This window comes from Glycine soja, chromosome 12, assembly GCF_004193775.1.
Source record: "Glycine soja cultivar W05 chromosome 12, ASM419377v2, whole genome shotgun sequence".
Taxonomy (NCBI): Eukaryota; Viridiplantae; Streptophyta; class Magnoliopsida; order Fabales; family Fabaceae; genus Glycine; species Glycine soja.
In genome coordinates, this window is record NC_041013.1 from 11,546,466 (window position 1) to 11,617,444 (window position 70,979).

The 70,979-nt window shown below is 31.8% G+C and overlaps 7 protein-coding genes across 11 annotated transcripts; 3 read left to right on the forward strand and 4 right to left on the reverse strand.

Annotated features, from left to right (window-relative positions):
• Window positions 1-2,162: 2,162 nt before the first annotated feature.
• Window positions 2,163-3,056, forward strand: LOC114378718. The gene has a single exon (XM_028337353.1). The coding sequence runs from the start codon at window positions 2,163-2,165 to the stop codon at window positions 3,054-3,056; it is 894 nt and encodes a 297-aa protein (XP_028193154.1).
• Window positions 3,057-5,494: 2,438 nt separating this feature from the next.
• LOC114380132 (transmembrane E3 ubiquitin-protein ligase FLY2-like) lies at window positions 5,495-15,956 on the forward strand. The gene is made up of 15 exons (XM_028339069.1): window positions 5,495-6,037; window positions 7,090-7,162; window positions 8,232-8,359; window positions 9,513-9,628; window positions 11,146-11,206; window positions 11,933-11,999; window positions 12,110-12,187; window positions 12,417-12,574; window positions 12,699-12,758; window positions 12,901-12,994; window positions 13,682-13,849; window positions 14,163-14,491; window positions 14,849-14,965; window positions 15,050-15,211; window positions 15,765-15,956. Exons 1-14 carry the CDS (start codon window positions 5,861-5,863, stop codon window positions 15,149-15,151), a joined length of 1,728 nt encoding a protein of 575 aa, XP_028194870.1. The 5' UTR covers window positions 5,495-5,860; the 3' UTR covers window positions 15,152-15,211; window positions 15,765-15,956.
• A 625-nt stretch (window positions 15,957-16,581) lies between these two features.
• On the reverse strand, window positions 16,582-18,183 carry LOC114379416 (leucine-rich repeat extensin-like protein 4). Its single transcript, XM_028338066.1, has one exon. It carries the CDS (start codon window positions 18,110-18,112, stop codon window positions 16,859-16,861), a length of 1,254 nt encoding a protein of 417 aa, XP_028193867.1. The 5' UTR covers window positions 18,113-18,183; the 3' UTR covers window positions 16,582-16,858.
• A 4,066-nt stretch (window positions 18,184-22,249) lies between these two features.
• On the reverse strand, window positions 22,250-25,156 carry LOC114379628 (ADP,ATP carrier protein 3, mitochondrial-like). The gene is made up of 4 exons (XM_028338313.1): window positions 25,126-25,156; window positions 23,830-24,297; window positions 23,371-23,742; window positions 22,250-22,908 (listed from the first exon to the last, which is right to left on the reverse strand). Exons 2-4 carry the CDS (start codon window positions 24,274-24,276, stop codon window positions 22,612-22,614), a joined length of 1,116 nt encoding a protein of 371 aa, XP_028194114.1. The 5' UTR covers window positions 24,277-24,297; window positions 25,126-25,156; the 3' UTR covers window positions 22,250-22,611.
• A 4,375-nt stretch (window positions 25,157-29,531) lies between these two features.
• LOC114379297 (mitotic checkpoint serine/threonine-protein kinase BUB1-like) lies at window positions 29,532-34,904 on the reverse strand. Its single transcript, XM_028337935.1, has 14 exons — window positions 34,763-34,904; window positions 34,530-34,668; window positions 33,623-33,780; window positions 33,460-33,550; window positions 33,205-33,315; window positions 33,024-33,111; window positions 31,851-31,954; window positions 31,696-31,767; window positions 31,531-31,620; window positions 31,291-31,448; window positions 30,761-30,815; window positions 30,545-30,679; window positions 30,334-30,455; window positions 29,532-30,173 (listed from the first exon to the last, which is right to left on the reverse strand). Exons 1-14 carry the CDS (start codon window positions 34,843-34,845, stop codon window positions 29,984-29,986), a joined length of 1,596 nt encoding a protein of 531 aa, XP_028193736.1. The 5' UTR covers window positions 34,846-34,904; the 3' UTR covers window positions 29,532-29,983.
• Window positions 34,905-40,377: 5,473 nt separating this feature from the next.
• LOC114380450 (putative E3 ubiquitin-protein ligase RING1a) lies at window positions 40,378-46,794 on the forward strand. 2 transcript variants are annotated; one of them, XM_028339518.1, is made up of 10 exons: window positions 40,378-40,656; window positions 40,748-40,772; window positions 42,090-42,148; window positions 44,323-44,404; window positions 44,573-44,693; window positions 44,780-44,821; window positions 45,231-45,734; window positions 45,826-45,933; window positions 46,202-46,423; window positions 46,508-46,794. In XM_028339518.1, exons 1-10 carry the CDS (start codon window positions 40,539-40,541, stop codon window positions 46,532-46,534), a joined length of 1,308 nt encoding a protein of 435 aa, XP_028195319.1. In that variant the 5' UTR covers window positions 40,378-40,538; the 3' UTR covers window positions 46,535-46,794. The 2 variants fall into 2 exon arrangements, with proteins under 2 accessions (XP_028195319.1, XP_028195320.1); XM_028339519.1 differs by having other exon boundaries at window positions 45,237-45,734.
• Window positions 46,795-50,821: 4,027 nt separating this feature from the next.
• Window positions 50,822-56,061, reverse strand: LOC114378520 (protein TPX2-like). Of its 4 annotated transcripts, none has more exons than XM_028337121.1 (19): window positions 55,750-56,061; window positions 54,770-54,852; window positions 54,593-54,691; window positions 53,999-54,511; window positions 53,817-53,915; window positions 53,588-53,707; window positions 53,338-53,490; window positions 53,167-53,229; window positions 52,971-53,051; window positions 52,732-52,887; window positions 52,520-52,651; window positions 52,309-52,392; window positions 52,091-52,210; window positions 51,838-52,004; window positions 51,636-51,744; window positions 51,477-51,536; window positions 51,281-51,375; window positions 51,082-51,190; window positions 50,822-51,019 (listed from the first exon to the last, which is right to left on the reverse strand). In XM_028337121.1, exons 1-19 carry the CDS (start codon window positions 55,904-55,906, stop codon window positions 51,011-51,013), a joined length of 2,409 nt encoding a protein of 802 aa, XP_028192922.1. In that variant the 5' UTR covers window positions 55,907-56,061; the 3' UTR covers window positions 50,822-51,010. The 4 variants fall into 4 exon arrangements, with proteins under 4 accessions (XP_028192922.1, XP_028192921.1, XP_028192923.1 ...); XM_028337120.1 differs by having other exon boundaries at window positions 50,822-51,050; XM_028337122.1 differs by having other exon boundaries at window positions 50,822-51,190; window positions 53,999-54,201; window positions 54,346-54,511; window positions 55,750-56,060.
• Window positions 56,062-70,979: the final 14,918 nt, after the last annotated feature.

A 70,979-nucleotide genomic window follows, 5' to 3' on the forward strand; every position in this document is an offset into this window, starting at 1 on the left:
ATTGTTAGGGATAGAGTGGTGTTTGTTTAGCCTATTTCATGCATATTTATTCTTAATGCGATTTACTTTTTTATCTTTGCAAATGAATTTGGGAGATAAAATAAATAAATTAGGTTCTTCATGCGGGAAACGAAAGATAAAGTATCATAGTAGATGTGGGTGAAAACTAGAATAACATTAGATAGAGAAAATTATTAAAGTTACATCACAGGTAGTTTTGGCATGCTAGCCCCAACACATTTTAAATTCTGAATTTATCTTTAAGCATTCAAACATATTATCATTATCTTTATCTTCTACTTTTCTTATCTTTTATCTTAAAATCTCTTATTTATTTTATCTTCTACTTTTTTATCTTTAAATCTCTTATTTCTTTAAATTTTTATCTCATCTCCTACCTCTCTTTATCTTCAATCTTAAATTTCTTATCTCTTACTTTCTTTAAATTTTACATCTATAATTTCTTACCTCTTTTACTCTTCTCTTGCTTAAATATTGGGATATACACCAACTCAAGTCTATGGATTCGATACTCGGACTTTCGATTAACTTTGTAACATGTGATAATTTGGTGCACTTGCCAATGAGTTAACACAGTATCAATGCTACAAGGTCTCAAAAGAAAATTATTTGCAAAATGTTAAGAAATAGTGAGAAAGGATTTGGAACAAGCATTTGGTGTGCTCAAATCTCGATTTGGAATTATATGGGGTCCATTGCGTGTTTGGAACATGGATACAATAAAGAACATAATGTTAACAAACATTATATTTCATAGCATGATTGCCGAAGACGAACGAGATACATTCAATGGTAATGTCGATGTTGATTATGATCATGTAGATAATGACATTTCGTGTTATGCATACAAGAGAAATTCATCAACAACTTCAAGCAGACTTGGTGGTGGAACATATTTGAGAATATTACAGTCACAATAATAATGAAATTTGATTTTTCTCTGACATTAATGTGTTGCATTTTTTTATTATCAAATTTATGGATTTTTTTATTTGTTTAACATTTAGTCATAAATAAAAATTAAATTTATGCTCATTTTTCTATTTTTTAATATTTATAAATTTTTTCCTTTCATGTTTTATTAAATTTAATTACTTAATTAATTATATTTAATTTAGTAAATATTTAAATAAAATATTTAAAAGTGAAATCCATATGGAACCTACAAAAAGTCTTAAAGTGTATAATGTGAGAGACCTAACTCAACCTCAAAAGTTAACTCAAGGGGTGAGGGTTGCCCTTCACTTATATATTCTAATGTGGAATTACTTTTAGTCGACGTGGGACTTGGACTATTTCTAACAAAAAATTATCTAAGATCCCAAAATGAGATTTATCACTAAAGAAAAAAACGAGAAAGATCTTCAATCCCACTTGATATTGTGGAGTCCAGAACAAATATATAAGATTTTAATTTAGGACAAACCACTGGAGATGCTCTTATGTTACTTGAAAATTCCACATAAAATAACAATTTTTTTATGGAAGTGATTGCAGGATTGTCTCCCAACCATGATGAGATTGATAACTGAAGGAGTCCAATGTCCCATGACTTGTCCTCATTGTAATACTGACCATGAATCTACTTGGCACGCCTTCTTAGGATGCCCCAATGTTGTTTGCGTATCGACTCTATCTAGCTGTTGGAATCAAATTAGCTTTATGATTGAAAATGCTTTGAATTTGAAGGATCGCGCCATCTGCATTCTAACATCTCTGAGTGAAGCCCAACAAGTAAACTTTATTGCCCTACGGCGTTTATGGAAAAGGCGATGTTGAAGATATACTTTTGTAACTGCATAATATTTTATTTTTCAATTTTTAAAATAGGATTTAGTAAATAAGTTGATTTCCTATATTTTAGGAGTAAGACAGTTTTAATGGATTAGCCTAGTCAATAAGTGGTTCCTATCTTTAAGGAGCAAGTTAGTTTTAATATTCTGTTTTGCTAATATCTTGTTATCTAATTAGTTTATCTTTTGTTATTTATTGTATCGTTGCTGAGAACAATTTGAATTAGAATAGAATAATTCTATTTCCTCCGCATACGTATTGTCTCTCTTCTCTCCTCTCTTTTTTATAATTTTCTCTAGAAAACCAACAATTGGTATCGAGAGCCTTATTCTTATGGGACCTGTACCATGGAAGGTGAAGCAAAATTTTCCCACATAACTCTTCCAATCTTTGATGGAGAGAATTATGATCTTTGGGAAGTGAAAATGCAATCCTACATGGAGTCTTTGGATTTATGGGATGCTGTGGAAGAGGATTATGAAATATATCCGCTGCTTGAAAATCCCACCATGGCCCAAATTAAAAATCACAAGGAAAGAAAGATGAAAAAGGCAAAGGCGAGGTCATGTTTGTTCACTGGTGTTTCACAAATGATATTCATCAGAATCATGACTCTTAAATCACCCAAAGCAATTTGGGATTATCTGAAAGAGGAATACGTTGGAGATGATAGAATACGAAGTATGCAAGTGCTGAATTTAAGGAGGGAATTTGAGCTTCAAAGGGTGGAAGAGTCAGATACAATCAAAGAATACTCAAACAAATTGTTGGGTATTGCCAACAAGATAAAGTTGTTGGGAAGTGATTTTGCTTATTCGAGAATTGTAGAGAAAATTTTGGTAACGGTGCTAGAGAGGTATGAAGCATCTATAGCTTCATTGGAGAACACAAAGGATCTGTCGAAAATCACATTGGCAGAAGTGCTACATGCCCTGCAAGCTCAAGAGCAGCGAAGGTTGATGAGGCAAGATCGTGTTGTCGAAGGTGCTTTGCCCGCCAAACATCATGAAGTTGATGAAAGCAAAAAGGATTTTTTCAAAAAGAATCAACCAGCAAGCAGCGAAAATAGTGCAAACAACCAAAACAAAGGTAAGGATAAAAATAAAAATTATCCACCTTGTCAGCATTGCGGAAAATTGGGTCACCCACCATACAAATGTTGGAAACGGCCAGACGCAAAGTGCAACAAGTGCAATCAGCTTGGACATGAAGCTATAATTTGTAAAAGCAAATTTCAGTAGCAAGAAGCCGATGCCCAAGTTGTTGAGCAGGAGGAAGAAGATTATATTTTTGCTGCAACATGTTATTCGATGTGGAGTAGTTCTAAATGTTGGTTGATTGATAGTGGTTGTACGAACCACATGACATATGATAAGACTCTATTCAAGGATTTGAAGCCAACTAATGTCTCAAAGGTCAGAATTGGGAATGGTGGCTATATTCCAGTAAAAGGAAAAAGAACTGTTGCAATTTCAACATGTTCAAGTATCAAATTAATATCAGATGTTCTTTATGTACCTAACATTGACCAAAACTTGCGAAGTGTAGGTCAGTTGATTAAAAAGGGGTTTAAAGTGTCCTTTGAACATCAACATTGCTTTATCTATGACAATTTTGGCCGGGAAGTTCTAAGGGTTAAAATGAAAGGTAAAAGCTTCTTATTTGATCCAGCAGAGGAGGAGCATAACACCTATTTCACTCAAGTCACACCCACGGAACTCTGGCACAAGAGACTTGGTCATTGCCATCTTGAAAGAATGCTAAACATGAAAAAAAGGAAATATGCAAAAAGAAAATTTGAAGAAGTTTCAAATGGAGGAATGCAAATCTGTTAGCACACCAATGAATCAAAAGGAGAAGTTCAACAAGGAAGAAGGTGTTGATAACATTGATGAAAGATATTATGAGAGCTTGATTGGATGTCTAATGTATCTCACTACAACAAGGCCAAACATTTTATTTGCTCAAAAGAACAAAACTAAAATTTTTGTTGACAATCAAGTAGTCATTGCTATTGCAAATAATTCTGTGTGTCATGGGAAGACTAAACATTTCAACATCAAAGTCTATTATTTGATAAAGATGCAACAAAGTGAAGAAGTGAACTTAATTTACTGCAAGTCTAAAGATCAACTGGCTGACATGTTTACAAAGTCACTACCTATCAACAAACTTGAACTCAAAGAATTGGAGTTTGCAGTTTCAAAAGCAAGGAGGAGTGTTGAAGATATACTTTTGTAACTGCATAATATTTTATTTTTCAGTTTTTAAAATAGGATTTAGTAAATAAGTTGATTTCCTATATTTTAGGAGTAAGACAGTTTTAATAGATTAGCCTAGTCAATAAGTGGTTCTTATCTTTAAGGAGCAAGTTAGTTTTAATATTCTGTTTTGCTAATATCTTGTTATCTAATTAGTTTATCTGTTATTTATTGTATCACTGCTGAGAACAATTCGAATTAGAATACAATAATTCTATTTCCTCCGCATACGTATTGTCTCTCTTCTCTCCTCAGTTTTTTATAATTTTCTCTAGAAAATCAATAGGCGAAATGAGAAAATATGGAGAATATCGTAAAGCACATCTTCTTGTTGTTAGGAGCTGCAAAGGATGTCATTAGTCCCTGGAGATCAACTTGACAATGGACTCACACACACCGTTTCATGGTGTCCTTACCACATGCTAGACCAAGCTTCCTTTCATGGTGGCGGCATACCTGTAACTTTTTAGATTGACTGCACGCACGTGTATGACTTGCTTCATTCAAATGGCACCAACTCAAAATTAGGGCTTATATCTGCTTGTAAACAGAATCTTAGTAGTATTCACATCTCTTTAGTAAGTTTAATCCACAGACAAGCGAATCAAGTTGTTTACACTCTTGTTAGGGTGTTTGGATTCTATGATAGTCCACAATCTTTTAATATCCTCCTAATTGTATCAAAGTTCTTCTTATTCATGAAATGTTATGAGCCCTTTTGCAGTAAAAAAAAACCGTATATAACATTTTAATCAATATATTATCAACCTTTTTAATAATACTGTGAAAATATTTGATTATATTGATGTGACCAAATGCTAAGGTGTAAAGTGCATCAGGTTTAATATAACTATAGATTGATTAAACTTATTTATACTTTTGGTGTAACTGGGTTATAATTGTATAATTTTAGTTTTCTATATTCTAATTGTGTGATTAAGGTCTTTCTTTCAATGTCCTATTAAGTATTTAATAGATTTTTGCTAACATGATGTTGGATTAAGAGATTGATATGACTTAATCATATTTTTAATCTTTCTAATATAATAATTATACGAGATTAAAATTGTAATTAAAATCATATTAATATATGTGTGAAACAAGACATTAGCTACCTTATTAACATCTAGTATTATATCAATAAAATTTGTTAAGCATTATAAAAAAAAAACTGATGAAATGTTCAAATAGCATAATTGCGGTCCCTCTAGAGGACCCAATTTATACAACTGGAACCTGCAGATCAAAATACACAAGAGTAACTAAGCCTATTTTTATACTTTGTTTGCTCTGCACGTGAGAACACACCCCACAGGGCGCGTATACATTTCCCTACTATAGCAAACCGCAGCCAACTCCACAGTACAGTACACCCAACCTCGTCAACCACGGCTCCTAGACCTTTTCAAACAAACCCCACAATTCTTTGATTTTTCTTTTTCTGCTCCAAACACATAACCATACTATATTATGTTAACCCATTTTTTAATCACAACTAAGGTAGCTTCATTTGGTGGCAGACTTTGCTGGTGAAGCGAATTTTGTTTCCTAGTCGTTGGCCTTTCACTGTCTCTCTCTCCTTCTCCTCTTATCTGAATCATCCTCTCTCTGTGAGTGAGGTGACTCGTTGTTGTTTGTGACCCGGCGATTCGTTCCTTTGACTCCATTCGAAGCAACCCTTTGTCTTTCTTAAGCAGTTTCCTGTGATGGGCTTTGGATTTTTCTTTTGGATTCCCTGTGATCACCTGGGAACTGGGTTGTTCAAATTGAATTTTTTGTGAGGTATGCTGTGTTTGGGGTTTGACATGGTTGAGGTTGACTCTGAAAGATTGAAACTTGAGAGTAGAGGAGTGGGGATTTGGCTGAGAATTGCATGTGGGTGGTTGGTGTTTATGCTGTTTTTCAGTCCTGTGGCAGGTTTGAGACCCTTGAGGGACAGAACTAATTCATGGGGTGATGAGGTATGTTTATTGTGTTGTAATTAGATTTTGGTTGCTTTGTTGCTATTGGTTTTAGAATTAGCTCCTATGCTGTTTTTTGGAGTGGTAATTTGTGGATCGTGATTGTAAATTTGAATCTAGCTTGTTATGCTTTGTTTTGGCCTTGAAATTGATCATGACTTGCTTAATTTTTAATTGTAAAGGGTTTTGCTTAGGTGTTACTGTTTTTTGTTCTTTCATTTTTTCCTGTTGTAAAGTGGAAACATAAAATTTGATGTTTAATGTCAAGCTAGAATAAAATAAAGCAATGTGTTTTTGGGGAAGGGCTGAAGGCATTTGTGTGTAGGTTGAGTTTTAAGTTAATGTGTTTAGAATGTCTCAATGCATAGTCAAATTAACCGTTAATTTGCTAGATGTAAGCATCAGAGAGGACACACACCTTGCTAATGCTTTAGACTAGTGGAGTAAGGATCTGCAATGAAATAATACTCATGTGTTCTTTATTAGAATTGTATGTCAAAATGCACTTAGTTATATTTGGAGTGGCTTAATGATCCCCTCTCAACATTAACAAAGAACTATACATTTGAACTTATCCTTCTTGTTTAACCCTGAAAGTGGTTGAGGGTAGACAAATTTGCCAATTATTGCTATCTTAATGTGCTTATAATTTATATCATTATATGCTATCATAAACCCGTTTATTGGAATTCAAATAAATATCAATCATAATTAGCACTTGCAAACATTATTACTTCATATTTAAACAATTTTTTGTAGTTGCCCACATTTGCAGAACTTGTATTTAGACATAGATGACACACATTGAATCATCAAATGAGAAACAAATTGAATCTTTTACAATTAAGTTTATTGCAATGGACCATTTATTTTTGTTTTGTGGTTTGGTTGCAAGGTCCTTAGCATTCTTCCTAGGACTATCATTTTACCTCATCTCTACAATGCAATGTGGCCTATCATTAAAAACCAAATATTATTTTCAGTGATAAACTGGTATTTAAATGCTTGTGTCAAATACATTCATTTACCAGTATTGACATTGCTTCTTTCAGTGGGTTTTTACAAGAAAAGACGAAAGTGACTTAGGTCCATTTTCACAATGGAACATAAGTGGAACTTACAGAGGTTGGTATTCTTACTTACAGAAATGTATGTTTATGTTGACAACATTGGGGTATAGTTTTGGTTTGTAGTGCAAATGTTTGATATAATTTTATTTTTTTTATCAGCAAATGTTTGATCTAATTAGTTACGTAGTTAGATGTATGTCTGACTTCTGAGGTACTACTTCGTTGAGATCCCATATTGACTTTAGATATGGACAAATTAGAGTTTATAAAAGCTTGGGCAATTCTCACCTCACGAGCTAGTTTTGGGGTGGAGTTAGGCCCAACCCAAGTGCAAGATGGTATTAAAACCTATCATAAATCTGATATTGGGCCATTCTTGACTATCAAAAATCTATCTAGCCCTGTGGTTTTCCCAATGCAATATATAAACAGTCCTACAGTAATACAATTTCCATGCTCCAAATGTCCAATCCTAGGCATGTTGAAATCTCATATTGACTGTAGATATGACCAAAATAGAGATTATAAAGGCTCAGGCAATCCTCACCTCAGGCCCTGTCCTAATTCAAAATGCTTAATGCTTAGTTGATATCTGTTTAGAGGATATATGATTGGATAATGAACTATATCTGAACTGTCACAATTACATGATATTATCATTTCAAACATGTCTTTTCTGTGCCTACTTGAATTTTTTAATAAGCTCATACTTTTTAATTTCATGGATCAAATTGTCTTTTTCAAGGACCAAAATTGTTGCTAGAATCCCCTACTTCCAATATGGGACTCAAGTCCCATATCTTTCAATTGGATCCTAACCTATGCTTCTTACCTTCTTTCTTAAGTTAATAAACATTCTTAGTTAACTGCCAGTGGATAGAGAATATAATGGCTTATGGGGTAGCATCTGTTTAGAAAAATGGACACTTTGCTCCCTTGGACAAACTAAGCCTATGGCATTTGGACTAACCATGTAATAAAAGGAATTTTGTTCAATTTATCAAATATGCATTTGAAAATGAGTGCATATTTAGAATAAACTTTGTTCGCTAACTTATTTTGGAATGAGTATACAAGCTTGTTACAGTCTGATGATATATCTATGCTGACCTCTTTGAATGCAGGGAATTGGAAGTTTTTAGATACTACAAATGGTTCTACCGGATTTCCAGACATCAGAAAAATAAATGGAAATTCTGTAATTGAATTAGTTAGTATGCCCACAAAGATAACTGGTGTACATTATGTGCAGGTGAGTTGTTGAACTATATGACTAGTTTCAGAAGAAAGTCAGCTTTCACATTTGATACAGTTTCTTATTTGTTCTCTTATATTTTAAAATAACACCAGCTTCTAATGAAGTAGCTTCTAAGTTCTCTACCTTTTGGTATTTAAATACTATTTACTTACAAAGGGCCCTTTAAGTTAGTGAACTTCCAGCTCTGTCCTCTTGATATGCCGAAGAATTAAGCAAAGTTGCTCTTTTCATTCTGTTTTTTCTTCACGCATGCATTAATCCATCTTAACTTAGTTGAAGATAATTTGTCAATTTAGCGTAACGTGTTGTACTACTAATACAAACACAGCCCAATATAACTTCTAACATAACAAGATTCCTAGCACATAAATAACCCTAGTATTCTAACCCTTAGTATGCATTGAACAGTTGGGTGGTTTATTGTAAATGAATCAATATTTCAAACTCATGTGATGGGGCCCTATTCAGTGTAATAAAATGCTTTTGTATAATGGCATGAAACAATGTCTCTAAGGACCTCTGAGTCTATCAGCGTCAGAAACAATAATAATCTCTACAGATCCTAGGTATGTTAGGGACCATATTTTTTACAGTGTCAATCAATGTTGCTGATTAACTGTATTTGGTTGGAAAGAAATGTGAGATTTTTCACTAGTCAAGTGTTACCTTTGGATTTCATTTGGGCCAGGGTTTTCACTTAGCTTCTTTGTGGTGTTATCCGTAAGGTCTTTTTAAGGAGGTCTCTTTGGCAAATATTCAGTGAGATGGGTCATTGGCGTGCTGTACTGCATGTTTCATGCTCTTAGTCTTTTGTTTCAGTTTTTTTTTCTCCTTTTCGTTGTAGTTTTCATTATTATTGAGAATTTCTTATCCTCTTGCATTTGTCTTTATCTTTTCTTCCTTAATAAATTCTTTGTTCATCCAAAAACAATGTGCGTTTTGAATGTTTCATTTTTCTAGTGTATGTGTATGCATTCATCCTAATTTAATCTGGGTTGAATACCATTTTTTTGTGGATGAAGCCAAATGCATTATTACCCTTTGTTTCATTAAACAATAATACATATTTTTATTGATGAAAATTTATAGACTCGGTCATGTTAACTTCTCACAAAAATAATTTCTCTTTGTTATGCTTATTTATCAGGGGGTAGTCATATTCCATGATGTATTTGACAATGAATACAATGTTGGTGGAGCTCAAATCAGAGTAGAAGGTGTATATATATGGCCTTATAGGCAGCTTCGAATGGTAGCCAACAGGTGAACACCAATAAGTTGTGCAGCTCAATTTATGTGCTGCCTTATTGCATTCAGATGCCTACAGCATTGAGTCTGAGAATGGTCTATTTTTCTTTCTGGGCTAAATCTTTTCATACATACATTTTGCAGATTGCTATATGATAAATGATGCCTTTCTTGCTAATGCAGTACTGTTTAATTACTAGAGGACATTGTAATTTACAAATGAAAAATAGCTAATTAAGTATAAATTGCTAACTTTGCATTCAGAACTTAGTAAGCATTGCTACTTGATAACATTAGTTTAGTGTTGAATATTTTTGTATTTTACCTATATTTGGTAGCTTAATCTGTAAGCCTTATTCAGAAGGCAGCAGTGAGATGTCACTGTCCTCTTCTCTCTCTTTTTGTACTCTATATATATGTAACATTTTTGAATAATAAAAGCTGTGAGAGAAAGTGAGGTTTTGATTTCTCCTGCATAAAACTGATTGTGATCAGCTGCTAGTAAAAACAAAGAGTGAAACATTAAATTAATCAAGAAAAATTCATTTTTTGTTTAGTGGTATCATAAATGACATAAGAGTGCATTTGGATAGAGAATTTTAACCGAGGAAAGTAATTTATCAAAGAATTTAAATTTCTTTAATCTAAAATTCATTGTTTGGATTTTTTTTTTATGAAGAATTTAAATTTTTGAAATTTTAAAACAGAATTTTAAACAACTAAAAATGTGGAATTTTAATTTCCTTCTAAAATGTGAGAAATTGAAATTCTCTTCTTGATAGAAGAACCTTCCAAAACATTTGTGTATTTCCTTTATAACCTTCATCCTCTTTTCCACCTGAAAGTTTCCGAAATCCCGTTCTCGAACTCACGACTCTTCCCTCACGCCGATGATTCTCTTCACTTTGTATTTATTTTCTTTCACCCTCACAATTTTAATTTTTTTTATCCAAACGCAAAATTTTGAAAATAAAAGATTCAATTGAAGTATTTGAAATTTTTTGAATTTAAAATTTCTCAAAATTTTAAATTCTCTCATCCAAACACACTCTAAGGAATTCATTAGTATTACTTAAGACATGCCTTATATTTCTAGTCTATGTATCGGCTTAAATTCAATTTTCATAATTTCTGTCAAATCCATTCTGAATTGTAGAAGCTATCAGCACCCTGAAGGGTCTTATCTGAAAAACCAACCGGCATATTTTGTTTTCTAATGTAAGAGATTATGAAATAGTTCTGATTTAATCTCATTTATGTTCAATTGAACCTTGCTTTACTTTTCACTGCATTCCCAGTTAGGCATAATTTGGCAGACAAGTTGAGATGTTATTGTGATTGTTCAAATTTTTAATATTTCTTTTCTTCCTATTTTAGACTTTTATCTTGAATCATTTCTTTAAAGCTCTATGTTGTGTGTTGAGTTGTATTTTATTTGATAACAATAATTAATTTAAAATTCAAATAGCGGTGCTAAGTCTATAATATTTAAATGTGCTGAATGATTTCTTTATTCTTTTCTCTTATTGCAGTGGAAAAGAGGTGGGGTTAAATCAGGATGGAGATTATATTTTATCCAATCCATATCATCTGGTATTGCGTCGTTTTTCAATAGAAAATGTTTATTATTCTTCATTCTATATAATTGACATTTCTTAGTGTCATGGAATTTAAGGATGGTATGATCCAAATTTGTGTTATCCTTTTCATGGGCTTGATTTTATTTGTCGTTATAAGCTCATCTGTTGTAAAGAAAGGAATTTCTGATGTGTATTAGAATTACAATCCTAAGTCATGTACTCATGTCTATACACAAGGGTGGACTAAAATCTATATAAGGAATAAACAATAAAACAGCCGATTAATTACTTCCTAAATTATAGGCACTAATTCTATCAATCACATATTTAATCTTTGCTTTGATAGCTTGACCATACTCTAAATTTTTTTGAAGCTGCAAGTTATTATCTGCTACAATATTATTCTGCCAGGGCCTATAGGATGTTCTCTAATATGGCCTCTTTTTTTTAGTGTGTTCTTACAGCTTTAAATCTTAATCTTGACTATATTAAAAATTACCAAATGTTGGAATCCCTTCATATCTCCTTGAAAACATGCTTGAGTAAGATCACATTTAGGTTCTATAGAGTGGGGTGTGGCTGCTTGTCATTATTTCAATGGAATTAATTCTGGAGAGTAATTGCTAGCATGTTCTCATCGTGAATATGTGTTTGTAAAAATTTATTTATCTTTGTTACTTTTGGGAGTATAATAAGCATTATAAATATTTAATTTCTATATATGGCTTTCTGTATACAGCTTGGAGTTTTCTCATCACAAGTATTCCAAGAGTCTTCACAACATAAGATGTGGAGAAGAAAGCATTGTAATATATCTACTTCATTAGTATACTTTGAACCAAAGAGATCCCCCCTTTTCTTGTTGGTTCTTGTTGTAGTACTAACTTGCTATTTTTATTTTTTGCCCTTATTGCAGCTCCATTACATGGCATGGAGAAACATTGCAATGTAGAAATCGCTGCACATGTTTCACGCCTGTCATCATCAAAACATGGTACTTGAGTTCTCTCAGCTTATGAATACTTTCTGTTCCATCGTGTTTTTCTCTTTCTTAATATGCATATTGAACATTATATTTTATTTGTTTTTCCCTCCAAATTTGACTCAGATGTTATGTTGTAACATGAGATATTTATTTCCTTATTTCTGTTTTTGTACAGATTTATTTCAGAATTATTTTATGTAATTAATTTCCTTTATTTCTGTTATATGCTTTCTTATAGAAGGGGAGCACGATTCTTTCCAGCTAGAAGGGTTAATGGAGAGTCCGTCCGTGGATGACGATGGGGACTGCTTCTCGCCTTTACAGTTAAACGCAACATCCATCAACATTGAAGTCTACTATAATAAAGCATTGAACTATACCTTGATGGTTACTTTTGTATCCTTCAGCCATCAACATTCTTTCAGCTTTAAAACTGTTATTGTCCATTACTGTGTGTTTTCCTTTCTTCCACCCTGTTATTGTCCGTTACTCTGTGATTTCCTTAATGTACTTATACCAGATCTCATTTTTGCAAGTTCTTCTATTAATTCGGCAAATGGAGCATAGCAACACCCAATCTGTAAGAAATTGCTTCAAAATTTTACTTAATATTTCATCTTGTAGATTTAATGAATTTAATTAAGGTTAATGATTCAATATTTGAATGAATCTACTGGACAATGATTTATTATAATGAATATGATTCATGCATATCCTTTCAGGGGGCTGCTAAGGTTTCAATATTAATGATTGGTCAGCAAGCCATAGTAGATGCTTATCTTTGCCTTACACATTTGACTGCAGGAATACTAGTTGGTAAGTTTTCCAAATAAGTGGTAAGGATTTTCATTTAATCACTTGAGATTGCTCTACAAACAGTTCTCTATTGTCCTCCTAAAACATCTCTGGTATCCTTGTAGAGTTTTGAGGTATCAGTTTTGTGGAGATATAAAATATCAAAGGATCCTTTTTAATTTGAAGAGGAAATCAAATATCTTTCTTTACCCTTAATTTTGTTTTCTGGCCAGCAGGCTATAGCCATATTTAACTCGGCTGTGTGAATACACATTGGTGTCTGTATCCCCCTCCCCAAACACTAGCCATTAATAGAAGATATCACTCTTGACATTGAACCCAATAGTAATTGGATATTTATACTTGGATTGGATGTACAAAACCTGTTTATGCATTCATTAGTCATTACCACCTTGCACCTTCAAACCTAATCTTTGTAATGCAATCCCTAAACTCAAATTTGTTCAATTATAACATCCAATTCCTAGAGCACTGCAGAAAATTATAGTATACAAGTCTTTAAATCTGTACCATGTCAAGAGATCAATTATTTTCTTTTTGTTCATAAATGGAGATTATGAATTAGTTTGGAATAGGTAAGGTTGACGTTTGTAGTATATTGCTATAATAGATGTGACTTGAGTGGTTGATTATTCTCTTTTTTTAAGCTTGTCCGATGAATAACTGTTGTCACTTCCTGCCATGCAGAATCCCTGTTCAATGCTTTTGCAACTGCTGCATTTTTCAAGTTTGTGGTTTTCTCAATATTTGAGATGAGATATCTCCTTGCCATCTGGAAGGCAAGTAGGCCTTTGAGCAATGGTGAAGGTTGGGAGACAATGAGACGTGAATTGTCAGTTTTATACAGCCGTTTCTGTAAGTGTTAATTTAATTAAAGTTTATTTGGCAATCTGATTTTGTTATCTCATGACTGTGGATATGCCCTGAAGTCATTGGTTCCGTAGGATCTATGATCATGTTATCTGTTTTCATTTGGGATAGGCTACCTTTCTACCATATATCTTAGAATGCCAATGCCCATATCATAATATTTTCTTTTCCTCTCCATTGTTCAAGCATGCCAGATAACTCCTGTTATATGTTTCCAGTTACTTCAACTGGCGCAAAGATTTCCTAGTATGAAGAAGTAGGGCTCAGATCCAATCTAACTGTTTAACTTCTCTTGCAGATGGGATCCTATTGGGAGGCATACTGCTCATGTATGAATTCCACAATCATTTGAGACCTATTCTTCTTCTTGTATACTCATTTTGGATACCTCAAATAATCACCAATGTTATTCGTGACTCGCGCAAGCCTTTGCATCCTCATTATATCTTAGGCATAACTGTTACTCGGCTAGCAATCCCATTATATATTTTTGGTTGTCCTAACAACTTCTTGCACATAGAACCAGATCAGAGCTGGTGTGTTTGTTTGGCTATATTTGTTGGACTTCAAGCTGCAATTCTCTTGCTTCAGCACTATTTTGGGTCCTTGTGGTTCATTCCTCGTCAGGTTGGACCCAACTCTGTTGATATTTTAAACCACTTTTACTCATTTGATTTCATCTAACTCTTTCTAAATTGAAGTTGATTTTTTACAATCATATTTACTTACAATTGATGTTCCGGATTTGCTAGACATCCTACAAATATGGGTCACTTTATTCTTTGTTTTGACAATTTTGCTCCATAGTACTCACTACTTTGTTTCATTTTGTTTGATCATGAGCTTAGTATTTATAATAACACTCAATATTTTGGGTTCTTGCCTCAAGCTTTTCTCAACAGAACATGCATCACAAATGCAGCTGCATGTTACCTTTTTACATAATGCCTTTCTCTCATCTAACTTCATCTTTGTGCTTTGCAGTTTCTACCTGAGAAATACTGCTATTATCGGAGGTTTGCTCAAGATACAAATCATGCCACAGACTGCGTTATATGCATGACAGCCATTGATCTTTCTCCGCGATCTAATGATTGCATGGCATGTGAATGTAACCTTTGGCTATTCAAATTAATCTTTACAACCTGAAAATAACCTAAGTCTAATGCATCATCTCTTCCACAGGTGACCCCTTGTGATCATTTTTTCCACTCTGGCTGTTTGCAAAGATGGATGGATATAAAGATGGAGTGCCCTACTTGCCGGGGCCCTCTTCCACCTGCATAAAGAGATTTCTAGTGTTCATATCAAGAGAATCAACTCACACTGCCCAACAACATAATTTTGGTAATATGCTTAGTGGCATCGAAGATGTACATTTTTGTTTGTTTGATATATATATATATATATATATATATATATATTGACTTTAATTTCTATTCATTGTTAGATTAAATAATTTTACACGGTTAATCTATTAGAAAATATAGTTGGTATAACTTTTAAGGTGGTTATTATAAAAGTCAATAAAATTTCCATACATGGTGGTTTGTGATTAAATGTCTACACTATTTAGTCTGGTGCAAGAGAATGGCACCTCATCTCAGCAATTTTGTAATTTTATTTTTCCTTCTGATTCCATATGTTAGGATTATGGCTCTTGTACATAATTTTGAAAGACAGTGAACATAACTATTTCCTTTTTAAAACATGAAATATTTTTTTCCCCTTGTGAAAAAAATGTAAGGGTACTTTTGTGATTCTGTTCAAAATTGAACTTAGCAGTTACTTCTTAGTTTTCTACTCTTTGCCATATCTAGAGTCCAATGGTAGTCACTAACATGATTTCATGTTAACTGGTAAATTTGCATGTTACAATTTTTGTTCTTCTGCTTTGCAGGTTGGGATAGAATCCATATTCCGTATAATTGCACCTTCAGTACAATACTGAAATACGATACTTCTCACAATTGTATCATGCAGCATTGTTATAATTTTAGACTCTTTTTTTCCTCTCCTTTTTATTTCACTGGTTATGTATCAATATCAAGTTGTACATTAGAAATTCAATATGATGATCTTTTGACATCCATCCTGAGCAAGGTTCATCTCTTTATTTTCCATTAGTGTTAACAAGTTTGTTTTCCCACGCACGGTTTTATGTACTTTTAATTTATGTAAAACTACATTTTTTATGTAAAAATGATATCAAATTTTAAAAAACAAAGGCTTTCATGTTAAAAAAAAAAATGGGACCGTATAAAGATAAAATAATATCACAAAATGGCTAAAATTTCAATTTGACAAAGTAATGTAACAAGTTACCTGATATTTGGATAAAGTTTATTATCATTCCTCTTTGCCACCGAAGAAGACTGAACAATAACACAAAATGGTGTAGCAAAGGTGATAAACATACCATGGTGAAAAAATAAAGTAAAAGTTTAAAATCATATGATCACTTAAAAGAATTACATGATTTTTTTAAAAGAATTCACATAACTTGTTTGTTTTAATCTTGAACATTTAATAATTAATATTTAGAGTTTAATGATTAACGGTAAAAAAAAATTACACAGTCAATTAATAAAAAAAATTACTATTGATATAACTTTTAAAATAATTATTGTAAAAATTAGTAAAATTTATCAGGTATGGTAGTTTATGATTGAAGTACAATGAGAATACAAAAAAGAAGGACAATGAACTTCTAGCCATTAAGTAATCTCTCATGACATGAAAGAATCATGATTTTCTAAAATAGGATGGAAGTATTGTACCAAATAGAATGGTCTCCTTTGAACCTAGTATTTCCACAAAACGAGAGATATCTATGAACTTGCTCATTTCCTGTCAATACAACACTTTACAAGGAATAAAACGCATGATACAACAGAATACAGACACGTTTAACACACCACTTATGTACAAAATGACTCCCTAACTCAAATTTAGACTTTTATTTTGCCTATTCATATCAACACAAACGCTTGCTTAAGGGTGGCTTGGTGCAAGAAGAGGTGCAGACACAGGCATTGCTGCAGGAACTGCAGCAGCAGGTGGCACAGCCACTGAGCCAGCAGAGACATTGCTCCCAACAACACAGCAAAGCTCAGAGCAATCAACTGGGTGTTCAAGTTTGGCCTTGCATTCCTTTTCACTCCTCTGCAGTGGCTTCTCTGGCAAACAGTTCCTCCTATCATCAAACACTATCCTCTTTGATGTCAAGTTCTGACAGATACCCTCTTCCTCACAGAAGAAGTTGTAAGAGAAAGTGAAGTTTGCCAAGTTTGGCAACTCACAAACCCCCACAGGGACTGTGCCACTCATCATGTTATGCCCCAAATTCAGCTGCTCCAAGTGAGACAGCCCTGAAAGGCTATAAGGTATAGGGCCAACAATGTTATTGAAACTCACATCCAACACTCTTAGTTTGTAGAGAAAGCCTACTTGTTGTGGCAAACACCCAGACAAACTGGTGTTGATTAGCACAAGCTCCTCCAAAGTGTCAGCAAAGTTCACTATGCTTTCGGGGAGACACCCTCCGAATTTGTTGTTGGCAAAGACAACTACAGAAGCTGAGATTTTGCCTAAGTTTGGTGGAATAGTACTGCTGAAGCGGTTGTTGTTAACAAAAATGGCATCGATGGTGTTGTTGAAGAGTTGAGGAGGCAATGGCCCTTCAAACTCGTTGTAGCGGAGGTCAAGGTATTTGAGCATATGAAGGGAAAGCACAACCAAAGGAAAAGGTCCCACAAATCTGTTGTTGCTAAGGTCGAGCTCATAGAGTAGAGTGAGGTTGGTGAAGGACATTGGGAGGATGCCACAGAAGCGGTTGTTGCTGAGATGAAGGACTGCAAGGTCAGAGAGAAGGCCTATTTCATTGGGTAGGAACCCTGCTAAGTCTGCAAAGTTAAGGTCAATGCCAGCCACAACTATCACTTTAGGGTCATCAAGTGAGGGAGCACAGTACACACCTGTGTAGTTGCAAACTGAAGGACCTACCCAGTTGGAAGTGAAGTTATTTGGGTCTGAGTAGATCACTTGCTTCCATGCTTGTAGCCCAAGAAAAGCCATGTCAAGCCTTGAGTTTAAGGGTGGATTCTGAGTGTGTTGGTGTTTGTGATGGTTGTGACCGCTGGCATTGGTATGATTTGCATTAAGGTTATTTATGAAACATGACAAGTGCAAATAAAGGAGGAATAACACAGTAATGGTAAAGGAATAAGATGCTGAAGCTGAAGCCATTGCTTTGAGAGATTATGGCAATGAATGGCTAATGAGAGAGTGAATGACAATCACTATATATGCAAATGAATAAGAGAAAATGGTCTAATCTATGCATTGACAGTATAAAAAAAATTACATTTTCATCAAATCATAAATTTTTTGTTAACTTTTATAATAACTATTTTGAAAATTATATTTATTGTAATTTCTGATTAGTTGACGGTATAAAATTTTGAGACTGATAGTGTATAGAACTTAAACTCAATAAATAAAGGGCTCTTTCATTTCACTTTCAAAGGAGAAGTCATAGTCTTTTGTTTAATCATGTTGTCTTGTTCACGTTTGAGATTAGTACAAGCCAAGATGGTTAGGGAATGAAATAATCCAAAGTTGGAAGATTATCACAACAACTTGTTAAAAGTGACGGTTAACCGTTACTAAAACCTACGAAACAATGTTGGGGTTGTAGGTTTCTCTACCAATGAGTTTCTAGATGGCAGGCATCATAGCATTGATGACAGATACGTTTTGTACTTGCATACAAAGTCAACAGTGCTCTTGATTCTGTTTGCACTTGACCATGCGCATTACAAGGACTTTTCTCCTTACAGGTAATTTTCGTAGTAGTTTGAGTGGAGCTGGAGGGGGACAGCAAGAGAAGAAATAAATGAGAATAGGGGTTTCTTTAAACCAAAGGAATGACGAATAATTTTGTGTTAAATGAAGATTAGCCTCTAATTAATATGCATAGTCCTTTGTGGCAACTACCCCTGCTTGAAGATTGTCAATTGCTGCTTGTTGAACTCATGGACAAATGAATGATTACTTTGATTTTTTTTATCATGGAGTAAAACATTAACTTTGTTTCTAAAATCTTTGTGGATAAATTTTATGTGCAGCGAGTCAAAAAGTAATTTTAGTTCCTGATTTTTTACAAGTGTCAATGAATTAGGTCTCTTTCACATACTTGAATTAAGGACCAAATTGACTCGCGTACCAATAATGTCAATTTTGAGGACTAATTTTTTTCTTAAAATTAAAGACTAGATTAAAATATAATTAATTGTAGGAATCAAATTTTTGTTGTACTCCTTTTGCGACATTCCTTATCCCTGGTTAATTTATATCTATTGACTTGGTGATTTGATTATTTTAACATAGACTAATCTAAGGATAATGATCCTCACATCTTATCTACTAATTTAAAGAATTCAACAATGAGAATAGGATAGTCATGTTTATGAATAGGTTGTTTCATATTGTCTAGTATTTTTAAAACTAATTCAGCATATTAACTAACAAACATTAGATGTGTAATGTTTCTCTTCCTATCACATTATTCTAAAATTTATCTTAATGAAGGGTATTTTTGTGAAAAATAAAAAATATAAAAGTCATTTTAGATTGAATCTTATAAAAAGGATCAAATCACATTTTTAATTTGAATCTTATTAACAACTAGATGAATTACTTTGTCATGTTGGACTTCAATTCCGTTAAGTAGTATTAATATGTCTTAGAAATAAAGTTTGGAATATGTTTGAATTTTTTTAATTGAGTTAGATATATTTTAATCAAATTTTCTTGTTTTATTATTTTTATAGCTAACTGTATTTCATTAGTTTAATATAAAGAATGTTTATTAAATGAAAAACATATATAACTTCCGATAAAAAACAAAAACGTATATCATTTGATTAATGTGTGAGTAATAAGTTATGTATGTGTATATATGTATCCAAAAAGAATAAAAAATGAGGATTAAAATTGTTACTTGAGTAAATGGGTATAGGAACACTAATTTTTCTCAAACATGAATATGGAGATGAATAATTTAATACACCTAACCCCCATCTATTCTCATTCTCAGTTTGATGGAAAAAATCTAACATAAATAATGGGGGAGAGGAAGGTTAAGAGATGTAAATTTTCATCCCAAATTCAATCTTGTCGTCTTGATAATATTTAAATTATGATAAAGGTAAACCCTGAATTTGAGTTTACATGTTGCATTGATAGCATAACTTAGTTCTTAGTTCCTTACTTTTAATTTTTTGACACTTCTATACATTATTTGATCTAAAGTGTATGATTGTCCAAATTCATTGAATTCAATCGGTTCACCCGAATCACTCAATTTAGTGTGACTTTAATTATGTTGGGTAAAATTAATCAAAAAGTTAATCGGAAGTTAAGAAGTTAGTTGATAGTAGCAAGAAGTTAAAAAGTTAATTTATTAAATTATAAGTGTTTGGTAAAACTAATCATTGAAGTAACTGAAAAAGTATAAAATGAAAAAAATAATAAAATCATGATTTATTTAAAAGAATAATCATGAAATTAGATAAATATATTGAGGATACAAATGAAATAAAATATAAAAAATTAGAAGCTAGCATTTTTTAAAATGTTACTTCAAGTAACGTTTCAAAAAACACTATAAACTACTAAAAAAATTTATATATTGAAAAATCAAACATTTTTAGCTAATAAAAAAAGTTAAAAATTAACTAAAATATCTTGCCGAAAATATTCTTAAATTGCAAAAAATTCTTGACTTGATTATTAATTAGACTCAGGCCCCCCAAAATTTGGTTGGCCCATTAGTTTTTAAACTATGAATTCAAATACCAAATTAATGATACATATGTTAATGTAGGAATATGATAGTGTTAGAATATACCTGATTAGTTTAGACTAAACAAAAGAATTTGATAGACATGCATTGCTAAATTTTTATACTATTAATTGATTTAAAATCATTTTATAATGACTTTTAAGAATTGTTATAAAAATTAATAAATTTGTTGTTACATACATGACAAATTATATGCTAATGTAAAATTTCTTTACTATCATTACCAAAAAAATTTACTAAAAAAATTCCTTTGAACAAACTTATTTAACCTACATTCCAACCTAATACATAAATGTTTCTGGAACTAAAAGTTCTAATTAGGATGGTTAAAAAAAGGGTGTTGCTAGGTGCACCCAGCATTATTGCTAGTGCACCCAGTATTTTTTAAAAATACCAAAATTATTCCTGCATTTTTTTCGTCTTTGTGATAGGTGTGTGTGAGGGTGGTCCGTAAATCGTACGGATCAAGTTGATCCATATGTTGATATTAAGCATACGGATCAACTTGATCCATAATCCTTTTACGGATGAAGTTGATCCGTGTTGTTCCATAAAAGGCTTACGGATCAACTTGATCCATAAGCCTTTTACGGAATAACACGGATCAACTTCATCCATAGAAGTCTTACGGATCAAGTTGATCTGTAAGCCTTTTACGAATCAACTTAAAAGACTTATGGATCAAAGATATTTTCGTCATTTCATTTTAAGTGCTAAGTGCACCAGCAATAATGTTGGTGCACCTAGCAACACCCTTAAAAAAATTATCCTTAAACCAACATATTTAACAAACCAATACGTAAGCGCCATAATCAACTTTATCCGAATGGATTAAGTAAACTCAAAACTCCCACCAGTCGAATTAAAGTGTACTCAATATATAACTTGCACTTTATTTGTTTATTTTAAAAAGTTGGAGACTAGGTTTAGGCCCAATCCTAAGCAGAGAACTATCATAACATAACTCGCCCCACTTCGTTGCCGTGTTTTGCCTATAGACAAACGATGGTTACAATTTTCATGCAGTCACTAGGCTTGCGCTAGTATATTTTCCATTATGCATTGCTAGGTCTCAAAAAAAAAATTATGCATTGCTAGGCATATTTTACTTTGAACTTGTTAAAATTTAAAATACGTACTGATTATAATCACAATTTCAAACTTAATTAAGCCAAGAATACAAACCAAAAAATCAATTCAGTGTTTTTTTACATAACACTAAAGTTTGAGTTAAGTCCCTAGAAAATCAAACATACATCCTTTTGAAATATAAATTTATTTCTTATTAGCTGGACCAACCTTAATTGGTTCAACTCGGCATACCCAAAAATCCCATTCTTAAGCCTGAATTTGGATAACTAAAAAAGATTTCCCAGTATTCTTTTAATATACGAAAATTAAATAGATAAAACTCACTTAAAAAAAACTGAATGCACAAACAATAAACGCTAAATTTATGGCAGTCTGTGGAACAGGATAACTCATTAGAACATAACATTACAACCAAAAGCTTAAGATGAGAGCAACAATTAAAATCCTGCACCGAATCAATATTTAACCGACATATAATCAAGATTTGCATAACCATTAAAATAGCTTAAATATAACAAAACTTTCACTAGACAATCAAATTTCAACCACGCATGAGCAATCCAAACGAGTCTTAATTATTTCAACCAAAAGGGGGGGGCTCAAACTCCAGGATTATAAGCTGATGGCATGAAACAACAAAAATGAACATTCTTGATCGCAAGACTATGGGTTCTAAGTATCAAGGTCCTAAATTTGGGAAAATATCAATACCAATATTTCTCATCCATAATTATTCAAATGACAAGGCAATCGGCATGATTATCCCAGGAAATTGTCGTCATCATTTTTAGCCGCCGCCAGATCCATATTTCTTTCCAAACAAAATGAGCTGCAGCTTGTCATAACCAGCAAGCACACCAGCACCTGCAACAGCACGCAATATGTTCGCACCAGCACCTTTGAAGAGTGACTTGGCACCCTCATTTGCGACGATTGTTTGGAATGCATGCAAAGAGCTCTTGTACTTCACAGCTTCTCCAGAAGTCATCATCATTCTTCTTCGAACAGTGTCAATGGGATAAGAAGCCAAACCAGCACCAATTGTGATTCCCCATCCCAAAAGGAAACTAGCAAAGAAACTATCCTGTTAACAAGAAGAGTACCGTAGTAAGTAAACGTAAAAATAAAACATGATAATAAGGGGGGAAAGCTAAGAGCCAAAACTTAGGAAGTAGAAATTCCCAAACCTAAATTAGGCAGTCATAATGGATAATATCTATAGAGAATTGGTATTCAAGATAATTTGTGTATAGGCATTACTAAATGCAGTTGACTAAACGCTAATATGCTCACAAATTAGTAAATCAAGACTATTCTATACAGTATCATTTGTAAACTATGTAAAACCCATACAAAAGGTTCAAGATGACAAAATTAACAATTATTCATGTAGCTGACAATTCAAATAATTATTTGTCATTGTATCAAATAAAATAATGCCTAACAAACATAAACCCAAAGTGATATGAGCCAAATATGTGTTATAAACTAAAGAAAATACAAATTAAAAAAAATACGATATTTCAGATTCAAATTTGGTACATACCTGCAACCCACCAACCAAAACTACTGGTTTCAGGGAATCATACATTCCAAAGTAAAGACCACGATACACTATAATTCCAACACATGAGATGTTGAACCCACGATAAAGGCCAGCAACACCATCAGACTTGATGGTTTTCCTGTAAACATCAACCAAGCCATTAAACTGCCTCTCGCCACCCTTCTTTGCAGCCTTTGCATCGTTTGCTAAACGAGTACGGGCATAATCCAAAGAATAGACAAATAAGAGGGAAGAAGCCCCAGCAGCCCCACCAGATGCCAAATTCCCAGCAAACCACTTCCAGTAGCCATCTTTATCCTTTTTAAAGTTGAAAAGCCTCTTAAAGTAATCCTTAAAGGCAAAGTTCAGAGCCTGGAAGGAAAAGTGGGATATTAGGAATCACAAAAATGATATAGAGAAACTCCAAGACAAATAGTCAAATACATTCATGGCAATCACCTGAGTAGGGAAATATCTGATAACATTAGCAGTATTTCCTCTCCAAAGAGCAATCACACCCTCATCCTTCATTGTTCGAGCAAAACAATCACCAATTCCCTTGTATGGCTCAGATAGCCGACCACTTTTTATCATTTCATCCTGATTTTGGATGAGCAATTTGACTCGTTCAATTGGAGCAGCAGCTGTCTTCGATACAGCAGCGGATACTCCACCCATCAGAAAATCCACTAGAAATCCACTCACTCCTTTCTCTGCTGGAGCATGCACAGTAACTGGAGATACAGGTGACACAACAGCCAACCCAGGCGAGTGCATTCCGCCATTGACGTAAGAACCAGTTGCAGAATAATTCCTAGAGTTAAAGTTGGGGCTAAGCCTGGACACCAGGTAAGACTGTCCAGCTAGCTTCTGAACAACTGATGGATGCTGTGGTCCATCAGCCATGATTGCAGTCTAGATGGTGACCTGTCAACATTCACCCATAAAAATAAGCCACAGATTCAACAACACCAGAGCTAAAATAAATCCTTACTGAAACACCACTTTAAAAGAAAATCAAATGCAGTTGGAAGTATTATACACACAATCTGATATACACTTGGCAACTCCAATTAAAATTAAATATTCTATACAAAAAATGCATTACAAAGCATTCCCGAAATGTACACAGATATGAATGTACGTAGAAACACTGTTAAATAAGATAAATGAAATTCACAATCCAAGTACCCTTTTTATCAATCAAACACTAAATACAAAAACAGGAAAATCATTTTCTTCATTGTAATAACACAATACTTGATAAACTTAGTATAAGCATACACAAATCATACAAATACAGGAAATGCATTTTCTTTTTTTGTAAATAGTACAATACTTCGTAAACAAAACCCAATACATGAATTCAACATCACTACTTAAAAAAGCAATTGATAAAGACCTCCAAGTTCATTCGTAGCGAAATTCTAGCAGAATGCTGAGTATCTGACTAAACACGAAGCAAACAACACTACAAATTCAAATCCTAGAACTGTTGATCTCATCCTCACAAATCACAAACTCGTTATTCTACTTGCTAAATTTCGCTTCACTCTCCCGGTTCGGACACCACGGCGAAATCCGATTAAAGAGAAGATCAGATAGCAAATCAAGTACTACTAAAAATCACTGAGAAACTAACTAACTACAGAACAAAAAATAAGAAGATCCGCAGAAAATGGAAAAGTAAAATTCGTGGAGAAAAAAAAAGAAGAAGAAGAAAGTTTAGAGAATGGGAGAAGAAAAGGGGAATACCTGAAGAGAGGGCTCCGTTGAGATCGTGAGAGAAGAGAAGGGAAGGAGAGTGTGAGACTATAAATGGGAGCACCGAACGAGGGGCATTAGGGTTTTATTTGCAATGACGAATTTGCCCCCTCGCTATTTTCCATTTGTCTTTAACCATTTTTCTTTCGGCGGAAAATACTGAGGGGGAGTCTGCGCCCGACATCCTCCCGCAAAATTTTGTATACTTCTCGAATGAGTATCGTAATTCGTAAACCCCTAATAATAATAATAATAAATAAATAAAAAAATAAAAGAGAAAGAAAAAAAAACATTTCCAAATATTTAGCATAAATCTATTTTTATTAATACTAACCATGTAAGGGTGTTTTTTTATTTAATACAATCAGTATATTAAGGTCATAATTTACGATCTTTTATTTTAATATATTTTTATTTAATAAAAATTATATGTTAATAAATATAATATACTTGAATATATGACATATGAGAGAAATATATAGTGAGAGGATTACATTCGAATTATATAATTAAATATGAATATATAGACGGACAAGATTTAATACTTAAAAAGTCATGAATTTTTAAATAATTATATAATATTAAATTTTAATTTTTTATGTATGATATACAGTTCCATTTTAATCTTGTTATTCTCATATAATATAATTCTTTTGTACCTTATCGACCATAAGCTCACTGTATACTAACATTATAGATAGTTTGTAAGCTTAGGACTTGGTAAGACAAATGTCTTATACTTAGACACGTTTAGACAATATCTAAAAAAGAAAGCACACAAAGGAGTAAATAGTAGTTAATGGAAGATAACTTCCTTCTCACTTGATACATATACTGGATGACACAAAAAAAATTATGTATGATTAATCCTTACATATATAAACATCTCGAATTTAACTGACTTGATCATCGAAGTTTCTTTTGTAGGCAATTTCAGTGCACACGGAATATCTATAATTACACCAACACTAACCAAAGGTAGAGATTGAATTGCTTGGCCAAACACCCTCTACTTGATATATTAAGATAATTATTTATTTACAAATGTCTTCTAACATTTTTTTTTGGTAGATATGTCTTCTATCATTTTAATTTATTCATGTTTTAAAACATATTAGGTTTATAATATAATTTTCTAAATTTAAAAATTAAATGTAGAATATATGTCTTCATTTTTTTTTCTTAGTCATTTATGTATTAGAAGTTAATTTTATCTTTATGAATTTTTAGTTTGTAACTTGCAAGTGTATATTTCTTGATTTCTTTAGTTATTTTGCTTTTTTTATGGCCCGAAGCTAGGGTCTTTTTCTTTTTTGCGGCTATTACTATGTTACATTTTAATTGGTTAGACATCATCCTCTCATATATTATTGCTATTTTTAATTGTCAATTTGCTCATATAGCACGATTTTTTTCCCACTTTTCTCATTATTATGGTGTTTATTATTTTTTTTTTGAGAGAAATGGTGTTAAAATTATGTCGTGCCTATTAGAGAAAGAGGTAGTAATTCTGTCTTTACTGATATAAGTAGTGGAATAAGTGTAATTTCACATAAGGGAAACATTTTGTCATGAGATAAACACTTTTCCGTTTCCGCAAAATACGCAATTTTCGTTATTCTGTTTTTCTTCCATCTCCTTCTTGCTCATCTTCTCCATTTTTTTGGTGAGTTTGTATGTGTGATTCAAGTTTCCATTGCTTGATGTGTGCTAGATTAATGTTCTAAATCCAACAGTGCCTGATTGACAATGATTCAAACTTATAATATAAACTTTCAATTAAATAGAAAAAAGTAAAAATTCTATATAACCCATAATAACAATCTAGATACATAAATAAGCAAAAGAAACATTCCTATGAAATGTTATTTGTACTCTCCATTGATGACCTTAATAAATGACGTTTGTCTAGTAACATTGGCATAGAAACATCCTTATCACCTGAAGACAAAATTGTTTCATATTTTGAAGAGTTTACCCCCTTTGTCATGGCTATGTTTTTGATATGGATGTCAATAACCCCTACTAAATTTTTTAAGGCTCCTCGAGTGTATTATTTTCCATTAAAAACACTAAATTAAGTGTGTGTTCGGTTTAAGTTGAAAAATTGATTCTAAATTTAGAGTTAATTTCAAATATATTTTTACATGTTAATTTTACATAACAAAGATATCATATTGAACTTTACTTTTAAGTTTGATTTTATAACAAAAATGTTTAAATATAAATTACATCATTTTAAAATTAATTTTAACCAAAATTTATTTTATAAAATCAATTTCATTCAAAATTAATTTTACTAATGATCATCTAAACCCACATTAAATTCTTAATATCATTTATCTATACTTCTACACTAATAATAAATAAGTAAATACTCTCATTGTCCACATTTCATGTGACAGTTTTACCCTTAAATTATTTCTTAAACTTTTTAAATTTTTCTTCTAACCTATTATAACTTTCCAGTACCTCAATATTGTTAGATTCTTTATTCAGTCACTTTTTTATATTAAGTATATTAACTTCTGTTTTTTGTTTTTTTATTTATTATTTAGAGAGACATGTTCCCCTAGTATTATAGAAATCTGGTCTTCCAAAGATCTTACAATAAAGATGGTGCTAAGATCTTCAGGGCAGAAAATGGATTCTTGTAGAAGAACAAGATCTCTGCACAATGTTAAAAAAAATTAAAATTGCAAATAGATTTACAACAAAAGCAACAACCAACTAGGAGGACAACACAAGAACACCAATGAAAGAAGAAAACGAAAAATGATAGAAGAAGGAGAAAAAAAAGACGAACGAAAAAAAAAATACCTTTGTCGGAGGAAGCTCGCGGACTGGCGGTGCCAGAAGAAGAAAAAGGTAACGTGAGGGGGGAGGGGGAGATGGAAGGTCACACTAGGGGGAGAGGGAGGAGGAGGTGAAGGGTCGTGGGCCGAAGGGAGGCGAAGGGTCGCGGGTGCCAAAAGGGAGAGGGATGGTCGCCGGTGCCGGAAAGGAGGGGGAAGGTCGTCGGTGCTGGGAGGGAGGGGGGAGAAGGGAGGTCTTGTGAGGGGGAGAGGGAAGGGGAAAAGTGAGAAATAAAAAATGAAGAGAAGGAGATGAAGAGTTTGAGAGGGAGGAAGAGAAAAAAAAGGTGTAAATGAGTGGGGAAATGAAGAGACACCACAGAAGAGGGAGGAGGAAAAAAAAAATGGAGCGTGTGGGTGACAGTTAATGGTCAGAAATCTTGAAAAGAAAACTATGGAACGGTTGGAACATATTTGGAAATATGGTCACAATAATAATAAAATTTAATTTTTCTTAAACATTAATATTTTTCAATTTTTTTATATGTATTTTTCATTTCTTTAACATTTAGTCATAAATAAAAATTAAATTTATATTGATTTTTTTTATTTTTTAAATTTTATTAATTTTTTTTTCAATATTTCATTAAAATTAATTATTTAATTATTTATATTTAATTTAACAATTAATTAAATAAAATATTTAAAAGTGAGACTTATATGAGACCTAAAATAATTGTCTAAGATCCTAAAATGAGATCTACTGTTAAAGAAAAAAAATGAGACAGATCTTACCATATCTTCATTCTCGCGCGTGCACCACAAGACCCACTAAAAAGATTTAAGATCCTAAGTTAAGATCTACCACTAAAGATGCTCTTATATAATGCTTAATCCTTGAAATGTCAACTACAATATACCGGACAAGTACATAAACAGTACAACCAAAATTATATTAGATGCTTCATTTTACCACCTATAACATTTTAGAATACTCTTTAAAAAAAATTATGTGACTACCTCAAGACCAGTTTCACCATGATTTTTTCAAAGAATTATATTGTTTTACATTCACCTTGATTTTACAATTGATTTTGACTCAGCTCACTATTATACCATACATGTTACTAGTCAACCTACACTTTACATGAACCAAATCGTTAAAGAACAATATTCGCTTGTTGGTGGCCTTAATTTAAGAGCAATAATGGTATATGGAGAGATTGGGGGGAACGATTGAATGCGTTTAAGGTTAGAATCTTCTGCATAAACCTAGGCGAAGTGCTAGTGCACCAAGTGGATGCACTTAGCTAATCAAAGTTGCAGACACATTGTTAATTGATTTTGGCGGTTACACCTTAACTTAGACAGTTAGGTGCACCAAATTCATGGCAAAATCTCCCAGTTCTGAGAAACGTTGACGTGTTGAATTAGTCCGTATCCATAAAAAGCCAATGGGAGCAAAAAATTCTGATGTAACCTTTAGAAGAGGCAGTAATTGAAATTTCGTTGTGTCTGAAGAACCTTCTCAACTCTTCAGTGATAAATTATGTAAATTCCATTTAGCACCATAGGGTAAGTAAAATAGAAAACCAAGTATCATAGAACTCAACCAAATATAGAGATTAAAAAAAACTCAACTTTATAGCTGCTTTGAACATGATACATGCCCTAGACAAAAAATATCATAACGGCATATACAACTGTCGTACCTGCTTACTGACACTCTACATTTGCATATTTATGTACACCATTACTTAAAAGGTCAAATTTCTGACCTTACTCAAACTACAGAAGACACACAGAGCTTGTCTCTATAGTGGATATGTAAGAGTGTAGCCACTCCACCCTAGATTTAATTGAACTGCATTATGATCTTAACTCACCAAAAACTTGGGGCTTTTCCCTAATTAAAGGGCGTGTGCTAGAAAACTAGACAAAACACCAAAGGAAGTTTACCTTCTAATCTGTCCGTGATTGCTTGCACTGTGCATTTGTTTACTTTTCTACCTTCATAACAACAACATAATAGGAGGTGTTGTGATCTTAAAACATTAAGCAGAGCACAAGGAAGCCCTTTGCTTTGAGAGTAACTCCTTTAGTTTCTTTATAAGCTGCGGATTGGAGCTCATGTAGTCTTGGAAGGACTTCTTCAAGTCCTGCAGCAAACTCCTATCATCATCATGGGGGTATTGGTTTAGCATCTTAGTGAAGAAAGTCTTCCAGAGCTCAATGTTCCAGTAACTGTTTTATTCAACAAGCAAAATATCAGATCCGTTGTGGCATTTAAAATTTTTACACATTGACTTTAGTAACCAGGAAACTGGAAAGAGACAAGTTTCATACAACGACCCCTCGTAAAAAAAATTGCAGTGCTAAATACGATATAACACTAGGAACATACCGTTTAAAGGGTAGTTTGGGAAGATACATGTAGCTCCCATCAGATTGTTCTTTTTTGACGACTTCCATATAGGAACTATGCAACATCATATGAACAATAGCACAAAGGCCATATGCATCTACCTGTTGACAGGTGATAGAGAAGGGAAACTCAAAAGGCGGTATATAATGAGTTACATTGCATTTGTAGTGTAATTTAAGAGGTGACTTGCCTGAAATTTCCACGGTTTATCCTCTAGCATCTCAATGCAGCGAAAACCAGAAGTTCTGCAATCTCCCTTAAATAGTATGTGATCTGGAAAGAGATGCAGATCAATCCCTCTTCCCCAGTCAACAAGGCAAAGACCCTGCAAGATAAAACAATATGTACTGTCTATTAATGAAACCAACAAAAAAAGATCTTATTATATCATCCAAGAAAAACTGACCTGATCACACCAAGGACCAATTCGGCTGAAGAACCCATCTTCTGTAAGGTCACCCCTGAAAAATATAAGGAAATAGCACCATCCACAAATGCAAATCATGTAAGCAACTTGACACAACACATTGCTATGCATTGCGCATCATACAATGCTCATTAAACAAAAATCTTTCAAGCATTTGCAATCAGGTTCTGTCAGTAAATATGGCAAGGCATGTTTATATTGATGCTCACTCCAGTATATGATGCTTTGGTAGATACAGAGGGCCTTTGTAAGCCTCCCATCCTTTGATACAAGAGTATAAAATAACAAGGACACAAACAATGGGTTGAAAATATCCTTACTTTAGATAATAGATACATTAATCATACCCTCAGAAATTAAGAATGGGGAAACAACTTTACCATTACAGTCTTGCAAGGTATAAAAAACCAAGGAATAAAGGAAAGGTACAAATGGATAACTTGAAAAGAAAGGGAAAGTTTTGAAGTATTAGAATCCTGATTGTACGAACAACAGATGCTTAAATTTACCTAGCATAGCGAATTAGCAAATTATCAGGCTTGAAATCACCATGAATCAAGCCAACACCATGCAGAGTTTCAACCATGTGTAACATTTCTATTGTGTAGTAAATGCATAACACTTCTTCCATGGATTTTCCTAAGACCACATATGAGTTTATCACATCCTGCATAGTATTTTCAGTTGAAGATTAATACCAAAGGATATTGAAGATAATAAGGAAAATCAAAGGAAATAGAATAACAGACCTGTAATGTCCCATTAGCTAAATAGTCACAGATGAGTATACTACAGTCAGAATAGATATGAATTCGGTGAGCGAAACCATAACTTGACCTCTGATAAAGGAAAACTCAGAATAAGTAGATGTTCACAGAAAAGGCAGGTTGATACTATAGTTGATAACAGCATACCTCTCTATCTAAGATGCGCTTATCAAGCTGACGATAAATGTAAAATTCCCAAGGGAAAGCTGGTTTTTGTATCTGCCATTTAAGTTTCAAAGCACAGTCTAATGAGACAATAGGCCTATGTTTCAGAGAAATATTATTTGAAAGGCATTCATCACCTTTAGTGCAACAACATTGTCAGGGTCACTGTCGACATTAGCCTTATATACTTGGGCAAAACCACCCTGTCCAGCGCAGCCTTTTATATGGTACTTCTTTCCACCTTTAATGTCATGATAAGGACAAAGAGGAGCAATAGCGCCGTTAGTAAAACAAATTGAAGCCCACATATAAGGAAGCAGCTTATAGAGCAATAAGTAAACCTAGTTCTAGTATAAACCATTCTGAAACATGATTATCTATAATAAAAAAAAGCTAATAGTACCGGGAAGATGTAATGAATTCAATTCAAATTCAAGAAAGATAGCACATAGGTTGATAAATAGAGAGCCTATGGTTACATGATCTGATAAATATAGACTAGCAACACAAAGTAACTGTAAGATATTAAAGTAGTGAACAGTTGAACTCAACAAGTTATCCTGCCCATAATATTTTACAAAATATAAATTCAATTGAACATATTACATATTTATTATCTAAATATCTAACATCTAATATATACATTTATCATTGCAAGATAAAGTTTTAGTGGCAGGATCATTCCATTTTGTGTTTAGATATATGAACTTCACAAGCTAAACAGTTTGCAAAACATTACAAGGAAATGACTAATGACAAGTAGTTTTATTTCATAATAACTTTTTCTTTTGGGGGGAAGCACTGGATATCCTAACTAATCCATGGTATCAGTTTACTCCTAATGTTAGTGTTTCAAATTCTTGATTAACATTGGTCGACAGAAGAAAATACAAGCAAGTAAATTCATATAATATGGACTCTTCAGGTATGCAGAAAGTTGGAAAGCAGTCAGACAATTATATTCAGAGTTCAAGTGAAACATTATTTTGGTCCTTGAAAAATTTGGGGTCGGTCATACTAGTCACTGAAAGATGGAAATTATCATTTTTGTCCCTAAAAGATGAAATTGTCAATATATATATATATATATATATATATATATATATATATATACAGTCCTTTTCTAGATTAAATTAATGTACAAAAAGGACTAAATTAATGGCTATTTGTTTTCATTTTTCAAGGACAAAAATGGTGATTTTCATTTTTTAGGGACTAATACGACAAACTCAAAGTTTTTCAAGAACCAAAATGGTGTTTTACTCTCATATTTCATATAATAAATATGATAACACAAAGGAGTGTATAACCTATCTCTATAACTTTATTCCTTGATGAATTCTTCAAGGTAGATAAGGCCACTTTTCCTGTGTATGGTTTAGTGCTTGAACGATACCCCTGAAACGTATTTAAAGAAGCATAAGGGAACTGAATCATTGTCAGATGTGTTAAATCAAGGCAAGTAGATAACAAAGGAGTAAAACATCTCACATCAAATTTCATAATTAAAGGATATATTTTCTTTAACAGGCTATCCATGGTAGAGGTGCCCCAAGGATTAATGCCATTATCTTCAAATTTCTTGGATTCTTTATCATCAACCTGAACTCAGATATTATATAAAAATTCTTAAATTAGTGATTAGAAATCTCAAAATTGAACTGACATAAGTGACAGAGACCATAAACAATAATAGTATATAAAATTTTGTTTTCTAATTGTAAGGGACTGTTCCAATATCCATACCTTCTGAGTTGAAGCAGCATTCTGTATTTCAGAAATTCTATTGAGAAATAAGGCCTGTGCCTTCTTCAACCACTCAATTGGCTCTGCATTCCTATCAAACATTGACCCAAATATAAAAAAAAAAAAATCTCATTATGCAACTTGCAATATGAACAAAATCTACCTGCAAATGCCAAGCTGATAGATGGTGAGAGCATCATGCAATCTTCCCTTCAACTCAAAAAAACTTGCAGACCACACATAAAGTGAAGAACTATTGGTACATACATTACTGTCCAGCATTTCCTTGAAAACACTTTCAAAATCATCACTAACTCCCATCTGCACAAAGAAACCAACAGAACAAAGTTAACCCCTTCCTAAAGTTCCTCAAAACAACAACATTCCACATCACATCCTAGCTTGTAAACCATTCCAAACTTGAATAAGATAACTGATTCTGTTGCTTATGCACATACATGCAACAGCAAGTTACTATGTAAGTTGCAATATCGCTAAGATTAATGCATTAAGGTCTTCCCTGGATAAACTTCTTCATAAACACTTCAACTTTTGCAGAAACTCTTGCATCCAACATCTCTAAAAGCTGATAAGAATAAGCTGATTTTAACTTATGGAAGAAGTTTAAGGTAATGTTTGAATAAATTTCTCAATAAACACTTATGGGAGAAAAAACATGAAAAGTAAAATGAACCAAGTATCTCTCCTAAGTTAAAATTAGCTTATGCGTAAGCTAATTTATAGGAGCTCTCATTTAAATTTTTTTAAAGTTGATTTTTTACTTCTCAATAAGCTAACTTTAACTTATGAAAGAAAATTAATTCATTTTACCTTCTTATTTTCTTCTCCAATAGGCGCTTATTGAGAAGTTCTATCCAAACAAGGTAGAATTCATTTTGTTTTTTATTTTCTTCTTCTGTAATTGCTTATGAAGATGTTTACTCAAATAAAGCCTGAGACACTGTAATTAGCTACACCAATCACTGTGACATGTTGAATTGTTAATCTTTCTACCCTAGGGCGTGTTGAATTCAGCATCAATGAAATCAGAGAGAAAGAGGGAGAGTTACATATAGGAGCCAGATCTTGAGGAATCTGACGTCGTTTCGGTAGCGGTCATTGTTCTTGAAGTTTCTGATGCAATCTTTGAGTAAGTTACTGAGATTCGAAGCGGAGTCGTCGGAAGCTTCTAGGGCTTTCTTGATAGACCTGAAATTCACACAGAAAAAAACGCAGAAAATTGATTGTGATTGTGGAACTGTGTGTGTGCGTGAGAAAGTGTATGGGAGAGAAAGAGAGGAACCGGAGAAAGGGTAAGAGAGGATCGTGGTGAGCGTCGACGGCGATTTTGAAACGCGGGGGTGAGTAGCTGAGCATGGTGGCCATTGAGATTGTGTGAGAAACTCGGAATCTGATAACTGAATGTTGAAGCGCGGAAATTTTGAATTTACGTGGTGTTTGGATATTTCCGTAAAAAAAAAAAAAAAACTAGAGTTATAATATTCGGACTATTTTTTTCCAATATTTTTTATCACATGTATTATTCATTTATTGCATGGTAAAATCAAATTAAAAGTAATTAAAGTGTAAATTGTGTTAAATTTTTTTAAGAAATTCCAAATATAAGATATTACTATATAAAAAAAAAACTAATGGAAACAAAAGATAAACAAATCTATTATTTTTTGTTTTGAAAATTAGTGCAAAAGTGTTTTAAATTTAAGTTAAAAAATTATTTCAACTCTATTTTTGGCTAAATGAGTTTTGTTTTTAAATTTATATTTGAAAATAAAAACTTCCAACCATCCTAAATAGGTCTTTAATAAGGGATTTATTATTGACTAGTTTTAATGTCCTTATATTTATGGTTATCAATTGTTTATAGACATGTTGGTTTCATGTTCAAAAGAGACTGATCAAAATTTTACATTTGTCACATGTCATAAATTAGACAAAATTTGTCCAAAGACTTAGAACATGCCCTCATCATCAAAAGTCACAGATATGACAAATTTGTCACGATTACGACCTTTTCTTATTAGAATTTTTTTCTAAAAGAAAACATGAGAAACCCTAACCTTAAGTGTCTTCATAAGAAATATAGCACTAGATGTTAGCTAACAAATGAAGCTAGCCAAAAATAAGTTCCTTAGCTTAAGTATTGTAGTTCTAGTAAGCAGAGGTCAGTATGTTGGGATTAAGTGATAATTTCAAGTGTCTCCTAACTTTAGGTATAGTAAACGATCAAAATGGGCTTTGAGGTCAACATAAAAGTTGTAAATAATTATTTTAGCTTTCCAACAAGGTAAAAATCAAGTTGACAGTATTATCACAACTCTAAATATTACAATAACACTACAAAAGTCATAGACGTGTAATAAGAAATGAATGAGATCATACTCAAAACATAAGAAATAATGTTTTTATTGGTTGTGAATGTAACTTGTGTGTGTAATATGTCTTGAGATGTAAGTTGAGACTGAATGCCATTTAGATGAGTGATCTAACCGATGAGATGGCGAGAATGAGCTCAGGTGAGATCTGGATAGTGAGTGATCAAACCTATGAGGTGTAAGGATAAGCTCACTTATGTGTGATCTTATGTGTGATGAGAAGTCCATTGGGACTAGTGTTTGCATTGAGAGGTGACATGCATCATTTGCATTAAGTTGTGAGTTAGTGTGAAATAGATACGAGTCGGATGGAGCTCATGACAAATTTAGCTTAAACATTAAGGGTTTTAGAGACCTAGTGTGGAAACCCCAATGACCTATGTTAATCCCATAAAATTGGCGTATATTTCGAAAGCTAGATAACCCTGACAAGTCAGTAGGTGAATATCATTTTAGTGTGGTCAGGGACAGATCCAAGAGTATATCAAAGAGGGGTGTCAAAAATTTTTTTACGCAATTATTTAAATATTTAACTTCTAATAAATAATTATTTAATAGATAATAAGTCAAAAAAATTATTATTAATTCTGCTTTTGTTATATTTTTTACACATTCAGTGACTAAATTTAAATTTTTCATTTTCAAGAACTTATTTGTTCCTCTCTCATATTTTCAAGAACTAAAATAAATGTGTACTCAACATAAAGGACTAAAAGTATATTTTAAAAGGAAAAAAAAAACTTATTTTGTTCTAACCATCAAAGTATAGAAGAAAAACATTTAATTCAACAATTAATGCACCTCAAACGTTCATCTTTTGAAGAGAAAAAAAAGTCTCGCAACAACTATTTTCTTAGTCATCTATAAAAGCTTTATACATAAAAAAGTTACAAAGATGAACTAATATGCAATTTATTGTGAATTATAATCATTAAAAAAATATTTGTAAACATTATAAATACTGAGTGTTGTTGTTAGACTATAATTTATCATAACTATGCTTACACAAACAATGATTTAGGATTACTTGTTTTTCAAACTTGTTAGTGTATGTTTGGGAATCGTGGTGGAGCCTCAAACGTAGGTTGTCCAACGTATCACCTTAGCGCTTCTCCATGCAGTCGTTTGATTTATCTTGAAATGTGTGTCACTACAAAAAAAAAAATGACAAACCTAAATTCTCTTGGTTTGTTTAAGTGTGTGTTTGAACTTCCGGTCCAAACTTAGATTAGGACCAACCTTCGTTTCCAGAAAAGTACCAATTGTCTTACTTTTACTGTAAATGCGTGTTGGACTTTGTGCACCACATGTCCACTGTCACACTAGCAAGACAAACACATCTTGAGTCTAAAAAGACTTGGGGAAAGAAACCTCAATTAAGTGATTGAACATGTACGGAATGATCGAGATATTGCCTAAAGAAACAAGTGTTAAAAAAAGTACTTATCTGCATGTTTTTCTCTGCTTTTATCTTTTTATTACACTAACAACGAAAAAACTTTCAAAATGTTACTGAATTTTATTCTAAAGATTTTTATAAAAACCGACCACCACTCATCGGCCGATACATTAGTTTTGTCCTGCATGGTTGTTCAATTTTTTGAAGCTTATAGTTTGTCTATTTTTCCACGTGTTTGAACAAGTTTTTCGAATTTTTTAAAATATAATTCAATTTTACTTCTTGTGTATTCTTTTGTCTTTACATTACACAATATTCATAAATATTTAATATTAAAAATTTAAATTTACTTATAAATGTCTTAATTCGGAAATGGGTTTGATATATACTTTTTGTATTGTGAAATAAATGAATTTTGGTTTTAATCCTTCTAAAAATTTTCTTTTTATTTTCATTCATTAAAAATTGAAATCATTATTTTTTTTCCTACTCTCATGTAATTGAAGAGGACAATAAGTAAGATCTAAGATCTGGATATAATATTATAGTTTGGTATCATACTTGTAGTTCAAAAGAAATTATATTCAATCTCACGTCCACATGAATAGTAACTTTAATACCAACGTCTTTTCCCGTTAAGTATCTAAATACTCGTACATGCTATCCACACTTTAATTAATATGAAAAAATTAAAAATATGATAATAATTAAATTAAAATTACATTCAAAGATCTTTTATAAAACATAATCATAAAACATGGCAAGTTAAATCTTATTCAAAGATCTTTTATAGAACACGATCTTTTAGTAAATATGGAACTTTTTTTTTTGTTAAATGAATGAATTAATGAACGTGATCTATCTCTTAGCAAATAAAGACTAATAAATATAATTTTGTTATGAATGAAGGAATATAATTTATCTCTCTCATAGAAACATAATCTATCTCTTAGGTATTACTATTATTACTAGTGTAAAAAAGACATTCCGTGCCTGAATTTGGAAGTTACTTGGTTGGGTGTAACTTGTTTTGAAAAGGGTAACTATTATTGAAAGTTAAAATAAAATGTTATGGTAATTTATAATAGTTGATGGTAAAAATGTCTAAAAAAGGATACACTAAATGTGATTATTCCTCTATATGATAATTAGGGAAAGCGTGTCTCTCTAAAATTTTTAAATAATAAAAAATAGAAGTTAAATACAGTTAATAAAAAATAATAAAATAAAAAATAATAATAATATAAATATAATGGAAAGTTAATTAATATAAGTTAGAAGAAAAATTTAACATTTAAAAAATGATTTAAGATAATAAAATTATCCAATAAAATATATACATCATGAAATAATTTCCATTATTAATAGTTATAAATGATATGTGTAGTATATCATATATCTAGGTTTAGATACTAAAATTCCCATACCTATTAAAATTTATGATAATTACAAGTACCTGACCCATGAGCATTAAGTGGATATCTTAATCATGATGGGTAGTTTTTGTGGATATCCACTGGTATCCATTGTCATCCCTACAAGTGACACTTATTAATTACTTATGTAACAAAAGGTAAAGTACTGAACATTTTAGATAACATTCACTAGTGTTAATGCTGCAGACTGCAGTAAGGAGCAACAAAGGTACGAGGTTGGGATTCATTGCTCGTGCTCATGAAGTAAGTTGCCAGTTAGAACCTCGTAAGGCAAAAAAGCCTATGCTTTTCGGTGGTCAATTATTCTGGGGTCTGAGCTCCTATTGCATAACACAATGTTTGAAATTTGAATCTGACTGCCTCCAATTGGTGCAAGCATGGAAGAACTCTATTCCCTTGTATTCTTAATGATTATGATTGCAGGAAGTTGATGCTTGGATTGAGAGACAGAGGCAAGACTCTAAGAAGTAGGTGTAAATTATAAAAAATAAATTTAATGAGTTTAATTATATAAATATAAATGAAATAAAATATAAAAATATAAAATTTTATTTATAAATTTAATAAATTTTAAAAAATGAGAAAGTAAAAGTGTACATCCTCAATTGGCTTTAGGTCTGCCACTCCCAAAGAGTGGAGTTTGCTATGAGAGCTGCAGACAAAGCTATACCCATCATGTGGCTGATTTAGCCTTTTTGGTTTTCGATTTTTGTTGGATAGAGGAGTTCTCATCCCATTTGATCCAAATCATTATGGGTCATTTTTATATTATGCTTTTTCATCTATTTAACAAAATCCAACATTTTAACAGTGAACAAAAAAGGTACCATGTCAACGTGCGACAATTCTAGTTTTTTCTTTCTTTTATTTACAACATCTCTAGTTTTGTTTTCTTCCTAAAACCTTAAAATAAATAGCATTTATCTATCTTAAAATGAACATCCGGAGTAAAAATTAGTGATTTTAAATTTTGGAAGGATGAAAACTAAATATCTTTTTTTATTATAGTTAAAATCAAAATTCACTCGTTTAAAAAAATCAACCTAAAGTTTACTATTTCTTTTTTACTAAAATCATAATTTGCATATTTATTTTATGTAAATTTTATGTAAAATATAATTTTTATATTTTAAAACATATTTTTATTATAAATTTTAGGTTTAAATATGTTTTGATTCACTATAATTAATTTTGATTTTGATAAAAAAAATCTATTTATTTTTTGTCTTTTAAAATTGAAAATCAATGTTTTGGTCTTTAGCATTATGTGATACTCTTTGAAAAAAAATGTTAAGTAACCATCCTATGTCTATGATACAATGTGAAACCTCTAAATTTTTTTTATATGATCCTGAGAATAAATCTCATTTATTTATCTTAAAATAAAGGTTCGTATAAAAATAGTGACTTTAAGTTTAAATGTTGGAGGAATGAGAATTGAAAAAAAAAATACAATTTACGAGAACCAAAATTAGACCTTACTCATTTTACAAAGATCAAAAGAAATGATTTCATATTTTAAAATGATAGAAAAAGTAACAAATTTAGCCGGACTAAAATCAAAACTCACACACTGAAATTATTTAATTCTAAAAATAATAAATAATTATATAGAATTTGACATTTATGTTGTCACACCAGTAAAAAAAAAAGAAATCCAAAGTACTGTTATGGGATAAAATCCAATAATGGACTTAAGATTCACCTAAGTGGATCATATCGCACGCTGCTGCAGGAGAAAGGGAGAGAAAAAGGAGGCATTGACACCAAAATCGCGAATCTGATTCATTCTCCTCTCTCGCTGCTCTCTCCACCACCACGCACAGACTGACTCACCAAATAGCAATATCAATGCCTGCTCAGAAGCGTTCCTTCCCTGATGCTCCTAACGATCACCACCGTCACGCCAAATATCACCACCAAGAAGAAGAAGAAGAAGAAGAAGAAGAAGATAATTACAAATCAGATGGTTCGGCTTTGTTTATGTATTCATTTCTTCTTTCTTTCCTTCTAGATTTTTCTATTTTCTTCTTCTCACTTTTCCTTCTTTCTCTTTTCAGATTCTCCCCCCGAAGACAAATCCGAGTACGCTCTCTCTCTCTCTCTCGCATCATATATACGCATTACTGACGAACTTCTACTTTCTCTTTTGTTCCGTTCGGTGTTGCCGTTTTGATCCAGCTCGTGTCGTTCGAGCCACGACGCATGCCGTTTCTGAATCCCCCCGATTCGATTCGTAATCGGTCGTTTGCATGTTTCGATTTTCGTCTTCTTCGTGCTTTTGCGACGCCTTCGTTTTTTATTCGTGCCGTATGTTTTGAATCATAACTGTTTTTGCTCAGCAACGTTAATTAGCGTTGAAGATCTCGTTCAAAGTGGTTTTGAACTGTGTTTTTCTGTCTTGAACAGAACGTCATTTGCTTTGCGTCAAGTTTTGGATTCATGATAAAAAGAAAAAAAGTGGTTATATAGTTGAATAGGGGATTGTTTATTACTTGTTCCTATCGTAGATTATATACTTTTGGACCGTAACTGGAATAGTTCAGGTTATGCTCATAGATTTTACTACGAACAATTGCATGGTGATTTTATTACCCTGACGTTTTAGTTGGGTGAAGAAAGAAATGAATCATCGCATGGATCCATCCACGAGTTATTGTGTATTTTAAATTATTGGGAAGGGTTTCGTATTGCATGTTGAGATTGGAAGTGATGATTTAGAATGTCATGGTGCTGTGGTTGATGACGTATATGAGAAGCAGGATAATTTTGTGAAACTAAAATTAGGTTTTAGTAGTATTCATAAATTCTTTGTTGCAATGAGGTCAGTTTTGTCCTAATTCAGATGTGTTAAAATAACGAAGGTAATGCTGTCATAGATATGTTCGTTTGAATTTAAAGTTTGTGTCCATTAATGACTTGTAATAAAAGTGCATCGTTTTTTTTTGTTTTTTGTTTTTTTTTTTTTTTATGGAAGAAGGGTGAAAGTGTTGCTGATAATTTAAAATAAGAAGCAAATAAAAAATTGACACCATGGGTATCTGCAAGACTGCAACTTAAGTTAGAAAACTACATTTCTGCCCCTTTCTGGCTTTTTAAGTGGCTATGGTTTGTGTTCATGAAATTTTTTCTTACAAGCATGTAGCAACTTTAGAGAATTTATATGATCAAGGAAGGCAGTGGGAGTGGCCACTATCTAGTATTAACTACAATTAAACTATTAAAAAGCTGCTGAATTGACTATTTCACTATTAGCTGTCATGTTGGTGAAGATTTTTGTGACTACCCAATCAATAATACAAGCTATAGACTGCATTATTAGATCTCAGATTTGGAATATTAATTTTGTTTTACCTATTAAGTTTATATAAATAAAAGCTTATGCTCTTTCTTTTTTTACAGGTATGTGTTTGTAGAACTTCTGGAAATACGCAAAGAAGTCCAATGTCCAATTTGCCTAGGTATGTGCTTGTTTTTTCTTGTCTGATAGTTCTTGGCACAACTCTGCAATTAAATTATATATGTGTGAATTTTTTATTGCTACTGTTGGTGCAAAGAAGGCCACTGGAGGTATTGGTGACGAAACTAGATTGCATAGTTTAGCCTTGTAGAAAAGGGGTAGAAGGAGACTAAGAAGAACATTGGAGGATATTATCAAAAGGAATCTCATGGTGAACCTGATAATTTGGTTTTTGACTGAGCCCAATGATGTTATGTGATGTATGTAGGAGACCTCATCTTGTGGGATAAGACTATTATTGTTGTTGCATCATGCTAAACTGGCATTCCATATATTCCATTATACTTTTACTTAATTGGAAACCATGTGTGTCCAAATGATTTATCCACAACTACTCTATCATTTATTTCCTCTTTTTGACCCTCACAATAGGACTGAATCATCTACATAAAATCATGCATTGTGACATTGGCTCTTGGATATGCTCAATATAAGCACATCTGAAACCAAGGTAAAATGAGGCTCAAGGTTGACCTTGTTGTATAATATAAAGAAGAGATCAGTATGCAAACCTCAACAGACATTTTCTTTCAACACACTCTATTTCAACGCTGCTGTCTTCTTTGCCAACACTGCTTTTATGTTTTATTTGGATGAGAGTAGCTGGTGGAATATGCGTGTGCATAACAAATGGGTATCACTGTATGGGTGGGTTTGGATAGAAAAAGAAATTTTTATGCTATGTTTGGTTGGGTGAAAAGAAAGTGAGGAAAATTTGAAATTTGAATAGAAGAGGACAGAGGAATCTTGATGATGATGAAACTCAGGGGGATTGGAAACACTGACATAATTTCATTTGTCTCATTTACAGGTGGTTTAGTTGTTTTGTGTGTCTTTCATTCCAAATCACTTTGTAGTGGAATTTCTCCCTACTGCCACTGTACTACAGTTTCTGTCTCTTTCAAATCTTCCTTTCCAAAATGCAAATACCTCCTGTGATTCAAACAGTACCCTGGAGCATTTTATACAAAAAGTGTGGATTCCCAATATTAGAGTATATGATGGTAGCTTAGTTTATTCACATTGTGGGCGCACTGAAGTGTCAATGACACTTTAATTCTGTTACTGCTGAATATGTATAAGAGTGGTATAGAGTTCATTAGGAAGTTAGTGATTGGTTGGTCAGTTAGAAAATGCATCTATCTGTTGTAACAGCTCCTATATGTACAAGAACCACACAAGTTCTGTACCAATCATAACAACAATTCACAGAGATAATTTTTTCTCTTAATTCTCTGTTTTCTCTTGCTTCCTACCATTTTCTCTGCAATCAAAAACTCTAATTTTGTATCATGAATGAGTTTGTTTGGACCCTGAGCCATGTCTACCATCAAATCTGTTTCCAACCTCAGCTGAGTTCATGTCCTTCCTCATTGTCTTACACCATTGTGGTTTGTCTTGATGAGAATAATTTTCTGATTTTGAAGCAGCCAATTGATGTGGTGATCAATGGTCACCATTGTAGTTTGCTTCAGTGATGGATCATGATCTTGGCTGAGTCAGCGATGCATATCTTATTTGTGAGCAGCAAGGTTGGCTTTCATTCTCATGGCTTCTGCTGTCACTTTCTAATTTTCTACCCAAGTGTGTCATTTGTGTGTGTGCACTCATGGCAACTGCATGTGCTAGTAGATTCACAACTTCAATTCACAGCTGTGTGTGAAGTTGTGCTAATTTCAGTGGGAGCTTCAAAACACAAAAGAAAGGATCTCATAGTCCATCAAGGATCTGGAACAGTGTTGAAACTAGAAACTCTAAATTTATTACATAAAATATAAGAGAATGATTATCGATGCAGCAGCTCAAATGCATATAACTGTGTTGAGTCATGATTTCAAATTAAAAATTCCAAAAGATTCAAGATCTCAATATAGTCTGTTTGATGTATGCAATTTTATATAGTTTTTCACTGTAGATCTAGTGTTTGTAGTCAACCATAATGTGGCTGCCCATTGTTTTTCGCACCTATAATCTTAATTATGGTTTACCAAGTAGTGCTGGATTTTATCCTTGAAGGAAATTTTTTAAATCTGCAACTCATGTTATGCTCGAGTTTTAACAAATATCTTGTATGGTGGAGATATAACCAAGTATTTCTGATGCTTACTCAAACAGGTATTATTAAAAAAACACGTACTGTTATGGAATGCTTGCACCGGTTTTGCAGGGAATGCATTGACAAGTCAATGCGACTAGGGTAGGTCACATGAAGCTATTCCATTCCAGCTTTTTTCTTTCTTTTATTTAATTAATATGCTCCTGGTACTTGTGAACTAGGTCTTCATCTTGCTTATTTTTGTGTTTATAAGAAAAACCATAGTAATGTTTATGTGAAGCTAGATTTATCATTTATGTATAATCTCAGGAACAATGAATGCCCTGCTTGTCGCACACACTGTGCCAGCCGTCGTTCTTTGAGAGATGATCCAAACTACGATGCCTTAATTGCAGCTTTATATCCTAATATTGAGAAGTATGAAATAGAGGTATAAATTCACTTGTTTTGTAGTTAATATTTAACTGAGCTGACATAAACTTTCACAATATTTAACTTATACTACACTTGCTGCAGGAGCTTCAATTTTGTGAAGAGGACAAGAACCGCAATAAGCAGGTGAATATTTCTTGATTTGACATTTTTAATTATGCTTTAACTTTCAAATGTATCATATCATGTGCATAATAGTGACATCAGTAAGGAAAGTTTCATCAGGAATGTGTTATTGACCGTATCACACTCCTGGGGTATGAAGGCTCAAATCAAAGCCTTTCCTGGGAAAGTTCATATAGCAGGCGTTGATAAACTTTTCTTTCTTTTTTCTTAAAAGCTGATTTGTTGACTATCTGTGTGGTTAGTCAAAATTCCTAAATTCCCATCCATCAATTTATACTTACTTACTGCTCAGGGTTATCCATATTGATTTTGAATTTTTTCAGTGGTCAATATTCTCTAAATTATCAGATCTTAGCATGTTCAAGAGTACTTTTGTTCCTGGTTTGTCATATAATAGCTTTTCTGATAGATTCAGGCTTCAATTGCAAAAGTTGCTCAACGACAATCTGAAGCACTGGTTAAGAGACGTAGAGATACACCAGGTTCATTTGTGACAAGATCACAGCGCAATCAACAAAATGTTCTCTCTAGGAGACAAAACCAAGTGATAGATAATCAAGGATCTGAAGATAATGAGGATGAAAATGACAATAATGAAAAGGACTCATCTTCCACAGATGAGCGATGTACAGAACTCAGGCAGAGAAGGCGAAAGAGGCAGACCAGAGGTCGTCCTTCTCAGCCCTCATCATCAACAGCTAGTCCTGATGGTGGATGCATAGAAAGTGACATGGATATAAGAATTTCTTCTAGACCGGTGTCAAAACCTCAAAAATTAACTTGGGGAGGGGGTGGTTTTAGGAGTCACACACGACATGGCAGTGGCAATGGTAGCAATAGCAAAAGTTCCCGTAGTAGTCGCATGGCTAAGTTAGTTGATTATCTCCGTAGCTTGAATGAAAACACTGATGAGGTATTTGGTTACTGCTGAATCCTTCTTTAATGATGAATATATTCCGGTTTCAGTTCAGTTCAATTTATGGATGCTATATTCATGTTTGCAGTTAGATGTCCATCTCATTCTTTTGTCTTTGGACAAACAAAGTACACCAAGCTTGCAGCAGCCACACCTTTGCTGTCGGCCAACATTGTCTGTGAAGCACCTTTGTGAAGTGAGATTCTCTTGAATACTTGTTTCTGGCAATGATAGTTTGTAGTCAAGTTAACTTTAACAATGTTGTGACGTCATTCATCAATACCTGACTTTATTGGTTCACTTTTACTAGCTTAAATTGTTGATATTCAGGCATTAAAATAAAAGAATGCTTTATTAAATTTGTTTAGCAAACTCTTTTAAATTCTTAATGCTCTCTTTTGTGGACGAACTGAATTTAAGCATGATGATTTTCTAATATTCTTATGCATCCTTTTTCTGCATAGTATGTTGCTCATCAGACACCTTTGCCGGTTGAAGAAGTTGAGATATTGGCAGTTAAAGGATGCTGCAGTACAGTTTGTGACAAGTCATTTGATGAAACTTCATCCTCTGATGAGCTAACTACGCTAGTTATAGATCCTAGCAAAGATGAACTGGAAACTCTGCAAGGGCATGAATCTTTGGCAGGGATTAAATCCAAATGCATATCTAAAAGGGAGCATTTGGTGAGTATCAAGAGTCTTTTTCCCAATATTATTGTGCTTCGTTCAAGTATTGACGAAATTTTATCCTTTTTTCTGCTGCTTCAGATTCTGGCATACAGGAGGAAGGAATGAGCATTATAGACATTTTTGAGATTTATGAGTGCAGGGCTTATTCTGTACGTACATAGGAAAATTTTCGACTACAAAACTATATATAGTTAAATAATATGTACCTCCCGAAAGGTTATATAGACAGTTTTGATATTTATTGATGTCAGGACTTATTCTGTATGTACATAGGAAAATTTTCAACTAGAAAACTATAGTGAAGTAATATGATATGAACCTCCTGAAAGGTCATTTATATACAAGAGAGTTTGTTTCAACTTGCATGTAAGTTTGGTACATAAGGCTGCGCTGTACTCGCTAAAATTTAATACAGTTTTAGTTTTATTTATTTTCAATCACGCTTAACTTCAACTATCAAGCACTGACATAGAAAAAACAAAAACAAAAACAAAAAAAAACTATCAAGCACAGAGGTCTTACATGTGGATATAATCAAAAGTGGCTTAGTTACTCACGTAGTTTTTATTTTAGGTTGCAATTAGGTTTTTTATTTATTAAAAGCTGTAAAATAGTCTCTCAAGTAACAATCGGCGTTTTTTATTTTTGGAAAATGATTTTGAACTTTTTTTTCTCTTAAATATGTTTTTGGTTTAGGTAAGTTAACATTTTTTTATTTTTGGTTCTTGTAAGTTTATTTTTCTAATTTAAGTCCATATAAGTTTGTATTTTTAATTTTAGTCCTTATAAAATATTTTGTTCAGTTTTAGTTCATGGAAGTGTGAACTTATGTGGACTACAAATGAAAAATTAAAATTTTATAGGGACTAAAATTGAAAAATCACAAACTTACAAGAATTAGAAATAAAAAAAAAATTTATAGAGACTAAAATTGAATAAGTGTTACAAGGATTAAAATTAAAAAAATAAAGTTATAAAGATTAAAAATATATATAATTTTTTTATTAATTGAAGTCATGTTCATTTGCATAAAAATTATGAAATTCAATGGAAGAATATGGCTTACGAGCAACCAGAAAATTGTTTTTTTTTTTTTTCCAAAATCAATGGAAGAATTGCTCATAACACTTACTAGTCTAAGTATTAGTTGGTTTGATGATTTTTATATAAATAAATTTAATGAGATAAGTTATATGTTTTGAATCAATAAAAAAATTGTTTGAAATTGTGTCTCAAAATAAAAAAAAAACAATCAAAACGTACTATAAAGACAAGTATATTTAAGGAAATCTTTTACAATTTTTAATAATTAAATTTTGTCTTAAAATAAATTTATGGAGGACTTGAGTAATTTAGCCACATAAGTACCATGTACAATACCGTGAAGTTATGAAACTTCCAAAATTTTATTTAGATCTTCAAATTTATTTGCTATCAACCGTTATTAATATATCAATGCTGAACTCATTTCGCACACAAGAACTTTTTAACTGTTTTTTTTTTAAGGAAACAACAGTTAAGATTTTTCATTCCAAATCAAAGACGGAAAACAAGTGAGAATATCAAAGGAATGGCTAGAAGCATTAAACAATGATGCCTTAGATACAGAATGGACAACATTATTTACTTATCTTCTCACAAAACTCACTCTACAGTTGGTATAACTTAGAAGAATGAATGCTCTTAACCATAATATCATGAAAATCAAAAGGCTTATTATATTTTTGATTCCTAATAAATATTGATTTTATATTTATTTCTTAATAAATTTTTATTTGTGATGAGTCTCTAATAAAATAATAATTTTATTTTTATCCTTGAAACTTGTTTTTAACCCATAATAAATTAGTAAATTTTATATTTATTCCATGATAAATATTTCTCATTTGTTATTAATACAGACTAAAACAACATTTGTTGATTTATTAGAAAGAAAACACAAAATTTTTTAATTTATCAATAACTAAAATAAAATATCAAGAATAAAAAGTAAAAATATTATTTTATTAAGGACAACGCAAAACAAAAATTTATTAAAAAAATATAAAAGTTAAATATTTATTAAAAATTAAAAACATATTTAAACCAAATAAAAAAATATCATACATGACATTTATTATGCTGAGTGACAGATGTAAGGGCCCTTGCCCCCAATCCACCATGGGATCCTTATGTATATATATAACAAAATTAAAACTAGTAAATCATATATCTAATTTTACAATAAAATTAATAATAAATATTTTTGATAAACTTATTATTTATTAAAAATAAGATATTTAAATAATCGTGCAAATTTTTTTTCAAATTCCTCATTTAATACACTTATGGATCCGTCTTGTTATGTTGTACACAATTGTTTTACAATCACTCTCAAGAATAATATTTTGATAAGCAAGCTGTGGTGTCCATTGAATTGCATGGTATAAAGCCCACGCTTCTGCTTCATGAGGTCTGGGGACGCCATTGAAGTTGCTGGTTTTGACTCTTATGAAGTCGCCATTTTCATTGCGAGTATAGAAGCTAATACCGAAATAATTGTTATTTGAAAAAATGGCCGCGTCCAAGTTGCACTTCAACATTGAAGATGGTGGTTTCTGCCAATGGTTGTTCCAGAGTCCAGACCAGTGTGATCATAATTTTGGGAAGCACGGAGATCGAAAATCAAAGCTTGAATGCTGCAGCTGCAACAATATTTCCTTCAGATTTGGTGTTGTTTGAGCAGAAAGCACATTGAACTGGACATTGTACTCCTTTTTTGAGCCAGCTTCTGCCTCCACGCAGCAAACTCCACACAAAATGCTTGATCTTAGGCTGGATTTGAAGCTTCCACAAAGACACCCAACTACTAGGAACTTTCAAATGATTGTTATCTAAAACAGTATCCATAATGTTATGATAGGAACTTTCAAATGATTGTTATCTAAAACAGTATCCATAAAGTTATGATAGGAACTTTTAACACTATGCATACCGTTTAGAGATAATTTCCAGACCAGCTTATCATCAGCCATGGTGTTGAAAAGAGGCAACATCGTAATTTTTAAGACATCTTCATTTGTGAACATAGTAGCATCAAGAACTTTTTTTCATGTGTTTGTTTGTTGATCAGTAAGTGCTCTCACTAGTAAACTTTCATGGCCAACAATTGTAGGAGATGAGATGTAATAGTTTTCAGCTGAATTTAACCAAGGTTGGACCAGACTTTTATAAAATTTCCATTGCCTATCCTCCATTTCAAGACTTCCTTCACCACTACTCGGGAAGCATGCATGGATACTACGCCAAATAAAACTTGAATTATGCCCAAGATGAGCATCCAAAAAATCCAAAGATGGACAATTTAGCTTTGAGCACTTTAGAAACTATATTACCATGGTTGGTTTACAATCTCCAACCATGCTTCCCTAGCATGGCTAGATTTAAGCTTGAAGGTGCCAAAATCTCATTCCTCCATATTCTTCTCTCATAGATAATTTCTTCCAATTTAGCCAGTAGCATGGATGGTGTCGAGATGATTGGTCTCGAGTATGGATTTGGGGTGTTCAAAGTGGTCAATGAAGATATTGAAAGAGTAACATGACTCACTTCAATTTTGATTATTTTTAGTCAAATAATTGACAACATCAGATCAATTCATTTTAATAGATGAAATTTGGTGTAAGTATAAAGTTTCACACATGATTAAATGGATTTTATTTCATATATATTTATGTTCAATTTTAATAAAATTTTATATAAGATAATTTTGATCATATAAAAATATAATTCAACAATTGAATTATATTTTATATGAAATTATTAAATGATGTAATAGTCGCATAAATCATTATTGATATGACAATTTTTTTAATATGACACTAATTAATGTCAACAACCATTACCCATATCAGTTTTAAGAGATTCTTAGCATGCAAAAAACAATAAAAATTCTAAGGAACGTTTTTTATTACAACAAGGGCAACAAATGCAAAAAATAAAAAAGAATTCTAAACAACTTTTTAATTTTTTTTATTAAAATAAAAATAGTAAATTATGACAAAATAATTATTATAACAGAGCTATATAAGTCTTTAAACAAATAATTATTTTCATATCAACTTTTTTTTTTTTTTTACTTATTTTCATACCCTACCGCGAGGATAAAAAAATTCCAACTCAACATCGGTACATGCGTTTAGTTAACAAGGCGTATAAGAGATCTAACAACGTTAACATGATGAGTGTGGGTTTCTGAATGAAAATGAGTACCCGTTGATGAAAATGAGTGTTTTTTTTAAAGATATGCGTATAAAAATAATTTCATCATTTATGACTTAAAAATATGGAAGAGAATAACACTATTGGAATGAAAAAAAAATGAAAGAGAAAAAGTGGATTTCTCCATAGACATTTTCAGAGGAATTCATAATTTAATTAGCACTATTAATCTCCATCATTCTAACTTGTTTTTGAAAAATATACATCAAAGAATTAAGATTGGGTACCGAGCTATATAAGTTTATTACACAACAAACACCTAGATGTCAAGGATTCAAGAGTTCTTGAACACTAATCACAAGTTGGAACTGAAAAATTGAGTCATCTCATGTCTTGGAACTGAAAAATTGAGTCATCTCATGTCTTGGAACTGAAAAATTGAGTCATCTCATGTTAGCAGCTGGACTCGAGAACACAGTTCCATTGAATACCTTCCGTCTTTCCTTTCTATGGAGTACACGCAAATTTGGTGACTTGGGTTTCGTTATGTCCTTTGAAGACCTAAAGCAACATTTGTGAAGATTAATAAGCATTCAAAAATTCTACAATGTAAAAAAATGGAAAGTTTAGTTCGGTTTATTAAACACATACTTTTGGGGACAAAATGGATTATCAAAATTAGGAACTGGCCTAGCATGCGGAACCATTGTCCTTCTCATCTGTTTCAACGCTTTCTCTTCTTCTATCTGCATTTCATGGTTACAATATATGAATCATTTGTCCGATATGCAACCAAATTTAGTGGTCAAAATAGCAGACAGTAAGTAAAGTAACTTGGGTATGATACCATTCTTGCTGCTTCACTCTCTTCTCTGTATCGTTTGTACATCATTTCTTTTTCCTTAATCTGTAAAGAATAAGCTATTTGAGTACTGTAAAAAAAAATACTTTTCTGAATTTTCTTTTCCAGAGTAGCAATAAATAGGATATGGAATTTTTTGGTTACCCTTTCATCAAATTGTGCTCTATCCACAGCCCGATGATTCACATGTAAACTAAATTCCTGAACTTGTGTGAGGGGTTTGCGGACCTTCTCTGGAAGGGGGATTGGGTCCCTGCATATTTAGTAACATCCATGGAAAAAAATTAGTTCAGTTGTAGGTTTTGTTTAACATTGCACGTTAAAAAAAGTCTTGATTGTTGCTCACTCTTTTAAGATTGGTTGTGCCTTAAACGCTCTCATCTGAGCCTCTTCTCTTTCTGTTCTGTGTCTTTCTTCGTGTTCCTTTTGTATTTCTTCCTCGTGTCTTACCAGGCTCTCCAATTGGAATGGCTCTGGTCTTGTGCATTGCTTTGGTTCTGGTTTTGGTGGGATCTGCGTACGATATTAGTGAATTTAATAATTTTTTCAGTTTGCAAATAGAGATGAAAGAAGCACCAATTATTGACAAAATTCAGTACCACAGGGTAATCAGTGGTGTAAGGGTATGGATTAGCCTTGGGAATCCTTGCGTTTTCCTCTTCCCACTGTTTCTGCAGAAGGTCCATGACCAGCTTCTTCTCTTTCTCAGCACCTCTTTCCTGTCATGGTTAAGAATGACATGGCGTTACAAGAACTAGACTAAAACACTGTGTTGCATTAGCCTCTTCCAGTCTTCAACTAAGGGAAAGTAACGAACCTCTGTGTGGAGATGAAACGGATTTGGAGTCGTGTTTCTTGGGATTGGGTTGTGATTACGTGCAGGTTCAGACTTCATAGAAAGCTGCAACCAGAATAAATAATGATTACATTTCACCGGGAAAAAAATGATAACAGAATTTAGAATCTTTTTATATTCTAGATTACTGAATTTTCTTTATGAACAGATACTTCATTCTAGACTACCTTACCTTGCCAAATAAATCAGCCATGGCAGCAGGTGGCGGAATCCTTTCATCAGTGGCAAAGTGAAATTCTTGAGGTTCGGTAACATGTTTCTTGGTATGGCAAAATACTCCAATATCCCCTTTACTTTCAAAGATCTGAAAGAACAAAATTCAGTTATTTAAATGAAAGAATAAAATTCTTAAAATTGGGTAGACATCTCAGTTGGCACTATTACCTTCTTATTTAGAGGTCTTGCCTTGAATTTAGGGGCCTTTTCAAGCTCCTCTTGCTCTAATTCTAATGAGCTTTTCACTTTGGGTGGGCGGGCTCTTAGTGAAGTTTGGAGCAAAGGTGTTTTTGGTTCTGTAAGATAAGGCTTCCTTGAACTCTCCTATTTTTTTTTTAAAAAAAAATGAGAGACTATTGATCGAAGGGAATAATGTATAGTTGGAATCAGTTGTTTCTAAAAGATACCTTATGAGACACCTCTGTTGAAGCTATTGAAGCTGTATCTGCATTCTGATGGGCCCTAGCCAAAGTTTCCAGATGAAATTCCTGAAGAAAATGAAAAATGTCAATAATTCAAAATTTACATTTGGCACTTGTAGTGTATAACTGTGTATATATTATAATTTGCAATTCAATCTTCTATTCTTTGGTTATGGTTTACCTTAAATTCTGGTAGCTGTGGTGTACTTCTTGGAACGGGAGGCAAAGTTGCAGTTTGCAAAATCTAAAATAGAACAACAATCAGGTAGGAGAAAAGAAAAAAAAACACACACATAAATCTAGAACAAATAGAACAAAAATCAGGTAGGAGAAAAGAAGAATGAAATAATACCTTCTTATTCAATGGTCGAGCCTTGAATTTTGGGATTTTAGCCATCATTTCTTCCTCAAGCTCAGCACTACTCTTCACCCTAGCTGGGCGAATCCGCTGAGATGTCTCAAATTCAGGCTCCTTAGGCCTAGTCAATGTAAGTTTTGGTTTTGTCTGGATCAAAGACATAAAGAATATTTAGTAAGAAATATTCAAACATGGTGCAATAAAAAGATGAAATGGGGATAAAAAAGTTGGATCCGTATATTACATGAGAAACAACGATGGGCAATGACAGGTCTCTGGTACTAGATTGAAATTTTTTCATCATTTCTGCCATTGATACAAATGGTACAGAGGCTGGTGTTGCTGGTGTTTCACGAACATAAACCTTTCAATACACAATTCAATAAACTAAGTAAAAAATAAAATAAACAGCTAAAAATTTGATGCAGAAAGGATTATGTTTAATATATGAAAATTAAGGGCACAAAACAAACCTTTCTGTCCTCTTTGTGAGATTTACTAGTGCTAGTAGACACGGTTAAACCCAATTTTGACTTATTATGAGGCAATGTCTGATGTTTGACATTCATAATCTGGAAAGTTAAAAAAATATAAATAAGAATATATTTCAAGTAAGACCCCAAAAATAACTTTAAACTGTGAAGATAAAAGTTACCTGTCTAGATTTTCCTTCATCCAATTTTTGCCTCTTAATGGCTTGATTCTCTTGGACCAAGTGAGGAGTCCCTGCAACGCTCTTCACTGTTGCTGACTTTAACTGAGTTTTTGTATTCGTGGCCATCTTCTTATTATGGGTCTTCTTGGAATTAGTTGATGTGGCAACTTTTTTCGGTAATGCTGGTTTTGGTGTGCAAGCATCTTTTGCTACTTCAACGGATGCTCCTCCAGATGAAAGCTTTAAGCATGCACTATCTTCTTTATAATCATTCTTATTATGTGTCTTCTTGGAATTAGTGGATGTGGCAACTTTTTTCAGTAATGCTGGTTTTGGTGTGCAAGCATCTTTTGCTACTTCAACGAATGCTCCTCCAGATGAAACCTTTAAGCATGCACTATCTTCTTTATAATCATTCTCACTTCTTTCTTTATCAGGGCAAGGTGCATCATCTTCCTTTACAGTAGTCACACTCTGTGGTTTTATATTGGTTTCCAGAACATTTGCTGACGTCTATTAAAAATAAAATATAATCAGTCAAAGGAACCAAATCTATGTGCATGTCTTATATCATCAAAATTGAAGCAACAGTACCTTCTGCACTTTGTCAGCTTCATCTTCCTCTGTTTTGGTAGTCATGCTCTGTTGTTGTACATTGGTTTCCAGAACATTGTTATCAACACTAGCAAACATCTATTAAAACAGTAGATTATCAGTTAAAGGAGTCAAAATTAAAGTATATATCTATATCATCAAAATTGAAGTAACTACCTTCTGCATTTTGTCAGCTTCACTAAAATCACACAAGGTATCCACAGTAATAGATCTACCGGTCTTGATTTTAGGCATGAATGCTGCAACAACAATATCAAAACCCAAAAAAGCTCAACTAAGTAATTCTTTCATACAAAAAAATGCAAACCAATTAAAAGTGTGTCAGGCTCAAGACTTACTCCACTTTCTGAGACAACATATAGAAGAAAAATGACTAAAGTTTAGGCTGAGAGCTATTCCCCATTCCCCATTCACAACACATAACCCTCAGACTCTTAATTGAATTATTTTGGAGTGGAAGAGTTGAATTTCAATTTCCTATTAAACAAATAACAGACTTGACCACCTTCTGAGACAACATGTAGGCTAAGAGCCATTCACCATTCACAACATACATATATAACCCCAAGAGTCCAGACACTTAATTGAACTGTGTTGGGGTGAAGGAGTTGAATTGAATATCAATTTCCTATCAGACAAATTACAGAGTTCGAAACAAAGCTGAGAACGAAAAGCTTCAGCTTAAGCCAATAGCATAGAACCACGCGCAACTAAAATCCGAGAAGCAATTGAAAACAAAGCAACCTCATAATACAGTATAGGACAAACTGAAATAGTGAACGAAAGAAGAATTCACATCATAATATCATCAACTATGTCTGTCATTTAACACAACAATTTGTTTCTCCTGTTTGATAAAAATGCGATTCCACATATATAAAAAATAAAACTATCAAACCAATAAGAAAACCTAATTTCCTCCACTTCAACTGAAATTCCAGTCTTCCAAAATTTCCGATCAATTTAATCGCCTAGGAATCAAAACTTCCAGACAAAAGAATGGAACCCTAACTTCTCTCAATTCTAATTCCTAACCTTATAATGATTATAATTATTATCATCATCACTTAGAACGTAAAGTAAGGGATTAATGTAGATTGTAAAGTGAGAAAGAATCAGAGAGAAGAAGAACATACGCGAAGGAGCGTAGGAGAGAGCGGAGTCGAACCAGAGCTCAGCCTTACGCGATTCCTCATCAGACTCTCCTTTGACGAAATCGAAGAATCGCGGCGCGGAGAACTCGTAGGTCTCGTCGATCACGGTGGCGCCGCCGGTTTCCTCCGTCACGGCCATTTTGATTTCCGATTATTAGGGTTTTTCCGTTTGGGAAATTGATGAGTGATTAATAAGAGAGGGAGAGAGCGAGTTTGTTTGGTGTGCTACTGGGAAAGGAAACAAGAGAGGGAGGGATAGTGTGTGTAATGTTTTGGGTGTCCAGTGCAACGGTTACTTCCCTAACGGTCCAATTTTTTTGAACTGTAGTATGAAGCGAACAGATTGGTGTGTGTGTGTGTTTTCTTAACGGCTATTTCTCATCAACACCACGCCTCAAACGTTGTCGTTTTGAGGAATCCCAATCTTTACCAATCTTCGGTGAGAAAACAGAAAGCATATGCCATGTGTAAAATTAATTAGAATCTACTAATATACTAATAATAGTGTAAAATGTCATCCGATTACATATTAATGTGTATGATATTTTTTGTTAACTTTTATAATTATTATTTAAAAAGAAATAATTGAAAATACTTATGATTGATTAATAATATTTAATTTGTTTTAAAATTTTAAAATATAACTTGTTTGCATAAATGAGACCTGAGACTAAAATTTCGATTTACTGATCAAATAAATGCGTGTGATATGCAGTTAAGCTTGTGTTATGAGGAAATCCAATTGCATTAAAAATTCAAAGAGAAATTTCGTTTTAGGATTAAAAAAAAGTTAAATTATTTCACGTGCTTCCGTACTTATTACCTAACTCCTGATAATTTTTTAAGCTCAATTAGTTAATAAAAGTTCAAATTTTAAAAATAGTTAAAAAGTATTTCTAAGAATCAATAAGGTTGAATCCAATTGATAGATAACTTGATTTCTTAAATATGAATGAAATTTTTTTTATTAAAAAAAGTAAAATCTATTTTGATAATTTTCTCGCCTAAAAAAAGTAATGATTTGTGATATTTTTGTAAAAAAATAACTATGTTAGATTTTAAGAAATTATTTAAGACTTTGACCTTAATGTCAAGATTTTTGGAGTAACCCTAATCGTACTGCAGTGACATTTACTTGTAACACCAAAGATAGCCACAAATCATATCTACGACTACATTTTAAAACTTTAGTGTCACATTAAAATTCAATCAAAACTATGGACGGATGATGGTCTTGAAATTATTTAATACTTTCTCCTATTTTGCATCATTTAATTCTAAATGTCCCTAATAGTTATATGATAATAAGAAAAAAGATTGAAGAATGAAGAAATAATAACAATTGATTAACTGCTATTGCATTATTGCTTCTTTTTTTCTGGACAAATAATCTATGTTTTTTCTTCCAAATGCGCACTCAACTTAAAAAAAAAACAATTATAAAAATAAAATCAATGAAAGAAAAAAATGAATCATTGGCAATTGAGCTTAAAAGATAAACAATCATTAGAGAATAGAAAGATTGAGAGGACAAATACACTTAAAGAAGAGCAATGCAGGTGACAACAATAATAATAATTTGATTTCACGGCAAAGAAATTTTACTAGTGATCATTGAATTTAGAATCTAAAATATGTTTAGGATTAATGTCAATCTCCATTGTAATTTCAAACTTAGTGTAAGAAATGATGATGAAGCTAAAGGTGATAGCAAATTTTAGATTTAGAGTTTAACTCTAATTAATGATAACTCATAGAACCTAGTAGAACCTTTAGTGGTTGAAGATGACAGTATTGAGATGGACAAGGGCAATGCTAGTAACAATGGTAATTTGAGTATGGATGAGGATGGTGAGGAAGAGGTAGTGGTGATAAAGTTAGGGAAGGAGGAAAGAAGAACAACCTTTTGGTGTAAGAGGAAAAAGAATGTTATTTTGTTTCATCCATTGATATTTTAATTATTGATATTCATTCAAAAAATATATATTAAAATTCAGTTTAAAGATAAATATAAAAGAGAGTCTAGTGTTGCTAGTTGGAGGATCATTTCTAAGATTTGTGGGTTGATGTCTTCCGTTTCCTTTGAGTGAATTCGGGTTTGTCATATCATTATATCTTTCAAAAAGAGAATTCTTAGGTTGATGCTTTGGCAAACTTGGCATATGAGTTGGAGAGTGATTATTTGATGTTTGAGCATTATCCTGTTTTTCTTTGTGGTTCTTTTATTTGGATCTCTTAGACCTTGTTTAATATAAAAAAAAATTAAAAATCAATTATACAAATAACATTAAAGCAAAGTAATTTGAGATAATTAAAAGAGATTTTTCTGCACTATTATTGGATTAGTTTATAAAATACACTTCTAAATGAGAAAAAAAAGAAAAAATAGAAATATTTAACTAAGAGAATAAAAAAATGTCACTTTTAAAATTGTATTTTAATTTTTGATATAAGAATAAGTTGTAGGCATTCAATGTCTTAAATGTATTAAGTGTTTGTTTATGAGAATTTATCAGTCAATGATTAATTGTGAGAAAAAGGTGGAATTGAATTATATACATAAAAAGTGATTAAGAATATATTTTTGTTGTTTCTTTTTTACCCTAAACTCTATTGGAATGTTTGTTTCCAAGCACAGAGGAAAAAATGATTGTGGGTGGAAGAAAAACATTACAAAATTTATTCTTTCCATGATTTGGAAGCTCTCAACAAGAGAAAGAAAAAGAGAAAAAAATTATCCTTCATTCTTATGGGTATCATATATCTTTTAACGAGAACAATAATATTTTGTTAACAGTTTTTAGATTTAAATATATTTTTAGTTTTTATAATTTAGTATTTTTTTTGTCTTGTAAAATTACTTTTATGTTTTTAGTTTTTGGAAATCATATATTTTTAGTTTAAGGATTAAAAATAAAACAAAAATAATTTAAAAAAAACTCTAAATTAAAAAATATATTTAAATCTAATATTAATTAATAGCATTTTGAGAATATGAATAAACACGGAACCTACAAGATCCCCTTCTTCAAGCCAACTTGAGCCCATCTGACCATGGAAAATACCCCAAAACTAAATGGTTATTACAATAAATAGGCAATTAACACCGATAAAGTAACAAGGTAATGTATTTGTCATCTACATGCATGATTCACTGAATAGTGAACACGTACCTTACTCGGTGTCAAAAAAGTAAGTCTCACATAATCATCATGGGAGTAAGAACCTAGCTTGTTATTGTTAAGATCACAGCTATTAGCTTCATATGTACACACACACGCTGCTGATTGATTCCGCTTCATCACATATCTTATGTATATGCGTGTTCATTATAAGCAAGAAAGTTATAGCTTCTCCCTATTTAATTCAACTTTGTGCCAAACAAATTGAATATTTAATTATGGAGTGAATGACCAAAATTCCAGGACGGTGGAAATTTATTCTGCAATGTTACATCAAATATTGAAGCCGGTAAACTAACACAGTAATTAAGATACTTTTTCATATTTTTTTAAAAATCATTCAAATTATATAGATTTAGATTAAAATATCCTCATTTCTTATTTTACAGATTTCTATATTATTTTCAATTACTCTATTTAAATCTATAAATAATTATCTTATAAGATGTGTATTAGATTGTGTTTTATTTAATTAAATATATTGTTAATTAATTAAATCGTATTTTATTAATTAACTATCAACTAAATTAAATCATATTTAATTTATTCATCTACTTTAATTGATTATTCTATGTGTGTGATTCTATAGACCCTTATTGACAATAATATTATCTTATAATATTGGGAGGTTCTATGGTACTTCTAGTAATTTTAGAGGTTTTGATATTATTAATTTTTTAATCAATCAAATCACATGTCATCTTTTTATTATTTTGTTTTTGTTTTTTTGAATTATTCCTTGATTATTATCTTTTAAAATTGTAACCTTTTCAAAATAGAAAATATGATTAAAGATAACTTTAGAAATTTGAACCTAAAATCTTTTTAGTTGCTTTAAACATTTTTTTTAAAGATTGTAGGATTCAGACTTCCAAAGTTATTTTTAATCATATTTTCTAATTTAAAAAAGTTACAATTTTAAAAGAATCAAGGACTAATTTGAAGAAAAAAAATTAATGAGAAAATGACATGTAATTTGATTGGTTAAAAAACTAACAATATCAATACTCCCAAAATTATTGGGGGCACAATAGAAATTCAATATTATAGACAATGATTGGTTATCTAACAATGCATTATTGTCATTCAGACCATGAGAAAAATTGATAATTTGATATCAACTTTACCGCAATCATTTCCACCATGTAGTCTTCGTCATTTTATCCAAATGTCTTGATCGAACACGAGGCATAAGAGTGTCATCTTCGTTAAGTTCGATCATCGATTCTCGATACCTGAATGGACGCATAAACACAAACGGGTTCAATATATCATATTGACTCATTTCCACATGGAGATACATATAGGGCATTCCACTCTATCGAGAGGCCCACATATGTAGCTTCTGCTATGTAAGAGGGACAAATCCTATCTACATCACTCACATCCTTCAACATGATTCATTGTAGGCCCAAATACTACCTTTATGATTACCCTATTACGAATGATGTTTGATAGTATTAAAGCCTACAACTCCTACATATAAGAATTGTAGTGACTTTAAGTCGAAGCACTACTATCACCTTATGGTTATCATGATAAGCACTTATGAAACTTACGTGACTATTATGAAGCCTTCTCATAGTGAGTTTATCTAGTATAAATATTACTCCTAATGTTTATACTTGTGTGTCGACTTGATATCTCATATTCATGACTTGTAAGACATGGTCATCCATCTACTAATACAATAGCCTCAATGCATTATTGTCTCCCTAGTCAACAATAACACTTGACTACACATGCTTTTAGGATAATGTTTCATTGTTCAACGAATCTCACAATCAAATTCTCACTTGATTTGCCATCAATAAATCGCCTATTCTAAGGACATAATTATGATATAAAGTTAATAACATAATAATTGGCATGCCCCATTTATATATAAAATATATAAACCAAAATCAGCAAACTATACCACAATCATCGGTAAGGAACGATGGTTGTGGTTAATTTTGTATGCATCACCAAAGTTTTGTACATAACAAATATTTTGTACAATTACAACAGTGGTTGATTGAGAAAAATAATTTATTATTTATGCAGTGAATGACCAAAATTGTAGGACAGAGGGGATTTACTCCTCAAGATTACATTAACTAATTATTTTTCAAATACTTTATTATTTTATATTTTGTTAATTATAATGGTCTAAAAATTTAAGTTTCTCAAATAACAATAATTAAGATACTTTTTCATTCTTAAATGTTATTTGTTCAAGATTCTTTTAATTCAAATTATATAAATTAAGATTGAAGTATTCTCATTTATTATTTTGTGAAGGAAAAATTGTATTTTTGGTCCTCGTAGTTGTCTCCAATTTCGATTTTGGTCCCCCTTTAAATTTATTCACGAATTTAGTCCTCAATTATGTTCAATCCTGTAAATGTGGTCCCCAAGCCCATATTTGGACATTGATTGTTACAAAGAAACATTGGCTGTCACGTGTCACATTTTGATTGAATGATAAAAAGGTGCGCCATTTTAACTGAGTGTGGTAATTATCTCAACCCTTACTAGTAATTACCCGAGACAAATTAAAAGTCCCTACTTCTTAAGCTTATCTTTGTTCTTGGTAACTCGAAGCCTGAAATCCCAAATTCGAAGTGTGAACCCGAAGTGAATCCCTAGAGTGTGAGTCGCGTGAGGTGTTGGTGGTCATTGTTGATGGTGGTCTTCCTCGAGAATTTAGGCTTCCGTTTTAATGGAAGTCATCGTCACTTGGTTTATGAACGAGGGGAGGTGTGGAAGGTTTGTTACTTTGTGCACGTGAGGATCATGATAGTCATAAGGAGATGGAACGCCAATATTTTTGTTGGTTAGTTAGGTTATTTTATTGAAGTTTTCTTTATATTATCATGGCAGATGGTTGTGGTCCCTTTGTGGGATTTTTTTGTTGATGTGGTCCACGTTGTGTTTTCTAGTGTTTATTTTTTATTCAGGTGTTGGGTTCCACGGGGTGTGTGCTACCTTTTGTTTTCTTGTGCTCCCTTATGTCTTCCTTGCGATTTTGGCTTTTGTTTTTATTTTTTTGTGGGGTTGTTTGGTTGATGTCATTTTTATTCATGTTTTGGGCTTCCTTTTCATTCATGTTTTTTATTTATTGAATTCACATATTTAGTGGGTTTTACTGTATATAAGAATTATGTTCTCTTATTACTGTCATTTTTTTCAAGTCAACCGAAAAACAAACAAAGAGGTTAAAAATTCACTTTGTATACCAATGGTCAGATCGAAGAAGAATGGGGCTAGGATTGTATACTATGTCTTATATTGACTTCAAGAAGCTGATTAACTCTCTTAAGTACAAATCATTCAAGTGCTTATTGTATAGGGACCCTAGAAAATCACCGAGCAGAGGGTTGAAGCCACTTAATTTTGACTTTGATATTTTGCAATTGGCTAAATATGTTTTTGGCTTCGATGTAGTTGAAGTCTATGTGGACCAGAGGGTGATTGATACATCCTCAAAAAATTTGAATGATGTTGAAGATGACGAGGTTGTTGTAATTGATGGAGTGGAGGCTGAGGTTAAAACTATGGTGGAGGGTGAAGTTGAGGCTAAGGGGCAGGTTGATGGATAGGCTTTGGTTGAGGTTCAGGTGGATAAACAAGGTTTGGTGGAGGTTCAGGTGCAAGTTGAAAGGGAGGTTGGTGTTCAAGGTGACATAAAGGCGAAGATTCAGGTTGATGAACAAGATTTGATGGAGGTTCAAGTGCAAGTCCAACATGAGGCTGGTGTTGAAGGTGAAATGGAGGTTATGGTTGAGGATATGGTGGATGGTGATGTTGAGGCCGAGGAAGATGATGATGATAACAGTGATTATAGTGAAGTTTCAGATAATGACTTTGAAGAAAACTGAAATTAGGCAGAATCCTTGGACCATGAGACATTTACACAGACTAGTCAACCCATATTTGAGACTAGTGAAGCAAACTCAACAAATTCTGATTTTGGTGATGAAGATGGAGATTTTGATGAGTTATATAATGCAAATGGAAGTGATGATGAAGGTGATTCAAAAGTCAGATTTCCTCAGTTTAAGGTGCCTGAAAATGATGATGTAGAGTTTGAGGTAGGGTTGCAATTCAGTAATAAGAAAAAAATTCTAGAGACTATCAAAACCTTTGGTATAATGTCTTAGAAGAATTTGAAGGTTAAAAAAAAGATAACAAGAGAGTCATTGCAATCTGGAAAAAAAATGGGTTGTCTGTTCTACTTACGAGTCAGCAAGTCCATTCAAACAACATATTGGCAGGAGGTGACATTCAACGATCAACATTTTTGCTTTAGAACTGCCAGAAATAGCCCGGCTACACCTGATTGGGTGACAAAAAGGTTGATGTCTTTATTAATGCACACTCCTGACATGAAGCTAGAAGCCTTAATTGCTTATGGTGTAGAAAAATGGGGAATCAGGTTGACCATGAATTAGACATACAGAGCAAAGGTTAGGGCAATGAAAAAAATTGAAGGTGCAATTAGAGATCAGTATAAGCACTTGAGAAGTTATGCTGCTGAGTTACTAGAAAAGGAGAATATGCCTGGAGGCTTGTAAGAGTGCATTTGTAACCACTTCAAAAGCCTTTGATAGGATTGGATGGTTGCTTTCTAAAAGGAGAATATGGTGGTCAATTGTTGTCCGCACTAGCTAAAGATGGAAACAATCAAATGTTTGCTATTGCTTATGCTGTCGTGGAATCTGAAAATTATTCGCCTTGGAAGTGGTTTGTTGATCTTTTGATAGTTGACTTAGAAGGTATTCAGGAAGGATGTTGGGCATTCATTTTTGACCAACAAAAGGTAAAATTAAAATTGATACTGTTATTCAAGAATGATGTTGGGCATTTTATTTCTACTATTATTTAATTTATTCATTGATATTTGTAAGGGTTGGTTGAGGTAATCAAGGAGCTTGGACATAACGTAGAACACAAATGTGTGTTAAACATTTGTATGGTAATTGGAAAAAGAAGTACCCGAGAGCACATATGAAAGAGTTGGTATGAATGGAAGCTTGAGCAATTACTATCCCTGATTGGGAGAAGGCTATAGATCAAATTAAGACTTATAATGCAGAAGCTTGGAAGGATCTGGAAAAGTTAAACCTTGGTGCTTGGACAAGATATGCTTTTAAACTAAACACCAAATGTGATTTGCAAGTCAACAACATGTGTGAGGCATTCAACAATGTAATAATGGAGTATAGAGACAAGCCAATAATCACTCTGTTAGAGGAAATTCGATTTTACATAAGCTTCATAATTGTCAAGTTAAGGACTATCATGATGAGGTATCAGGGTACGGTTTGTCCCAAAATTCAGCAAATCATTGAAAAAACAAGAAAACTTGTGGAGCATGGCAACCATATTGGTATGATAATGCTAATTTGTCTTTGTTTAAGGTGTCAAAGGGCATAAAAAAGTTTGTGGTTAATCTAAAAGAACATACATGTTCTTGTAGAAAGTGAGAGTTAACTGGAATTCTATGCACTTATTCAATAGCATGCATATGGATCAATGGTGTCGAACCTAAACTCAATGTTATTTCTTATTATAGGTCTTGTTTTCTATTATTCTTATATTGTTTTTGGAGTGTTTTTGGTAACTGTTTTGAATTGAATATCTTTTGATTACATTTGACAGGAAATCTATTGTCTTGTCAACATATTCATTTATTATCTTTCCATGTAATAGACCAAACTTATGGCCTCCTTTACAAAGACTAGTCATGCTTCCACCAGTGATAAGGAGTACACCTAGAAGACCAAAGAAAGCAAGAAACAAGAGAAATGATGAGCCTAAGAACAACTTCAAGCTACCAAGACAGTCAAAATCAGTTGTTTGTAAAAAATGTGGGAAACTTGATCACAACAAAAGGACATGTAAAGGCAAGACAACTGTTGATAGGAACATTCCAAAAAGGGGGAATAAATTAAATATTACTTTTAACATTTATGTAAGGTGTGTCAAATGAGTTTAATCATTTATCTAATTTTTGCCTTCAATTTTAGTAGAATTTGAAGAGACAATCAACCTTTGCCACCAATGTTGTAACAAAGAAACAAAAAAATGTTTCATGTACAAGTGGGACCACATCTGCAAGAATTCAAGGAGGTGACAATACCATTCTAACACAAGAATCAAGAATCAGTTAATGGAGTTGACATGGAGGACTTAGGCCCAATCGGATTATCTGTTTAAGTTTTTAGGATGTGAAAGTTATATATTTTGTGGCTCTATTTTTTTGTTGGTTCAAGTTACTGTTGAATGAGGCTATGTAATGCACTCTTTATCTAATTAATTTTTATTGTTATGTTTAACTTACTCTTTAAAGAGGCTATGTAATGCACTCTTATGTAATTATGTTTTGTTGTTGGTTAGAGTTACTGTTTTGTTGTTATGTTCAACTTACTCTTTATCTAATATATTTTGTGGCTTTGTTTTATTGCTATGTTCAACTTATTGTTTTGTTGTTAATGAGGCTAAACAAACCACTATCGATACACAATTTGTCCTATTTTTGTCGAAACATATTTGAACCATGAGATCAATATAGGTCCATTCACTAATTTTAATTACAGCATCAGCTACAAAATGTAAACCAATCAAAGCTAAATACCAAATGAATACCAAAGTTGAAGACCAATAAACTCTTCTTTCATTAACATAACCATTCGACAATTACAATGTGCAGACTAAAAAAAACCAACTTATCACCATTACTTTCATCTTAAACCATTACATAATCAAAATACCAACAAGAAAATTACCACCATTAAATCATATTCCCCTACTACATAATAAAAACACCAACAAGCAAACAATGATCCAAGAAAAAACCAATCCAATCCCTAAAATTTTTCCCTTCATCTTTATATCATTGATCTTGCTTTGCAAACCCTTTTCCTTGACCTTCAATTCATCAATCTTCTTCATCAATGCTACAATGATCCTCTTCTTACAATTGTTCACAAGTGGATCGTACTACTCAAAAAAGTTACACCATTTTCTACATGTAACCTACATGGCCAAAATAAACACAAAAATCAACAGAAAAACCATAACATAACCAACGATATACATTATTCCTTATCTTGTATAGACCACAATCATAAAAATGCCTCCCTGGATTATCCTTAGTCCACGATGTCACCAGTGAAGCCTTTACATTACACAAATGCATCACGCGACTTTGGGGCTCCGAGTTGTACGACGAGGAACTCCTTTCCATTGGAATGATGCCGACAACGACGTGCCTTAGGCGACAACGAAAATTTGCGACCACGACCTTCAACTGCCAAACAGGATGATAACCTTGCATCGGTTTCAGTTGCAGCGATACGAAGAAGCAAGAAGCTTACAAGTTATGGATTTCGCCAAAATACAACCAAAACGACAGGAACAAGAAGAAGTCGAAATGGTTAAGGATTCTGCTCAAAATGGTTAGGGATTTCATGATTCTATAACATTAGGGAGCTTCAGAAGACCAATTTAGGGTTGGGATAAAAAAATTAACCACGCTTGGTTAAAATGACATACCGTTCCATCGTCCAATCAGAACGTGACATGTGGTAATCAATGTTTTTTTGTAATAGTCAACATCCAAATTTGGGCATGGAAACCATATTTACGGGATTGAACATAATTGAAGGACTAAATTCGTGAATAAATTTAAAGGGAGACTAAAATGAAAATTGGAGACAACTAGAGGGACCAAAAATATAATTTTACCTTTTATGGAATAATTTATAATTATTAATATTTTGTTCTTTAAATTCATAAAATATATTTTTGAACACATATCTTAAGTTTATTTTTTTAATTATCATGATATTGGCGTGATGTATCTACTAACTTTATCTATGACTAATCTTTATTTATCAAAAAATTTAAATAACCACATTCAAGTGGTGTTTAAAGTTTTTTAGGCCTAAGACAAATTTTATATTCAAGTTCTTTTCTTTATTAATTTTCATTTTATTCTTTTAACTTTTTAAACTAAATAATTATTAATTAAAGTTTAATGATCATGCAATTTCAATATCTCACTCAATTATAATTTTGTCCTTAATGAAAGTGGAACGCACCATCCCTTATGTACAATTGAAACTAATATTCACATTTGAGTATGCACAATTGAAGCTAATCTAGAACATTTTTTACAAATACATGCCTCAATATGCACATTTTAGCATGCACATTTCATCAATTCTGTTGTTTTACAAACAAATGCAGAAAAATCAGGAAAGAACGCAACTAAAAACTAATCCCAAAAAATAAAGCAAAGTCGCATAGCCGATTTAATATGTTATTTGATGGTCTAAATGTTAATTAATCCCATAGTTAAACATGTATTCCAATCATCCAGCAAAACCAAACAATATATATATATATTTATATTCTTAACCTAAACACAATTTGGTGTTGCACCACTTTTGGCAAAAAAAGAAAATAAATAAATACAAAAGGTTCATGAATTTATCCCCTAAACTGAAAATTTTCACATGTACTGAGCACGGCTAGTTATAACAAGTATTATTGACTACAAACAGAATGTCAATAGTCAGCATCATTATTTGCATCATATTCACGAATTGTATATATGTATAAACTATTTTTATCTACCAAGTACCACAAAATATAAACTGCATCAATTTTTTTTAAAAAAATTATAACTAATTTATGTACATGAGCAATGAGAGTAACAATTATCCCTATCTCTTTAGCTTCATCACTGACATAGCTATCACTTTTTTCACATTTCATCTCAACCAATAGTCTTACTCTCATTTCTCTAAAGAGTGTGAAAGATGTAAAAGATTTTGTATGCATTGGTAGATTTTGTATGCAACACCAAGATTTTTGTACAATCGCGACCATAGTTGGTTGAACAAAATAATTTATTATTTTATGGAGTAAATGACAAAACTGTAGTAAGGATTTACGTCCCAAGATTACATTAACTAATTATTTTCAAATAGTTTATTATTTTATATTTTGTTATGTAAAATGGTCTAAAAATTAAAGTTTCTAAAATAGCAATAATTAAGATACTTTTTTCGTTCTTAAATTTTATTTGATCAAATCCTTTTCATTCAAATTATATTGATTTAGATTAAAACTAGCTTAGCGTCATGTGCTTTGTACTAATATCAAATTCGCGTCTTCTAATCTATAATAGTATTAATGGTGTGTTATCTTAGATAGATCCTCTTAATGTTGGGGATGTCTTGCATGTTCTATTTTGATTTTCTTTTAAAAAATTTGATTTGATTCATTTTTTTAAACTTAATATTAATACAAAATATTTAGTGACTTTGTTGATAGCTAATCTTTGTCAAAAAATAATATTTGTTCATGTGACAAAAACCTTCTTCAATAATAAATTTTTAAATTAAATTAATCAAATATGTTAAAGTTATATATATACAAAAATATTATAAGCAATATGATCAATTTATTAGAAGTAGTGATAAAAAATTAATAAAAACATTTGGATATATGATACGTATGATGTAGTTTAATTTATTTTTTATTTGATTTAAGTATTAATAATATAACTAATAATTTGTAAATTAATTCAAATCAATGTTTATTTAATTTTTAAATAGTAGTATATTAATTAGAATACTTAAATTAAAGTTGTGAAAATTTTAAATAAATTTACGACTAATATATGTAATAGTTATCATATATATGATTTTTATTAAATAATAATGTAAAGTTTTTGATAAATTTTTTATGACTATATATGTAATGATTGATTAATTATATTTTATTTAAAAAGTATTATAATCCTAAATCAATAATAATAAAAATTTGTTTAAAGTATTTAAGATGAGAAATATAATAATTTATTGTCAACAAAAATATTGTGAAATAATTTATATTTAGGATAATAGTGTTATTTAATAATCCGTACAAGAGATAATGTGTAAAAGTTAAGGTACTAGTATTAGTAGATAATTTATATTTATCCGTTACTATTTATCACAGTAATAATTAATAATACTATTTAATATAATATAATAATTTATTATCATGAATATCATTATAATACATAAATATTATAAATTATTAATTATTAAATAATAAAATACTGTATAAAGTAATGATAATAAATATAAATAACCAACATAAATTCTATTGCATTATTATTATTTGTTTGAAATGTTCAAATCAAAGAAATCTTTCGGATCATAATTTTGTTAATTATATATATATATATATATATATATATATATATATTATTCATTAATATGAATCAGGATATATACTTGTAGTTTTAGTTTTGAATGTTTTAATCTTAAAAATTGACTGATAAAAATTACTACTATAATTTAGTTTGAATCAAAATATATTGTATTATTATGTTGAATATTCAAATCCTAAAAATCATACAAATCACAAATATTTTGATTAATTTATTTTTTAAGTCAATTCAGCAATTATTATGCATGATTTTGATTTTAATAGAGAAGAATAAAACAATTAAAATAAAAGAATAAAATATTCTTATATATATATATATATATTATAGATATCTTCATATTTATTTTATGGAGTAATTTATAATTCACAATTATTGATATTTTGTTATTTAAATTTATAAAATATATTTTTGAACAAAATATCTTGGGTTTATTTTATAGTTATCACGATATTGATGTAAATTATCTACTAATTTTATCTATGACTAATCTTGATCTATAAAAAAAAATATGACTAACCACATTAAGAACCGTGTCTAGAAATTTTTAGGTTTAAGAAAAATTTTATATTCAACTTCATTTCTTTATTAATTTTCCTTTTATTCTTTTAACATTTTAAACTACAAAATTTTTAATTAAAATTTTAATAATTATGCAATTACAACATCTCAATCAATTATAATTTATCTAATCACTACTTAGTAACAGTTGATTTCAAGTTAAATAAAAAAATGATTTTGAAAATTTTCTTTTGACGATGACAATAATTTCAAATATTTTTAATAATATTCTACAACTATTACATACTTCTAAAAATATCAATTTTTAATATAGTTTAATACTTCTAATAAGACATTTGTTTCTTTTGTTAGTATTTCTTTTAGTACCATAACAATTAAGAAAAAAAGTATAGATCACTAATATTAAATTAATGTTAACAAAAACATAAATTTCTTTTAATAAAAAAGAGATCCAAAGTGATTTATATTTTAAAATTTGTACTAGTAAATTGTGAATAAAAGATAAATTGATTGAATGTGTATAAAAATTAATTATTTTTTATAATAACTAAAAAAAACTACGTTTTTAATGAATGCGTGATCTCATCATTATTATTTTTATCACTTTTTTTTATGAATATACTATTTTTTTAAATTTAATATTTATATTTATTTTAGTTCAAAATAATTTAAACTGATTTTTCTGATTTTTTTAAAAGAGTACTTTTACATAAACTACAACATTATATATATATATATATATATATATATATATATATATATATATATAAGGCAAAGGCCTTATTCGCCTGTCATAAATACAACTCTAATTACATTTAATGGAATCTTTTTTCCTGATGACATTTAAAAAAATAAAAATAATCGCATATCCCATGTTTGTAATTGTGCTTCTAGCGTGTCCTTTTATGGGGATTGTTTCTTATCAATGCAAATATTACATAAGTTGTATTAATACTCTACTATAATAAATACCTAGTGAAAATCAAACTTATTGATTTATCTTAATTACTCTACCATATGTAAAGGAATAATTGAAATGAAATCCATAATTATATCTTTAGAATTATAAAACAACGAAAGTTTTAAATCAAAATAAATTTTTTAAACAATCAAAATTTAGAAATGGAGGAAGCTAGGAATACTTATTTACTGGTTAATGGTCTCATGTTAATTTTCACATGAATATCTTCCTTTTCTATCTTAATAATTTCCTTTTAAAAGTGTCAGTTTAGTCATACGAATAAGTTTAAAAGTTAAAAAGAATATGAACGTTACAAATCACTAATTAAAGAATT

What these genes read in the sequence shown, in the direction of transcription:
- LOC114378718 (XM_028337353.1), top strand. Translation starts at nt 2,163, where the DNA reads ATGGAAGGTGAAGCAAAATTTTCCCACATAACTCTTCCAATCTTTGAT.
- LOC114380132 (XM_028339069.1), top strand. Translation starts at nt 5,861, where the DNA reads ATGCTGTGTTTGGGGTTTGACATGGTTGAGGTTGACTCTGAAAGATTG. An exon ending in GATGTGGAGAAGAAAGCATT is followed by an intron (nt 12,000 to 12,109) that starts GTAATATATCTA and finishes CCCTTATTGCAG; the next exon opens with CTCCATTACATGGCATGGAG. An exon ending in AGCATAGCAACACCCAATCT is followed by an intron (nt 12,759 to 12,900) that starts GTAAGAAATTGC and finishes ATATCCTTTCAG; the next exon opens with GGGGCTGCTAAGGTTTCAAT.
- LOC114379416 (XM_028338066.1), bottom strand. Translation starts at nt 18,112, where the DNA reads ATGGCTTCAGCTTCAGCATCTTATTCCTTTACCATTACTGTGTTATTC.
- LOC114379628 (XM_028338313.1), bottom strand. Translation starts at nt 24,276, where the DNA reads ATGGCTGATGGACCACAGCATCCATCAGTTGTTCAGAAGCTAGCTGGA. An exon ending in TCAGATATTTCCCTACTCAG is followed by an intron (nt 23,743 to 23,829) that starts GTGATTGCCATG and finishes TTTTCCTTCCAG; the next exon opens with GCTCTGAACTTTGCCTTTAA. An exon ending in TTTTGGTTGGTGGGTTGCAG is followed by an intron (nt 22,909 to 23,370) that starts GTATGTACCAAA and finishes TCTTGTTAACAG; the next exon opens with GATAGTTTCTTTGCTAGTTT.
- LOC114379297 (XM_028337935.1), bottom strand. Translation starts at nt 34,845, where the DNA reads ATGGCCACCATGCTCAGCTACTCACCCCCGCGTTTCAAAATCGCCGTC. An exon ending in CCTCTCTTACCCTTTCTCCG is followed by an intron (nt 34,669 to 34,762) that starts GTTCCTCTCTTT and finishes TGTGAATTTCAG; the next exon opens with GTCTATCAAGAAAGCCCTAG. An exon ending in GAATAAAGTTATAGAGATAG is followed by an intron (nt 31,955 to 33,023) that starts GTTATACACTCC and finishes ATGACATTAAAG; the next exon opens with GTGGAAAGAAGTACCATATA.
- LOC114380450 (XM_028339518.1), top strand. Translation starts at nt 40,539, where the DNA reads ATGCCTGCTCAGAAGCGTTCCTTCCCTGATGCTCCTAACGATCACCAC. An exon ending in GACAAGTCAATGCGACTAGG is followed by an intron (nt 44,405 to 44,572) that starts GTAGGTCACATG and finishes GTATAATCTCAG; the next exon opens with GAACAATGAATGCCCTGCTT. An exon ending in TTGAGAAGTATGAAATAGAG is followed by an intron (nt 44,694 to 44,779) that starts GTATAAATTCAC and finishes CACTTGCTGCAG; the next exon opens with GAGCTTCAATTTTGTGAAGA.
- LOC114378520 (XM_028337121.1), bottom strand. Translation starts at nt 55,906, where the DNA reads ATGGCCGTGACGGAGGAAACCGGCGGCGCCACCGTGATCGACGAGACC. An exon ending in AAGCTGACAAAGTGCAGAAG is followed by an intron (nt 54,512 to 54,592) that starts GTACTGTTGCTT and finishes TATTTTTAATAG; the next exon opens with ACGTCAGCAAATGTTCTGGA. An exon ending in GAGCACAATTTGATGAAAGG is followed by an intron (nt 51,537 to 51,635) that starts GTAACCAAAAAA and finishes TATTCTTTACAG; the next exon opens with ATTAAGGAAAAAGAAATGAT.